General features: G+C 38.0%; 1 protein-coding gene across 2 annotated transcripts; it reads left to right on the plus strand.

The window, feature by feature from the left end:
- Positions 1-35,862: 35,862 nt before the first annotated feature.
- On the plus strand, positions 35,863-44,504 carry LOC128866652 (uncharacterized). Of its 2 annotated transcripts, XM_054107549.1 has the most exons (7): positions 35,863-35,968; positions 36,083-36,261; positions 36,373-36,432; positions 36,504-36,578; positions 36,643-36,714; positions 41,613-41,714; positions 44,300-44,504. In XM_054107549.1, exons 2-6 carry the CDS (start codon positions 36,112-36,114, stop codon positions 41,685-41,687), a joined length of 432 nt encoding a protein of 143 aa, XP_053963524.1. In that variant the 5' UTR covers positions 35,863-35,968; positions 36,083-36,111; the 3' UTR covers positions 41,688-41,714; positions 44,300-44,504. The 2 variants fall into 2 exon arrangements, with proteins under 2 accessions (XP_053963524.1, XP_053963525.1); XM_054107550.1 differs by lacking the exon at positions 41,613-41,714.
- The last annotated feature ends 27,585 nt before the right edge of the window (positions 44,505-72,089 follow it).

The following is a 72,089-nucleotide window of genomic DNA, read 5'->3' on the forward strand; positions in this document are numbered from 1 at the left end:
ATGCTGCAGAATTGCTGAGATATAGTCCCAATTATGCTTTTGTTATTCAAAGAAAATATCATTACTCTTTCATTAAATGTAGGGTCTCTATTAAATTTAAGTAGCCCTGAGCACAAAATTAGTGGCAATTCCAAAAAAGTGTTTGAAGAGTTACAGTTTCTTTTGTTCAGCTGTCGAAATCATCGTCTACAAATTATGACTTAAGCTTAACTGGAAGGTTTGGGGATGCAGTTAATAAAATTGTGCGCTTCTGACGCCCAAGCTCTTAGAATGGTTTAAGCACATATGTGATGCCGCACAATAGATGGAACTGCAGCAAAATACTACTAACACTCTGGACGGATTTTATGCCTCAAACTCCCTTGTTGAGAACATCACAGGCATTTCCATTTTCCTTGCCTCCCTTAAGTAAGCTGCTCTGGCGGAACACTTTTGTGCATTTCCTTTGCTAGGATTTTGTGTGAGATTTTTGAAAAAGATGTTTTGTTAGATGAGCATTTGAGCTCTCTAGCACTGAACACCAGCTTTGATTTAATCATATCTCGAATAGAATTCAACAGATTAACAGCAACGCGAGTGGTACAAAGGCCATTATGTGTGCTGCATAAGGCTTTCTGCACGCCTAGTGGCGTAATTCTTGACCAAAACGTACCGCAAAGCATATTCGTGGAAATAAAAACCACAAAGAAAACCAGAAATTCCTAAGTATGTGAACACGGCTCATAAAATACAATTACTTACACTTAATAAATTTTGATTAATCACACAGCTCAGTTAATCTCACGAAATTTTGTTATACATAAAATGCCTCTTTACACGCACAAACTCGCATGCCTTCATAGATACATGAGGGTAATATTAAACTTAATAAAAGTATGTATAAATATGTATACATATATATATGCACATACTGTCTACATATATTTGTACTGCATAAGTATGTGGGAAAACTTCGTAAGCTGTTCCAAAGATTGTGAGCCTTTATTTTTTCTTACTTTTCTTCTGTCATTTCTCTTTCGGGCCCACTAATGAATGTATAAGAAAATCACAATTGACAATCGGACATGCAACTAGCCGTATAATGCGACCAGCGCACCACACACCCACAAATGAAGCCGGATTGGAAAGAGAATTTTTCAATTGAGCGCACAACAAATGCGGATCCTAAGTTGGCAGCCGTGCGCACTACTTTGCTAGGGTATTAGTTGTGACCTGGGCAAATTAAAATATGTTCCGGCAAGTTTTTTGTCACGCATGCCAGCAATAAGGTAATAAAATCTGTACATGTTTTAGAAAAAATTTAAAAATTGAAGATTTAAGTTTCTTAGAATTAATAATAAAAATGTTTGTAATGAGCCGAAAATGAAATGAATTCCAAAGTGCATCTTACTCTATGCGAAAAAGGGGATACATGGCTCGTCCGTCAGGTAGAAAATTTTCAAAAGTCAACGCGATTTTTGAAAATTCAATGGGCTATAACCCCCAGAAATTCTCATTAAAGCTTTTAATAAAAAAATTTTTTGATTTTTTTTTTTTTAATTTGTGCAACGGAGTTCTTTCCCCACTGCTATGGTCCCTACTAGTTGATGACTAGGTGCAGCACCTAAACAATATGGGATTTATAACCATTGGTTATGCAGATGACATACTATCTGTTATAATAAAAGGCAATCATGAAAGGACACTAACAGAATTAACGCAAAATGCCTTGAGCGCAACATGGGAATGGTGTAAAAAGGAGGGGCTGTCGTTCAACCCTAGCAAAACCACAATAATCCCCTTCACAAGAAAAAGAAAGTTGGAGTTTCCTATATTAAAAATAAATGAAACAGTGATAGAACTAAAAGAAGAGGTCAAGTATCTAGGTTTAACCTTAGATAAGAAACTCACTTGGGAATCACACAAAAATAATATAACAAAAAAAGCCACGAAATCCTTGTGGACAACCAAACAAGTACTAGGGAGATCCTGGGGCCTCAGCCCTAGTATGGTCCTCTGGATATACACCCAAATGGTTAGACCAATCATACTGTATGGGGCACTAGTATGGTGGAGCAAATCTATCCAACAAACAGCGATAACCAAACTGGGAAAAGTACAAAGGCTTGCTTGCCTTGAGAACTACCCCAACAGCTGGCATGGAAGCACTCCTTAATCTCCCACCACTTCATATAGCAATCCAAGAGGAAGCAGCTACGCAAGCACTCATGCTACACATGAAAGAAAATTTCAAATTGGGCAACCTCACCAGCCTAAATATCCTAAATAAAATCAAAAACACCACAAGCATGGTTCAAGTTTCAGACCACATTGACCCAACCCTCTGTTTCACAAAAGGATACACAGTTACCTTTCCTGAGAGGATCGAGTGAAAAACAAACCCAAAATGGATGAATGATGATTCACAAAAATGGTACACTGATGGATCAAAAACACCTTATGGTGTAGGAGCAGGAGTAGTGGGGCCCAGAATCCACAAATCATTCACTCTCACGAGGGACACCACCATCTTCCAAGCGGAACTATACGCAATAATGGAAGCAGCAAACATCATGCAACGTAGAAACCACAAGAGAGTAAAGATCAAAATACTCTCGGACAGCCAATCAGTTCTAAAAGCTTTAGATAGCTATACCTACAACTCAAAAACCCTCTTAGAATGTTACAAGGCACTCAATAACCTGACATCCCAAAAACAATGTCTCATTAATTTGGGTACTGGGACATGAGGGATATGACGGCAACGAAAAGGCAGACTTTCAAGCCAAAAAAGGGGCAGATGTAAACTTCATCAGACCTAGTCCCATGTTCGGATTCAACAAAAACAGCCTAAAACAAAAAGTAAAATACTGGGCCAAAACTCTATTAAATCAGCACTAGAACAACGTAGAGGGTCTTAGACACTCCAAAAAGTTCCTAAGTTTCAACGCTAAAAGAGCTAACATGGCCCTCGCGTTAAACAAAAAGAGCATTCGCACTCTCACAGGCGCTCACGGGTCACTTCGCCTGCAACAAACACTTACATAAATTAGGCACAACTAACACTAGCACCTGCAGATTTTGCTGCGAAGATGAGGAGTCTATAGAACATCTCATTATCGAATGTCCGGGGTTGGCGCATAGAAGGAAAAGGTTTTTAAACAAGTTCATGCTTACAGATGAAGACCTTCAATCCCTTCCTCAGAAGGAGCTGGTACAATGCATAAGCATACTTAACCGTCAATAGACAGCATAGGGTGCACAATAGATCAATATAGTCGCAGTGCTAAAGGGCCATACCTTAACCCTTTACTACCATTAACCATTAACCATAACGCTTGAAACTTGTAGCAGAAATCTTATTAAAATTAAATAAGAAACAAATGAATTGCCAAAACTTGCCAATAAGTCCTAATTCTAGTACTAGCGCTGTCTTACTCTTGTCATAACTTCTGTGATTTGCTTATGGCGAGAACAAATTCGCAGAATGAAGTTACTTTTTTTTTGTTTTTGTCCATATGCACTGTCTACTCATAAATTATACTCAGTTTCGTGGCAAATTTCACTTTTTGACAATGAAGTGGGAAGCTAAGAAATATCGCATTGCAGGGAATGCATTACAAAAGTAAGGCAACAGTGCAAGTGAGATTTACGAATTGCCGGAAAAACTTATTGTAATATTTCGAGAATGTTTGTTTACCACACGATCAATCGTTTCTCCCGAACGTCTAAAGTGAAGAAATGGTCGTTCTCGCGTGGTTCGAACCAGTGCAGCCATAACAGCCATTCGAGAAAGTGGCTAAAAAACAATATTCCTGGACTCATAGCCGCAGAAGATTGGCCGTCTAGAAGTCCAGATCTGAAAGCTTTGGACTACAGTTCGTGGTCAGAATTGGAGAAAATGGCCTGTCGAAACTTGGTAAAAATTTGGAGAGTCTCAAATAAACTTTGGTTCGAACAGTGACGTCAATATCCAAGGAATCCGTGCGTGATGCAATAGGTAAATGGTCTAATCGTTTGAAGGCTTGTGTAAAGAAAAATGGTGAACATTTCGAATCAAAATGAATTTTTTGTTTAAATATTCACAAAAGTAGTTTCTAAACACCAATGCATATAAAGGGCATTTCAAAAGATACGCCTAGATATCAGTAGTGAATAATTCCTAAATGGTACCTTGTTTTTATATTTCAAAATGCTGCAAATTTCGAGGGGAATCTTTTCTACTAAATATTGAGTTAAATCAATATTAAATTTCAATTTCAAGTTATCCAGACCCGGAAGCACTTCCCGCGAACCACATAAACCAGAGTACATAATTAAGCTGAAATTCATTTATTGCTCAAACTACTAATAAAAACAATCAGGAATGTACTAAATAGAAGCCACGAGGAAGAGAGGCAATATCTTTGAAATGTTATTAAACTCCGACAGATATCTAAAGGTTGGAGCATAGGAAAAGTAGTTTGCTTTTGCGACATTAGAATAAAATTGCGAATGGAAACACAAAAATCTATGAGGAGCTTAGAAACATATCTGCTCCAGAAAACCAGGGTAATTCCACCAGAGATACGATCAGAGAAAAACGATAAAGACTGGGCAGTTCTCTTATATTCCAGTGAAGTTAGATTATCAGACGAATAAGCTTGCAGCGTGCACTATAAAGTGCGCTAAATGGAAGGCAGTCAGAAAAATTATGTAATTGAAGGGCAGACCACTGTTATTATTTTTATTATTATTTTTAAAATTACTTGGTAGTTGATGATAAAATTAAATAAATAAATGGAGTGTCGAATACAACCGGAAGAGAGCTTTTTATGCAGAATTCTTTTCATGACAGAAAGAGACTCGGTGAATTTTCAGTGCCTGCCGCAGCGGGACCGCTGATATAAAAAAACTTTGATAATAAATTTTCGATTTTCCCACACAATTCTGCGCACTTGATAAATTCAGTGCAGTCATTATTTATCAAAATTAAATATTTTTCACCACTTGAGTACTTCATCTCAAATTTTAAAAGAGTAGTTTCTAGTCTAATTGTCAAACTCCCAAACTGTTTCGACCAATTAAAATATTTGCTTGAACGATTTAGTTCTTGTGGAAAAGGCAGAACACAAAAGCTTTTATTTAGTCATAGATTTTTTTGCATACTCTGAAATATCGAGGCAAAGTTTTCAATTTGATAAATCTTCCGATTATTTTTCCAATTTTCATTTATTTGCCAAACGCCCAGAGTAAAGGAATTCGTGTCCTCCGCTAGGTTTTTGCTTCGAACTCTAGGCCAATCTAATGATAGTAACATACATATGGACCAATAACGGCAGCCACTGATAACTCTTAGTATTAACAGAAGACAACCTTCTACTTCAACTAATTATAAATATAATAAGATGAAATTACCTAAAAATAAGCGTTGGGTATACAAAATTCGGCCACATCCATGCTTTGTTCTTTACTTCCTTTATATTTTATTTTTTATGTTAAAAAGCTCAAAAGCAAAAATATTGAAGTCCTCAATAGGAGATGGCGAAAAATTATCACAAATATTGCGCTAAAATATTAGTAAACTAGTAAAATATCCATTCAGCTACTAAATAATGTATTTAATAATCGAAGGGTGGCATAAAAAACTGGTTATTTATGCTGGCGCACAATAAATACCAAATACTTTATCGCATACTAGAACCTAATTTAAGTGCCTATTAGGTATAGCAGTCTCGAAATTGCTATATGTCGGGATCTCGATGCTATTTGAGTATCACACAGTATCGGGATTTTCTGATATGAGATCTGGGTTAATTTATTAATTTCATATATATATGTATATAATTGGCGCGTACACCCTTTTCGTGTATTTGGCCGAACTCCTCTCCTATTTGTAGCGTGCGTCTTGGTGTTGTTCTACAAATGGAGGGACCTACAGTTTCAAGTCGACTCCGAACGGCAGATATTTTTATGAGGAGCTTTTTCATGGCAGAAATACACTCGGAGGTTTGCCATTGCCTGCCGAGGGGCGACCGCTATTAGCAAAATCTTTTTCTTCATTTTGGTGTTTCACCGAGGCTCGAACCTACGTTCTCTCTAAATTCCGAATGGTAGTAACACACCAACTCATTCGGTCACACAGTAACTCATTCGGTTACGGCGGCCGACTTTAATTTGACTTATTTCTCTATTTACATGAGAACTAATAATAAATAATTAATTGACTAAAGATAAGCGCTGGCTACTAGGGCCTTCAAGGTTCAAGTTTTAGAATAAAATAAAGAAAGTTGACTTTACTTCATATTACAAAATATTCCTCTTGCCATTCTCTCTTAGAAAGCACTTGCAACTCTTGCTCGTAAAATGAGTATTCCGTCGGTGCGCTTATGGGTAATACTCAACTTTAAATTCAAAAATCTTGCTGGATGTAACATTTTCTTTCTGTCATGATGTCATGACTTTTGTAGATATAACCAAAGAATAAGTTATATACATCCGTTATAAATAAATTTTTTGCTATTGACCATTACCAGTCAAAACGACCGTTGCCTAGGTAATGAAAATGCTTTGGGCTGGCTGAACAATTGATACAGCAACATTTTTGCGGGGCAAAATATATAAATAAATGGTGATTTTTGAAGAGCTATACGAAAATTTTTCAAAAAAACACACGTAAAATTCAGAAAAATGCATGAAATTTTTGTTTAAATCGATAGTACAGTCCATATAATTTAATGTTTGAAGATTGTTTCATGCAAATGTTGACCGCGACTGCGCTTCAAATGGTCCACTTAGTCCGATTTTGGCATACTCTTTCCATTGTTTCGGCCGGTATCTCATTTATATTATAAATGCTTTAATGTTGTCTTCCAATGCGTTAATTGCAGCAATTGACAGGTCCCGAACGTGAAATAAAATTTTTACCGAACTCGCCTCTCATCAAGTCTGTTGTTACGCGTGCTGTAACATGTCATGCAAGTCAAGCTCTTGCATTTTGGGCAAAAAAAAGTTGGATATCATTTCACGGTAGCGCTCACCATTCACAGTTACGTTACGATTCGCAGCATCTTTGAAGAAACCCATAAACCGCACTAAACTGTGACCTTTTCTGGATACATTGGTAGCTCTTGCAATTCTTGTGGCTGATCTTCACTACAAAATCGACACGTACCCATTGATCCAAAAATGAGCTTCGTCGCTGAACACAATTTTTCGATAAAAAAGTGGATCTTCGGCCAACTTTCCAAGAGCCCATTCACCCAAAATTCTGCGTTGCGGTAGGCCGTTCGACTTCAATTCTTGCACCAGCTGTATTTTGAAAGGCTTCACACCTAAATCCTTTCGCAAAATTTTCCACGTTGTTGAGTAACAGAGGCCCAATTGCTGCGAACGGCGACGATTCGAGAATTGATGGTCATCATTAACACTGGCCGATACAGCTGCGATATTTTCTTCAGTTCGCGCTCTACGTAAGCCTGTTTTTGTGATTTGATGTCCAATAATGTAAATTTGGGTCTAAATTTAGTCACAACAGCTCGAATAGCCGCTTCAGTGGAAATTTGTAATACGTAATAAATCGCGGGATCTCGGATTTACAGTAAAATAGTCCTAAAATTCCGGGATCAGAAATACTACTAATATTGGCACATCAATACCTACTGCGTATGCTTGCCAGGAAGGCGCATACATTACATAAATGCGTGTGAGCGTTCACATTAACCCAAACAAATGAGCTTCATGCGTGCCTCGACTAGGCCAAAGTAGTTGGGACTACACCCTGGAACTTGATTTTAGGACGAATTGATTTACGCACAAAATTTGTCAGTATTTGTAGTATTGAAAGCTACAAAAGAGGAAGCATAAGTGGAATAAATAAATAATGCAACATGCGATGGGAAAATTACTGATACGTTCTCTTTTATACTAAAGAAATGTACTTCTGTACTTCAGTGCACACATACTTAGATGCGCACATTTATATGTAAGTACTTTTATTTAATTTTTTTATTTATTTATTTGCAAGACTAACAACGTATACTTTTACAGATATTAAAGAATTTTGCAACTTACATGAAATAATACTTTTACTTTTTATTTCTCCGACTAAACCACTTAGGCGAGACGCAGATTATCCACTTCGAGCTAATCAGTTTCAGCTTTTATTTTCTACACCGGTCATTTATAAATTGTTTTTGTGAATGAATTATAACAAATGAATTGAAATATCGTACATAGAAAATATAAAAAAGTTGTAATACATTTGTTTGCATTATATCGCACATTTGCGGCAAAAAAGTTCAAAATCAAAAAACCAAATTGTCGAGAAAAACGGCTTCAAAGTTTTCAATTTACTATGCATCCGTAACTAAAATATTGAGTTGCTGTTAAATTTCCACAGCAAAAAAGAAGAAGATGTGGTAATTTCTGCGTATTCATCTAAAAAATCGTGTTTAGATTTATGGTCAATGAAAGAATTGAATTCTATATTACTACAAATACAATGTTCGATTTGTGAATCTACTCAGACGGGTATAAAATAAAATTTTTAACAGTATTTTTGGTAGCCTCTGGAGGGTAGCCTGAATAATAACAAGAGTTTCGACCAGGTTCCACACATGTATTCAATTCGGTTTATGTATTCCGCATGGGTAGATTCATAGTTCGCTCAAATGATTGTAATAATTTCGCATCTTTGCTTGCCATCTTCCGTAACCAACAGGTCGGACATGATATCAGAATTTTGTTTTATTTTACTGTGTAGATATTAAAAATGACTTTCAGTAAGTAGAAAGTAACCAATGTACCCCGCAAAATGTCTCCATCCTGCCAACCAAGTAATCCAAATTGTCTCATGTTTCATCATTCGCTCATACTTAGCTTTCAGAAGTCTCTCGCTTTGGTAAAGCAAAAAGAGGTTGGCTTTCATGAGTATCATCTTGCCGAAGTTCATGGATTTTATGCGACCAAAGACTGTACATTCGCTTTATAATGAAGCGGAGTGCAGTAATCACCTAGGCGCATTTCACGTAAAAACAGATCTTTTACCACATTTCCGTTAAAGGTACCTACTCGTTGAAGGAAATGAATATTGTGATTATACTACCAACAATTGTAAGCAAATCATGTTTGCTCAAAGTCGGAAAAATGATTTGGGCAACAACAAACATTCTATTTACACTACCGGCAGGTGTTGAAACTAGCCAGTAATGGGAGTATTTCTATGATAAAAGTTGGTTATCTCTCACTGATTGCCAATCAATACGTTTCTTCCAGCAAATTAGCAGCAAAGGGGAACAAAAGCTGAGTCTGTTCCACTGCTGGAGTACTTTAAAGATCCGTCCAATGATAAGATGGGAGAGAAATCCATTACAACCAACCTATGCGGTGAGGTACTTGTAGATTGTGATTCTTGTTCGTCGAAAGCGGGTTGTACTTTTACACAATTGACTGTAGAGTACTAAAATAGCTGATCATCATCATAAATTCCTAGGGTTTCAGTGTGGAACATAGGACCGCACGAATTTCTTTCATTCGTCTTTGTTTTGCGCCAATCTCTTAACCTCGTTGCAGCTAAGCTGCATGGCGCGAGTTCCTGACTCCAACAGTCGTCTCCAGGTATTCACTGGTCGTCCACGCCTGTGACCTCCTTAAGGGTTCCAGTCAACGGCGGCCCTTGATAAGACACCATTTTCTCTGCGTAGAAGATGGCCAATCCAGCCCCATTTTCTCTTTCGGATCTCTAATAGTTTTGGCTTCTGCTGGGTTCTGGCCCATAAGTCAGCATTCAAGATAATATTTGGTCAGAATATTTTCAGAATTCTTCGAAGGCATCTGTTTACATAAAATTGAAATGAATCAGCTGACACAGACGTCGCATTCCACGTTTCACAACTATAAAGTAAAGTCGACTTTACATTGGAGTTAAAAATTCGCAGTTTTGTGCCCCATGAAATGTGTGATGCGTTCTAAATTGCTTGCAGAGAGCCACAGCTTTCTTTATTCGGCTTTTGATATCATCGCTCAAACCTCCAAAGGCGAATATGCTGCTTAAATAGCACAAATATTGTTAATTGAGGAATTTTGCGCAGTTACTGTGATTGTACGCATGACTTTGGTTTTCTGGATATTGATCTTCACGCCAGCTTTGTCAGCTGCTTCTCACACTGCTTGACTCTTCGCTGCCATGTCAAGATAGTTGAGGGACAGAAGACAAATGTCATCTGCATAATCAAGATCCGCTAAGCATCCTTGCAGTCCCCAGGTAATGCCGCCTCCAGATAACGAGGAGTTTTTCATGACAACGTCCAAAACGATGTTAAAGAGAAGTGGTGAGAGAACACATCCTTCTCGTGCACCTGCTAATATTTTGATGTTGTTGCTTACGTCCGTGCAAAGTGCCTCAACGAGTTGAATTAATTTCGATTGCTTATTGGAAGTCTATAAAGACGAGATATGGCGAGGCCCTCCACTCAACTGACTGTTCACCAATAAAGAAGACTGCTGATGAGGTCGATGCATGAACGGTTCGCTCTGAAACCCGCCTGTTCCAATCTGAGTTCTAGATGCAGCATCGCTGAGGAATCTTTTGTTTACGATTTGTGCGATTATTTTGTTAATCATACTGAGTAAGGCAATGCCCTTCAAGTTCTTACATTCCGTCAGATTGCCTTTCTTATCATCAGTCAAGTCGCATGTTGCCCAGAATTTCAAAACTAATGAGTGAGTCATGCTAGCAATGACCACGGGATTGGCTTCCAACAAATCAGGTGAAATGTTGTCGTGCCCAAGAGCACTAAAGTAGCTAAAGGCAAGACATATTCTTCCCCTGGCATTGCTGGTTTTATTTATTTTGGCCCATAAGTAGGCAAGATCATCCAGAAATTCAAAGTTATAGCTTCCAGCAAGCACTCATTCTTCTCTAATGTATAGAGAACCTCATTGAGGGTTTTGGTGCGCCCAACAATGTCGTCGCACCTTTTTATTTTTTTTTTTTTGTTTATTGGCTGTTTTTCAAATTGATAAAGCTTTTGATGCTTTCCAACATCAAATTTGAAGAAATTTGCGCAAAAGTGATTCAGTCGCCTTTTCCAAGCCTGAATGCTTATCATTCTGCTAAACTAAATGAATTTCACAGATACAAACAGCTTCTCTGCGCGTTTGCTGACATCAAAGCGCAAATGTATTCCTAAGGGAGTGGATTGCGAAAAATATTGTATATACGTATACCGAAAAGCTTCAGTAATGGCAAAATTTAAATTTGAATAGTTAACAATCTAAGTACATACAAATACAATGCAACAGAAAAAAGTTTTATGCGACACTTTTCATAAAAAAGACATCATTTTGAATGTCTAAGTAAAAACTTTCGAGCCAACTAGAATGTAAAATTTTGAATTTATGTGTTAATTCAATGTTACAACCTCCAGGCGCATTAGATGTCGAATCAAAGTGCGCGAAATTATGCGTCCACCCCTGCTGCTTAGATAATTGAATTCCCGTTCCCATTCGCACACAGCCATTAAGCAGCAAATCAAATTAAATTTATACGCACAAATTGCATTAATAATTTTGGTGATAAAGAATGGGCGTGATGGGCGTTTTCTGGGCGTTACACACTGATTAGTTAGATGGGAAATGCTAATTTAATGGCAAAGACTTTGGTGAATGAGCAACAACGAAATTAATGTTTATTGAAATTATTAAATGTGAAATTGGCAAATGCATATAAATAATAGAAAAGTTAATTTGATAAACTCTATGATATTTAAGAAGGTGTGAAATAAATGAATCGTAATAATCGAATACAAATTTAAATACATAAATAAATAACTACTGCAATTGAATTATTGGCAAGTTTTGAATTTTTTTCTTCCTTTTATGAAAATGTTATACAATCTCGCACCAAAAATATTATAAATCCTAATTTCAAACTTTACGCAAATTTCAAAAAATAAAACATTCAGCAAAACCTTCATACAAATTTCATCGCTTTTAATCAGAGTTTTTGAAAAAATTTCATAAAAAGTGATAAAACTGCAATCGTTCATTAGGCTTTGGTATAGTATAAAGCAAATTTCAAGTTTCTCTAAACCCGCTTTCACATTGACTTTTTCACTGATTCGTCAGGAGTAAAGCCATGTCAAGTGATCCTCGGAAATTTCACTAAGTCACGGATTTTGGGGCAAGATGTCTCGTTGTGTAGTCAAAGTCATGTCAGCGTGAAGAAAACATGAAAAAATGCAACTGATTACAAAAAGTTATTATTTATTTATCTATTTGTTACAATAAAAAGAGTTATTAACACAATACTTGAATGGTATGCAAAATTTCACGTCATTATCTATTGTAGTTTTGGAGTAATTAATTTTTCAATTTAATCTTGCTTAATTTGCGCGAAATATTTATAGAATAGCGTTAACATGACTTTGACTACACAACGAGACATCTTGCCCCAAAATCCGTGACTTAGTGAAATTTTCGAGGATCACTTGACATGGCTTTACTCTCAGTGAAATTTGCAAAACGAAATCTAGTAAACGATCCAATATTAAACCCCAGAAATTTCTTCAGTAAAGGGAATGCAAATTACAATAATTAAAACCAGGCTACCTGTAATGCACTTTTGGCTACTGACGGACTACTCTTCCATAAAAATATGTGTGAATTTTTCAATAATCTAGAAGTTTTTACTAACCAACATGTGAGCAAAAATTTTCGAAAATATTTTAAACATATTTGAATTTACTTATCAACAACAATGAGAATAAAAATGTATAAAAAAGCGCAGAATTATCAGAAAAACGTTGCTAATAATAATATAGAATTTCTGCACATGGTTAAAACTCGGAAAATTTGGCATCATGTGCTTACAACTTCAGCAAACGTCAAAATAACTCCATCATTACCAACAGGAGCGCAAACTTCTGCTGCAAAAATAAGCAAAAAAAGAAAGACAACAAAAGTTGAGAAGCTTCAGCAATGAAGACAAGCGCAGGAGAGGAGCACTCAAAAATGACATCGGAAACGCTCATCCAATTTCACAGCCAACAACCGGAAATGCTATTTACATGCAAGCAATTCCCGCGCCCAACTTCAGCGCTTCAGTTCGTTGCAAAAAAACCCACCATTTTTTGTTTTTTTTTAGTGCAGTACAGCGACGTAAATGCCGTGCTCGCACTTGTTTGAATTTCAGTAACCGTTGCAGCGCACAACAACGTCTTTTTTAACGCTTTACTTTCCCCCTCTCATAGACGAAATCGCTGTTGCCCAGGACTACGTGGCGTATGAGTGCTGCGAAGGCAAAAATTGTAAAAAAATCCGATGGAAAAGTTTCAATTTCGCAAAGAAATTTTGTGTGGTTTGGCACAAACGAAACGGAACGAAACGAAAAATGTTGAAATTACTGTGCAACAAAAACAACAAACTAGTTACCAATGATGAAGCTAGCGTGACTGCTGCGCCGCTGCGTGAGCACATACACACACGCTTGCATATGTACGTTGGGCTTTAGTTACATATGCCTGTGTATTTGTATGGTCTTATGGAGCTCAGCAGTGCAGCGATCGGCTGGTGTAAGCAGCTGGAGAAAAGTGTAAGCGAAACGCACGCAAAATTCATGAAAAGTTATGGAAAAAGTTTGTTGCCGCTTCTCGATTTGGTGGAGCCACTGCTGCCAGTTTTGCCAAAGCGCGCTTCAAATGAAATCCGTCTTGCAATAGTTTTACGCCATGCCTGCCTTACCAGCAGCCACATTTTGTTTTGGCACTGCAAGCCAATGTAGATTTCCGTAATGTCTGTTTTTTCTTCATCTACCATTTTCTCTAGTTTGCTTACTTTGGCAATATTCCCTGACAAAGTCATGACAACTTGTGAGAAAATTTTCTTGAAACAATAATTACATCAGCACGAAAAGACAATTCCCGGATATTACCACACTTTGTGGCAGGCAGCGTGATGGACGGACGGACGGGCGAACGGGTGTCCGGACGCATGTGCAAAGAGACAGACAAGCGTAGTCAAACAAATTGACAAAGTGTATGAATAAGTTTTGTTGTAGTTGCAAAGAGCGTCGTGAGGTGGAAAGATCTGTAGCTCATAAATGCGTTACATGGCAGCCAAATGCAAGTTAAACTCTATGGCAGCCACTTAAGTCCTTTGCTGCAATGCTCACTTGTATACCCTTACACATATATACAGGGTGGTCAATATAGTAGTTTATTTTGAAAACTTTAAAAAATCATAAATATTAAAAAATATACTAAAATATTTTTTAATTTACCAAAATATCTTTCATTTATTCGCAACAGACAATTTTACCGTTATTTATGAAATAATAACTATGATGAACTGCTTAAGCCTGAGATTTGGCCTGCTAATGTATCCATTCGTCCGTTTAATTTTTTAAGCAAGCAAGTAAATCAACCGCCGCAGAATTAGTTGTCTGTGCTAGGCCTAATAATCGAAATAATAGTCGAATTAAGATTTACTATGAAAATGCGTCCGGCATGCGTACTAAGGCAGAGCATGTACATTCCCTTAGTTCGCAATTAGATTATGATATATTCGTTCTTGTTGAGACCTGGCTAAATGCAAGTTTTTATAACAATGAATTCTTTGACCCGAACCTATTTAACGTTTTTCGCAAAGACAGAGACGCTGCAAAAACAGGGTGCTTGCGCGGGGGTGGTATTCTTATTGCTATCAGGTGTCACTTAAACGCATTTTTGTGCCCCCTCATGAACGGTGACTCTCTACTGGATCAGATCTGCGTCTGCATAAGTAGTCCCAACTCACAAGGCTCTTTATATCTGATTGCCTCGTATTTGCCGCCTGAAAGTTCATACGAGCTGTACAAAGCGCATGTTGACAACATAGTATATCTTGTCCTAAATAACTTAAATGACAATAATTTATGTGTGTTAGGTGATTTCAACTTGAGTAAAATAAATTGGTGTGCTAGTGCCTCTAACTCTATTCTCATACCAAACAATGTAACTGCAAACCATGAATTATATCTTATTGATAATATTCTTAGTCTTAATTTATTTCAAATTAATAATTTTGTTAATTCTCTGAATAGAATCTTAGACCTCATATTTGTAAGTGATAACATAAATTACGAGATCAATGAATGTTTGAATTCCATAACTCCAAAAGGTAAGCATCATTTACCCTTAGTGGTCAAAATCGACTTTTATACTTTTGCTACTACTGCATCGGATGTCAGGCAATCATTCAATTATTCTTTATGCGATTTTGTCAATTTCAATGACTTATTACTTGACATTAATTGGGATAATTTATTTGCTGAACTTGACACATCTAGTAGTTTTTCTGCGTTTAAGTCCATTTTGTCTAAACTCTGCTTAGATAACATTCCGCTCAGAAAGAAAAAGCCCTATAAATTGCCCTGGTATTCTAAGTCTCTGAAAAAGCTTAAAAATCTTAAAAATAATTATTTCAAGAAGTTTAAATCTACGAAGAATCATTTGTACTTCGTTAAATATAAGCAAGCGTTAAAGGATTTCAACGATTTAAATAAATCTCTCTATAACAGCTATATTACCAATATAGAGTTAAACATTAAAGCGAATCCCAAAATCTTCTGGAAATACATAAAATCTAGAAGGAGTAGTGCCAGTGTTCCCACTGGTATGTTTTTCGATAATAGCCAAGCGCGAACCCCAACTGAAACGGCAAACTTGTTTGCTGAATTTTTTAAATCTAATTTTGCTGACGACGAACTTGATCGCCCATCCGACTTTTCTTCTGACTTAGATTATGCCCTGAACTTTGGAGGTCTTTGCCTCTCTTCTGAGGATATTAGTAATGCTTTAACTAAATTGAAATCATCCTCTCAAACTGATGCTGATGGACTTTCAGCAGTTTTGATAAAAAACTGTCCGGCCTTCGTCTATCCCCTGAAAATTATTTTCAACAAATCTTTATCGTCGGGGTGTTTCATTGACGCATGGAAACTCTCTTTCATTACGCCCTTCTTTAAGAGTGGCAATAAAAATGACGTTAGAAATTATAGACCTATCTCTAAGCTGTCGACCATCTCCAAAATTTTTGAGCATGCGGTCTATGCAAAGCTGAGTTTTGCCGTTAAATCTTTAATTTGCCCTAATCAGCATGGGTTTATTGCTAACAGATCTACAGTATCTAATCTGGCCGTTTTTAGTGAATACTGCATTGATTCTTTCTCCGCTGGCTTCCAGGTCGACTGTATTTACACCGACTTTTCGAAAGCCTTCGACAAAGTTTCTCATAGAATCTTAGTTAAAAAATTAGCTAGTATTGGCTTTCATTCTACATTTCTGCAATGGATAAACTCTTATTTGAGCAATAGACGCTGTGTTGTAACAATCGATGGTATTTCATCTACTTCCTTTGCTGCCATCTCAGGTGTTCCGCAAGGAAGTATCTTGGGACCGCTTTTATTTGTGTTATTTATTAATGACATCAAAAGTTGTTTCACATTTGCTAAATTTTTGCTTTATGCTGATGACCTTAAGATCTTCTCAGCGATCAAGACGCAAGAGGATGCCATTAAACTTCAAGCCGATATGAATAGGCTTTATTTCTGGTGCCAGAATTCACGACTTTCGCTGAACTTATCTAAGTGCTTCCAAATATCGTACTCTAAAACATCTAATATTTTGTGCACTAAGTACAGGATCTCGGCATGTGTCCTGCAGTGTGTTAGTGAGTTTAAGGACCTTGGCGTCATCTTCGATAACAAATTCTCTTTTAATAACCATATAAATTATATTACTTCTAAATCTTTTTCGATGTTGGGCTTCGTCAGACGGAACGCCACTAAGTTCTCTGATCCCTATACCATTAAGTTACTGTATACATCTTTTGTTAGATCTCACTTAGAATATGCTGCTTTTATTTGGAGACCTTGTAGTCAGCAAGCTATTAATAGAATCGAACGTGTGCAAAAAATATTTCTCAAATATGCCCTTCGGTCCCTGAATTTTATTGATCCCATGCCATCATATTCTGCTCGTCTCATGCTTATAAGTCTCAAGTCCTTAGAGATTCGTAGGACTATACTGTGTCTGTCTTTTACTCATAATATTATTACTGGAGTAATTGATTGTCCCTACTTATTGGAAAGGATTCGATTTAATGTTCCCCAGCGATCTCTTAGGAACTTCTACCCTTATTATGGGGGAAACTTTAAAACTACGTATGCCAGCAATGCTCCCATTACTCGTGCTTTACGGGAATTAAATGCCGTTCATAATGATGTTCTTCTTGATTTCTCGCTTTCAAGAACAGCACTTTTAAATCTTTTGAATTCTATATTATAGTTAGTTAGTAGCTAGTATAGTTTTTAAATACATATAATATATTTGTAGCTTAATCTAAGCAACTTTGTATCATAGTCTGTAAGGATTGTAATTCATAGACTTAAATAAATAAATATTTCATTCATGTCGCAGCCACGGCTGGCTTCCCAGTAGCGCATCCTATGAATACAACTTGCCAAGACCTTGGCTTTCTCGATATTGCCCTTAAGGTCCTGAGGCGTTTATGGATTGTACTTCATGGCACAGAAAGGGGCACAACGTAGGAGGAGGGCTTGCAACGCGTGCTTATTGCTATAAAATCAATTTCTTTAATGCCACGTATGTAAACTTTAGATATACAAGGTGACGCATTATTTGTCACCCAATCGGATGATTTATGATTTTTGCAATTAGATTCGTACTTCAATCATATTTGACCCTTCCGAAATAGACTGCTACAGTATACCATACAGATAAGCATCAAAATCATTCAAACAAAACTAGTAAAAAAGTTATTCAAAAACAATATTGGATGATTAGTCTGGTATTTTAAAGCGATCTTCAAGAAATACTGAGGTTATAATTTCTGAATTTTCTTTTATTAGAAGGTGTACACTCTGAAGTTAAACGTTCTTTTTTTTTGTTTTTGATAAACTTATGAGAAAGAAAAACACGTGCGTAATTAAACTAATTTAGTTTTTACTAGTTTGATGTTAAAATCGCTACTACTTCCGGTAACTCTTTTTAGAGGTCGTCAGTTTATTTGAGGCGCGTGAGTTTGTAAATTACTGCATCAGATTAAATTTTTTTTTTTTTTTCATTTTTTAGGTGTTGAGCTGAGCTCCTTCTCCTATTTGTGGTGTGCGTCTTGATGTTGTTCCACAAAAGGAGCGACCTATACTTTTAATCCGACTCCACCTGCAATTGTTTTTTATAAGGATCTTTTTTATGGCAGAAATACACTCGGATGATTGCCATTGCCTGCCGAAGAGGGAGCGCTTTTTCTTCATTTTGGTGTTTCATACACGGAGACTCGAACCAGCTCACTTCCGATGGGTAGTCACGCATCACCCCGCTTCCAAAACTTTGCAGTCTGTGTATGGTGCCCGCTTGCCACGCGAATAACCACTTTCTTGTTACAAAAATCCTGTGCTGTACAGGCCAGCCAAGTTCCACTTGTATTATATAGAGATGTGGGCAATTTCTGGTACAACTTCGCTGCGTTCACATTGCCATCCTTATAGCAGCACAACACCTCTGAATCCAACTCTCTACGTTCTATTTTAAAACAATAATATGGAAGTAATCATTCTTATATTACATTACAGGCATGCATTACGATAACATCATTACTAACCTTGGAGCTGTCCACCCATATTTCATTAGTTTCTAACTTTCTTACCAGATAAAGTGAAATAAATAAAACAACAATTTTTAACAGTTTTAGAACTCGAAAAAGTTTTAGAAAATTAGATTATATAAAAATTCTTTTTAATTCATTGCAAATTTAACTGCCACATTATTGATAAACAATGCTTCTGGTTTAGTAAGCTGAAAGCTGAAAAAAGCAAGGAAGAAGTAATTGTTTAATAATATTTTTCCAAATAGAGTAAAATTTGATAAAAACTAAGAAAAATGTCAACCACATATCTGTTATTCATTAAGGCTATCTGTCAAACATATCTTCATAACTTGAGTTCGTTTCTTATAAAGTTAAATTGATTGATTCGTAGGGTGGGAGGGTAAATGAACGTTTCTTGTACTTCACGACTATATACGGTTTTAGCTCATTGTAGCGGCAAATACATCCAGTCCAATTCAATCTGATACCCACATATCGAACGTTAACTTTTCATGCTTTGTGCGGGCCAGCGAGATATAACAAACCAAATATTCAATTCATTCATTTCATCTCTGTCTTTATTTTGTCGGTATTTTACTCGTACTTTTGTTAAATATTTGTATATTTTGCCATCAATTCCAAAAAATTAACTAAATGTTCCCAGTTTTCGTGCGCGGTAACATTTTGTGAAGGGGCGGTTAATTTCCTAAGAAATCAGAGATAGACGCGTTCAGCATAGACACACATGAATTTAAATCGTCTCGGCAGCTTAATTTTTTTTTGTATCCTTGTTCACTCTGCTGGAAAGCATAAGGCCTCGACAAGACTATTCCATCGTACACGGTTTTAAACTGTTATTTATGCGCCGTCCCATGTGATGTCGGCATCTGCTAGTTCACGCAACATCGACCTTCTCCAATTAATCTTTGACTTCACACGTGAGCTAAAATATCTGAGTGTTATAATTGCCGTCCGGCTCAGTTTTGGTTCATATGAGGAATATATCACTCACAAAGCCTATAGAATGTAGGGTGGGCTCTTTAGAATCCTTCCGATCGAGAGTAGGCCAAGAAGCAGCAAACGCTGGTTACTAACATCATCACCACAAACTTCGCTATATGTCGTCCCATATGGGCGAAAACCATGGAGGTTAAAGCTTATAGAAGGCCATATCAGACCTTGTACATACTTTGTGCATTTAGGGTAAAAAGCATCTACGAAGCCACCTCAGATGAAGCTGCTGTATGACACCCATCGATATATTGGAGAAAGCCCGAGCGAAAAGGTGCGTGCAAAAGAAGTAGAGTCACTTTAACATATCACCGATTGTAGAAATAGACAAGTATACATCCTTACTAAAAAGGCAGGAACGTTATGAAAATTCGGCAAAAGGAAGGTGAACCTGTACCCTAATCCCAAACATCGAAATATGGTTAAATCGAAGCTATGGTGGCGTACCTACGTCGCTTTAAGGTGCGTGAGTCGCCTTTATGTTCAGTATACCATAAAGAGGCAAGGTATGTGTTTTTTATATGCCCATGATTTGCGACTAGCAGACGTGATTTAGCTACACTATTAGAAGGTCCGATAATACCAGAAAATATAGTCGACATCAAAGTACGCGCGGCATAAGATTTCATCACCAATCAGCGATATGTAACATGCAGTAAAGAAGGCAGACGTGTACGAGGTCAGCTGCAACTAAACAGACGATACTTGACACAGAAACGAACTCTTAAGTCAACGTGAGCCATGTAAGGTGGGAGAAGGTGGACAAGCCCAACTGATGTGATTTCCTTCCAAAATAAAGAAAACTGAGGAAGAATTAAAGTATGTACTTTAGGCCGGGTCGATTTGTGGGGAGGCAAAAAAATCGCCCATTGCTCTGTGAAAATCATATTCTAGGGATCAAAATAAGAAACTTTGCCGAAGGAACCATACCTCTAAAACGAATTCTGATGTCCCCCAATTTGGGTCAAACTTTTAGTGTCTTTTGTGGGGAGGCAAAAAAATCGCCCATTGATCTGTGAAAATCATATTCTAGGGATCAAAATAAGAAACTTTGCCGAAGGAACCAACCTCTAAAACGAATTATGATGTCCCCCAATTTGGGTCGAACTTTTAGTGTCTTTTATGGGGAGGCAAAAAAATCGCTCATTGTTCTGTGAAAATCGTATTCTAGGGATCAAAATAAGAAGCTTTACCAAAGGAACCATACCACTAAAACGAATTCTGATGTCCCCCAATTTGGGTCGAACTTTTAGTGTATTTTGTGGGGAGGCAAAAAAATCGCCCATTGCTCTGTGAAAATCATATTCTAGGGATCAAAATAAGAAACTTTGCCGAAGGAACCATACCTCTAAAATGAATTCTGATGTCCCCCAATTTGGATCGAACTTTTTAGTTTCTTTTCTCATGTAAAGGCCAAAAATGGTGATATTTTGAAATGATTGTATGGGAACCCCCCAGGGGAGTTCCAGGGGGTGTGCCACTGGCATGGGTGGATCGGCCGTCCAAAGTTAGTGGTGGTCGGTCATACATTTGGACTCGATTGGAGCACTCTAAACGGGTCAAAGTGGGATTTTTCGATCGACCCAAATTGGGGGACATCAGAATTCGTTGTAGAGGTAAGGTTCCTTCGGCAAAGTTTCTTATTTTAATCCCTAGAATACGATTTTCACAGAGCAATGAGCGATTTTTAAATCGGCTCGCCCTAATGCACTTATATACAACTTTTGACGGACTGCATGTGAAGAATGACTGACGTAGAGCTCAAATACCTACCAACAGTAGCACCGGAAGAGGATCAGTATATTGACGGTAGAAGGTTTCATTATAAATTCCTAGAGTTCCAGTCAGGAACGTAGGGTCACAGGTAGGCGCCAGTTAAAGTATCCTTCTAACGGGACAAAGACTGTGGACACTTCCTCCTTGTAAAAAAAAAACAAAGGTTTTTCAAAGGAGGTCTGAATCATCTACCATTTTCTGTATATATTTTGCATTTATCTTTCAAAAGCTTTTTGCAAATTTCTCGTCTATCATTACGTATTAAAATTTAATGAATAAAATGTGTGCTCCATTGTAATTTATCTCATTTATCCTTTTAAGCCATGTCGAAGTTTAAAGCATTTTTACAAAATGTTTAAAATGCTTATTAGGGAAAAAATTTTTGAATAATCTATTAAATGTTTTAACACACAAACAATTGTTATTTCTCTGCAATTTTTATATCAACATCAAAATAACCAACCGAAAGTAAATCCTATATTCAGGATGTTTTTAGCACGTAGAAACATATTTATTCAATTCAAGTTTTAAATACATATAAAAAAAAAAATATATAAAAAAATTAAAATATCAAAAAGGCGGAGGAAGGCACGGGAAGAATCGGTATAATTTTTTTGTAAAAGACTCCAACTTACAACAACATAAAAAGCTTATAAAACCATGCTAAACCATACGAAATCTTCTGTGCCATTGTCCTGTTCTACTAAGACGAAGTTTTACTATTCTAGGTAGGCAATTTTTGAATTGGAAGATCTTAGTTCAGCAGAAATCAGGGATCATCTAAAATTTTTGAAAAGCACACAAAGGTTTTAGGAGGGGTAGGGGCAAGTTCCTTCCACGCCGCATCCCAATGGGCTATGTGTCTGAGTGTGCCCCACAGGACAACCGCTTCAATCTAACGCTAACCTCGAATTTTACTCCACAAAATTTAAAAAAAAATTTGTATCTAAATTAATTTTTCTATAGATTCTGCATAAATTGCATACAGCCTAGATAAAAAGTTAACCACACAGTCGCAAAAATCAACATTTTCATAGAAAAATGGGACAACGCTGCTTCTATTCGTCCACACAATTACCTTCTTAAATATTTTACATTCTTTTTTTACACCCTGTATGCATGCATACTTATATAAATACGAAAATATTAGTTGCATAAATTCGGCATGCCACTTGGTGAAATGTGTGAAATTTATTGGGCGGGTAGTATGTGGCTTATTTACTTTACAAGCACTTCAAACGCCTTCTGGGGTGCCAGCAAACAAATAAATGAATGGACTGGCAGACAGTGAAGTAGGCATATGTTTGTTTGGAATCTAATATATGTATACTCGTATGCTTGAGCTAAACAGCTTTGGATGCCTCATTTCGTGCACTGAGAGTTGAGCTTTTAATAGCAAAATTTTTTAGTACGTGTAATAAAAATTATGTTGACTTTTTGAAAATTAAATCAGCCAAAGAGGTTGGACAAAGACAATTTGATTTGATTTGAAGACCCTTTAGCTTTTCCCGGCATTTGTGATGATAAAATAAGTTTATATTTTAAACACTTCCGTCAGTTCGTAAAATGATCGAATGGAAAGAGAGGGACAGCAATGAAACAACAATTTAAAAGTTTTTAATTTGAGGTTGCGATTTGGAAGCGAATTGTTTTTTTCGGTAGTCAATGCGCTGAAAGTTTTGGGCTCTTTGGTGCCTAGTATCTAGTCGCTAGTCTCCATATGAATAAAATCTGGTTCCTTATAATTTATTATTGGTGTTTTTTGCAAAGTAAATACTTAAACAGAAAAATGTTTGTGAAGGCTTAAGAGGCATAAAACTTATATACAAAATTAAGCAGTTAACTACTTCCAAGGGATATGCACAACTTTTTATGAGTTTTAAGAAAAATATGACTTAGGCTCAACAAGTATGTATTGTATATTTCTTATAAGCATAAGTAAATAAAAAGAAAGTTTTTTACCCCGAAATTAATAAATCTAAAAACACAAGATTAATTCAAATGATTCAAACAAAGTCAAATGAGTTTTCTTAGAATATATCCAAAGAAATGGTTCAAGGATCTTGACCGATAAACATTTTAATGGATATTTACCACATATTTCGTAAGGGATAATTGGCAATCGAACCCTTTTTCTCTTTTTATTTGCTACCCAGTTGTAGGATGATGTAAGATCAGATGTAGGTGTAAGGCCTAACTTTTGATTTCTAAAATAATTCATAGCAAAATTATTGAGCCACTTCGTACTGACAAGTTTCCACTATTTGTTTATACATTTTCAAATTACAAATATTATTTTAATTATTTCTAGAAAATATACTTATACAGTGATTTATTTATGTAAAGAATGGCCATAGAAAGAAAAATATTTTTATATTGGGTATGGGAATAAGTTTCAGTCCTTTCATAGACAAAGTTACGAATTATTATTATTTTTTTTTCGATCTCCATTTATTTCATACAATCTGTCATAACAATAACAATAAGTACTATATTTACCTACAATTTAAAGAAGAATAGCTTAGAGTAAGGATTCCCAGTGGAATTCGTTACTTAATAATGAACACCATATAACATATACACATCGCACCCTAAATATAAAAGGGTCACAACTCAAAATGTACTTCTGCTCAAATATGAACGAGACGTTATCAATAAAACGGTCCGCGGATGATATATGGCAAAAATAAATTTTTTGTTTTTTGGTAGGACTGTTATAAGCTTACATGGCAAATTTCAGCGTGATATGTCACATAGTTTGTTTTCTGTGCTACTGTAAACAAGTCAAGCTCGAGTGTGGAAAATTTTGAGTTGTGCCCCTTTTGTATTTAGGGTGCGATATATTATACAATTTTACAACTTTTGCATTTACGTATATTACGTTTTAAATCTTTGCATTAAATCGTTAGGCTGACATTTTTTTAATCTTGAGGAGTAGCTTATCCTGGAAAGGTTATTTGCTCGGTTATTCGGATGAGGGGCAAGTCGGTTGTTGTGTCTCTGGCTGAGGTTGTTTATTTCTTCGAAAACTGTCGTAACTTTTAGGTCACGGTGCAATATCTCGTTTCGTACAAACCATGGCGCATTGGCACACATGCGGAGCACCTTTGACTGAAATCTTTGCATGATTTCTAGATTTGATTTTGCTGCTGAGCCCCATAATTGAACGCCATACGTCCATATCGGTTTCAGAATAGATTTGTAGATAAGCACCTTATTGTCTAGTGTAAGTGCTGAATTGTAGCCGATTAACCAGTGTAGTGATCGCAATTTCAGTCCAAGTTGCTTTCGCTTTAAAAATATATGCGATCGCCAAGTAAGTCGCCAGTCTAATAGAATACCTAAATATTTGGCATTATCTGTTTGTGGTATTGGAACGCTGTTAAGAGATACGGCAGGACATGAGCCATTTCGAAGAGTGAATGTTATCTGTGCCGATTTGATGCTTACGGAAACCAAATTGGTAGGCTGGAATGAGATTTCTTTGCGCAATTATTGGATTTATCCTTTTTAAAAGCAGCTTTTCGAAGAGCTTGGAGACAACAGGCATTAGACTTATTGGCCTGTAATTGGATACCACGCTCGGGGTCTTCCCTGGCTTTTGTGTAAGCATGATTTCAGCAATTTTCCACTGAGTTGGGAAATACTCTTGTTTGATGATCGCGTTAAATATAATGGTGATGAATTTGTATCCACATTTGGGCAGTTCTTTTAAAACTTTATTAGTTATTAGATCGTAACCTGGCGCCTTTTTGGTTTTAAACAATTAATTAATACATGATATTATGTGAAGTATGTGCCAGTGGAAGCTACAACTTTACTCCATCTTTTAGACAGCATACGGACACCTCTCACGAAAAATTTGAGTTCTTTTGACTTGATCCATTCATTGAGCCAGTTTGCTATGCTCTCGTAAGAAGTGAACCGCTCTCCAATATGGACTGACTGCATTGATTGAAACAGATGGTAATCCAGGCGCAAAGTCTGGAGAATACGGCGGCTGGTCGGGAGGTGCAAGATTTTCCAATTAAGTCCCTCTAAATAATTCTGGACCGATTTAGTAACGTGTCATGCAGTAAAATCAGTTTGTTATGTCTATCGTCCCATTTTGGCCGCTTTAGCGGCAGACGGTAACAATCGCCAGTGATGGTTTCAGATGGCTTAAGGAGTTCATAATAGATGACACCCTTCTGATCCCACCAGATGCACAACATAACCTTTGAAGCATGAATATTTTTTATCGCTGTCGATGCACCTGGTTCACCGGCAGGCTCCAACATTTTCAAGAAGCATCCCACACGTTACCAAACACCTGTCCTTCAATTGATGTGGCACCCAGTTACCTGCTTTCTTGACCATTCCCATTGGCAATATCCCATTTTTTAGACATATCATCAAGGGTTCGATATGCATCTTAATCCAGTAGTTGTTGTAGTTGATTATCTTCAAATTTTTTGGTACCCCTTCGCGATCCTTATCACTCACGCCGAAATTGCCGCTTTGGAAGCGTCGAAACCACTCTTTACAACTTATGTTTGATAGAGCGCCATTACCGTAAATATTAATCAATATACGACACGTTTCAGCTGCACTTTTCTTTAAAAGGTAACAATGAAGAATGACTTCCCGCAAATGCTGTTTTTTCGGGACGAACGTAAACATTTTTGACGTTAGATAAAAAAGGAACCTTATCCTTCAAACGGATGTCCATTACAGCGATCGGGACTTCACATAACACCTTCAAATCACCAGTAAATTACTAGGGCGAACACAAAAGAAATATCAGCAGCGACACCTCTTTTACGAGGGTAGAATTTTATTCCCATATTAAAAAAAATATTTATCTTAAAAATAGTCAAGGCTTGCCAATACGTGGTGTATCTATAATTTCGCAACGGAGTATAGTTAAAACAGAGTTTAGATAAATCCTGCCACACTAATACGTCTTTTAGTGAAGTTGCCTGAGTAATTCGAGGTAGGAAATACTCTCTTAATTTCGCTAAATTTTTTTTCTGATTTCATCAATGCGTTGTGGGATAACTGTTTTCTTTAACGTTATAAGTAAGTTCTTTTTTTTATAAGTTAGTTGGTATATACAGTAAAGGATAAAGCTTCTCACGAAAATTCAAAAATTTCTGTTCAAATGCTAATTAATATTTTATTAGTCACTACTACCCACATGGAAAATATAAAAAGAAATTTAAAGGTGCATCAATGTACTGACAAAGTCCATAAATAAATACAAAAACTTAAGCATATTAAATGCATAAGAAGAAATCTAAAGCACGGGCTAATGTAAACGCTTTTGTGTCTTAACTCGTCTTAACAATACCATCACAATTACCACCTCGGTCCTTTTTGGCACAATCTCAAAAAAACTTCCCAATTTTTTGGAACTGTATTTTGCCATGCCTAGAGGGCTCCCAATGGTCTTTTTAGAGTCCTTTTATTTCCTGTTTAAATTCACCTAAAGGTGTTCGGTGCGATTCAAATCTGGGAATCGGGGATGGAAATCGATCAGTTTGATTCCATTCTCTACAAACCACGTTCTTGTTTTTTCGTATATTTTTGGGCATTATCCTGTGTAAAAATATTTCCCTGCCCACGTTCAAATCCAAATATTTATATCTAGACATACAAATTCTGCAGAATGATAATATAATCAGCAGTAGGCATTGATTCATTCCTTTGACGAGGAATACCGAGCTCAATTAGGCGCCAGCACCCCCAGACCACACCAAATTTCAGCCTTTGGCACATGCTGCGGTTCTGTAAATCAAATTGTTTATAAATCCATGTTCACATGCGCTCGTCTGACCCTGCTCGATCAATTTTAATTTCATCGGGCTAAGTAACATTTTAAGCGAATGCGAATTTTCTTGCCACAAACGTTGATTCCATAGTTCCCTTTAAGAACTTCAAACTGATACATGATTCCTGTGCTAGAACTTGGTAGATATTACCACATTTGGAGACTGCAATGGGTGTCAAATGATGAGCTACTCACCCGATATAGGCAAAGGCCAGTTGAAATTGAGATTCGCGAGCGTAATGGAAATGGATTGATCAAACTTTACGAAAATTTGCGACTGACAGGGGCAGAATGTCCTTAAACTGGAATCCACAAGGCTCACGCCGTAGAGATCGACCAAGAAGATCTTGGAGACGAAGCATTTACGATGAATTTTCGACAGCTGATGACTCGCTAACAAAACCGCAAATAAAGCTTAAAGCTAGGAATCGATACCAACGGAATTCATTTGTCTTGGCTCTTTGCGCCCGGCGCGTTGGCAAATAACAATAATAATGAAGAGTTTATCGTACAAAGTAGCGCAAAATTAATCATTTTATTGGAAGATTTGTAATTTTTGCAAATGGCGTCGTACGTCACTTGTACACTAGACAGCTACGGCATGCAAACAGACAAGCAGCTCGTAAAGGTTAGAACTAAAAATTCCATCACTCAAAAGGATTTTTGTTTTACTTATTAAAAAAGTTATTTAAAAATAAAATTGATGATATTTTAATTGGCGAGGCAAGCTTTGTTAGAATTTAATATTATAAATCCAATCGTATAAAAATTTTTGGGTTTTCAGGACAACTTTAACGAGCAATTGGTTAAATACTCTTTACCTGGTTTCCCAATGAGAAATCGACTAAATAAAAATTATTATTTTTCCATTTTGATAAAAACTACTTAATTCCAAAAATAATATTACAACAAAATTTCTCCGAGTGTATTTAGATTACGAAATTGTACGTTCACGATCCCTAATACGAATATGCAAGTTTGCCATTTCTTTTATTAGCTTCCACACAATGCATACATTATTTTGGATTAGATAGATATGTATGTATGTATGTTCTTCCGGAAAGTCATTAGCATTATTTTAACCCATTTAGCAACTTCTTTCTCTACAAAGTCATGCATTCCCAAAATCTCCAACTTCTTTGCTGTTGGGGTTGTATTTGATTAGTCAAAAGCTTGTTAAGAAAATTCATATGCTTCAATTTGCATACTCGTATAGTGAGCAATTTATAAATTTTCTGGCCTCACATCCATTCCCTCCCTCTTCGATAACTAAGTACAACTGAGAAACTTATCTTTTACAACTTTCTATGCATAAAACTTGAACACATAGGTATTATTCATCTGCTATGCTTCGTTGGTCCTGAGCATTTTTAAACTTTTTTTCATAATTTTTCATTTGAATTTCTCTGGCAATAGTTTTATTGAAATTTCTTCTTTTTCTTTTAACTACAAAATTTGTTAAAGTGTTCTATGCTAATGAAAGCCTTTTAGGTAAATAAGACATGTACTATTTGGCTGATGCCCTTCAAGCGTCTTTCCACTTGTGTTAGTGAAATTGTGACTTTTGTCTTTTGGTTGCTTTTGAGTGGCGTTTTTGATTGTTCAAATAGTTTGTTGGCTGCACAAATTTGCCGCTGCTTACTTCTCTAGCTGGAAATCCAATCAAAGCGGTATTTACGTTTCCTGTTATAATGAATGCAAATTGCGAAGGGAACTTGAGAAAAGTCTAAAATAAAGTTTGAAATTGGAAAAAATGAGAGTGGGCTTTGAATTATACGAATTCAACTTGCTAAATTTCTACAATAAAAATTCCATTAAAAATTATTTCACACCAATCATCACACAAAATTTTGATGAAAAAATACATTCCAGCACAAAATTTCTTTCAGCCAGACTTTTTTTTACTTAACTTTAATAAATCACTGACATCTTTTCTTACATTGGAGTAAAATTATTTTGTAAGTAACTATTCGTATTATCTAAGGGAATGCAGTGAAGGTTGAAATATGGACAGGATAAATGGCTACCCAGGCGAGGTGCCCAGTTCAACAAATATTCAAAATTTATCCTTTGTGATGCCATACAGGGGGAGGGGGCGAAAGGAGATGGAAAGGAGAAGGAAAAGGACCAGACAACTGGCAAAAAGAGAGAAGGGGCCTTGGATTAGATAATCATGGCTACTTACATTCGTATTAGCCGCTTCAAGCTATTGATGGATCTCAACAGCTGTGTGATATTTAAACCCGCAATTTTCGCAGGTGTAGCGAAAAAGTGAGAGTTCAGATGTCTAAACCTTCACCCGAGGAGAACAAGGCAGCTAAGAAGAAGGTGCTGAAATGATTTCCCCTCGTCTTCCAGATAACTTCTGCAGAAAGGACTTGAAGCAATCCCAAGCCTCAACGGATATCTAACGGACAATGCCCGGCAAGGGTACCCACCAAATTGGCGAGCTGCGGTTTTGTTAGCCTTAGAAGTTTCTTCGAGCGTCCACGATCTACGAGTGGTGAGAAAGAGCTCCCGACTTTGCACGTTTGTGCACTAGCCCAGCGCTTGCTGAGTTAAAGCGAGGACCATCTTGCTAGGAGAAGACCACAGATGCTCAAAGGAACCTCAATCTTCACATTTTGCGGTGAAATCCTCTCCAGGATCCCCTGTCTAGCCAGCTCATCAACCCAGCAGTTTCCCTCTACGTCACGGTGAGCGGGAACCCGAATGAAGTATCGAAGTATTCAGATACGGTCGAAAGAGAGATCAGGCATTTGCCGACTAATTTGGAACGCACAAGCAACCAGCCCAAGGCTCCAATTGCCGCCTGGCACTTCGACAGCCAAGAGTTTACGTCCTTTACAGTAATTACAAAACTAAGCAACCAATCACTGTTTTCACATTTTCACTGATGGCTCCAGGATCAAGCACGGTTCCAGCTCTGGTGTTTGCGTGGAATCCAGCTGGACAAAACTACACTTTGCTCTTGGAATGCCCGCATAAGCAGAAGAGACTGTTGGCATTTGGCTGGACTGATGACGGTCTACTCTCTATGGACGAAGCACATGAAAAAAGTAGGCATCTTAGACATTGTACTCTGCCCAGCATGTGGAGAAGAGGATGAGACAGCGGACCACTTTCAGGACGACTGCCCCACCTTCCCTCGAATCAAGCTTGAGTTCTTTGGCACTGATGTGCCGCCTTGGCACCTTGAGATCTACTCAGACTTCTTAGGAAGTCGGGTAGATTTAAAGAAAATTAAAAAGGGAACCTGAGTGCAGTATAATGGACTTAATCGTGTCCCGAAAAAAAGCAAACAATCCACTGCTTCTTTAATTGAGGCCACCTTCGCGTGGAAAATACTAAAGTGGTCCGGAAGCCTAAATTTGAACTTGGTGGGGAACTTCTCGCCACATTCAGTGACTTTCAACCAACCTGTAAGTTGTAAAAGGTGTTTTTTTTAGAGGTTAGGTTTTCAAGTTGGCACTACTTTTTTCGTAGATGGGCTTTTTGACAGCTGTCACTTGATTTATGCTCAGTTTGGTTTGCCATTTCATAATAAATAGACTTACACCTGAACAACGTTTGCAAATCGTGCAAATTTATTACCCAAACACCGATCCCGATTTTCACAAGAAAATTTTGTTCAGCGATGAAGCTCACTTTTGGTTGAATGGGTATGTCAATAAGCAAAATTGTCGCATTTGGAGTGAACATAATCCACAAGCCATTGCTGAGACACCGTTACATCCTCAAAAAGTCACTGTTTGGTGTGCTCTATGGGCAGAGGGAATCATTGGTCCATATTTCTTTAAAAATGAAGCCGGCCATAATGTTACAGTCAATGGAGAGCGCTATAGAGCCATGATTAATGACTTTTTCGTGCCTGAATTGGACGATGTTGATGTGGACGACCTTTGGTTCCAACAAGACGGTGCTACATGCCATACAGCCAACGCAACAATCGATTTATTGAAGGAAACTTTTGGTGAGCGCATTATCTCGCGCCGTGGACCTGTGGCGTGGCCTCCAAGATCGTGCGATATAACACCGCGGACTATTTCTTGTGGGGCTATGTGAAGTCGCTTGTCTACGCAGATAAGCCCGAGACGATTGACGTCTTGGAAGAGAATATTCGGCGCGTTATTGCTGACATACGGCCCCAATTGCTGCAAAAAGTGGTCGAAAATTGGGCCTCTCGGCTGGAATTAATTCGAGCCAGCCGCGGCGGCCACTTGCCCGAAATCATTTTTAAAGCATAATGGCAAACCCTTATCTTTTTAATAAAGCTAAATTCTTGGCCATAACATTAAATTATATACGTTTTATTTCATCTTGAAAACCTAACCTCTAAAAAAAACACCCTTTATATATAAATAATTATAATTTATGTTGTTGGAGTCTGTTAGTTTTTTTAAATAATTACTGTGTGTGTATGTGTACGTGTATATATCTGTTATAGTATGTGTACATGTGAACTGGCACAATAATTGAAAGAATTTTTTAGTAACGTTTAATGCTGGAGCTTTTCTTTCGACAATGAATAATTAACCCAAATATTTCATGTAGTGAATCTCAAAAAAAAAGGAAAATCATCCAAATATTACTTCACCTTAGCAGTGCAGCAAAGCGAGCTTAGTTTTTTGTAGTTATGAATAAATTAATTTCAACAAAATAATTACAAATTTTACTCAACTAAATCTATTTTAATTCAATTTGCGAGTGATTTTAACAAAAATTAAATTTTCATGACATTTAAAACGGTCCGAAATTTGCCAACTGAAATATTATAATTTTGTGCTGCTAAATAATTAAAAAGGCATTTAACTCAATAAATTTTAAATTAAATTTAACTCAACAAATAGCAAGGAGTTCTACAATTTTTTCATACCAAACCACTTGTGTTGACCTTATAGATGTTGTGCAACCAAAATGACTTGATTGCGTGCAAAAGCGCTAACCAAATTAAAAAGCAAAACTAAGCTTGCATGTGTGTATGTATGTATAAACACATATATACACATATATGGATGTATATATACATAAGTAGAAAACAACAAACGCACGAATTCAATTTGATAACCACTAAAGTGACAATTAAAATATGCATTACGTCGGTTTAACAGCTATAACGACACCAAAAACAAAAATAATAACAACAATAGCGCCTAACAGTTAATTGCAATCGATTTAATTGTCGTTTTTAATTACGTGCTAATTTTTAGTTTCAGAATTTTCATAATGAATACCAACTCATACTCAGCACACGCTAATGATCGCAAATGCAAATGCAGTAGAAAATATAAACCGTCTTCCATCGGACTAGTTCCTTTCGTGGATACAAAACTTTCATCAAAAAGTGCCTGGTATATATTCAGAAAATTTAAATTACTAGTTTATGCCTCAAAAGTGATATTATTGCAAAATACCCCACCAAGAACTGCAACGCACTTATGCTAGCGTTTGATCCAGCTCAAGCGTTTGTTCAAGCCCAATTCGAAACGTAAGTAAAATTCCATTGTGACACTATTACGATTACAAGTAAGGCTGTCAATAATTGTCGCGTGTCATTTTGCAGTTTTCAATAAATGTAATTCGAATCTTGATAAGTAAAGATCATCACAGCTTCAGTGGAAAAATGTGAACCTAAGTTGTGAAAATTGCTTATGGATTATTGTTAGTATTGTTAATGTTATCTATAAACATCTACGAAACATGTACCAGTTGCCAGAGCCAGTAGTTTTAGTATTGTTTAAAGATGTAAAAAAAACTTGTTTTTCATTAGAAGATATTGTTTTATAAGTTTTTCTATTCACTTTACAGAGTGTTGAAAGAGAATGTGAAGTATTTGAGGAGGTAATAGTACGGGCCATAATAACCAAAAACTTACTTACCCACGTATTATCCCCGATCAAAGATCACAACCCGTTACCGGATTGAGGCCTTCTGCAACAAACCTCACCAGGCGTATCTGCTTTGCGCGCGCCTTCTCCAATTGTTACACCAAGCGATGATAGGGTTCCCTCATCTTGGTCCTTCCATCGGAGCCACGGTCTTCCCACATATCGTCGGGCTCTAACTTACCATCTGAACACCTTCTTTGCTGGAGCTTCTGCATCCTTACGCTCGACATGGTCAGCCATAGCAAGCGCTGAATATTGATGCGCTACACTATCTCCAACTCGTCGTAGAGCTCATACAGCTCGTGGTCCATTCGGCGGTTCGCCAACACGAAAAAGGCCGAAGATTTTCTCAAGTATCTTTCTTTCGAAAATCTCAAGAGCTGCTGCATCAGTCTGCGATACAGCCCATGCTTCAGCGCCATAAAGTAGCAGCGTCTTGTAGAATGTCGGGCGAGAGAGGTCTCTGCTAAGCATCTGCTTCCTGCCACCATAGTACGAGTAATATCTATTAATAAGCCTTATTTGTGGGCTTATCTCCAAGCTGACTTCGTTTGTTGTTGTGATGGTGGTGCCAAATATATAAATTCCTTGAAAATTTCAAATGACCAAAAAAGTCTTAATAAATATGTAATCGCAAACTAACGGTTTTGGAGATATGGCAAGTTATTCCTTTCTCAATCATTTATTTCCAATAATTTGTTTTCGTAAGGTCTGGTTGCAAGTCTTCTTCCTCTTAATCGGCAGGATAACCGCTTACGCGATTTTGGCCTAGTTTAACAAAGCGCGCCAGCCGTTTTCTTGTGCTAACCAGCGCCAGTTATACACACCAAATGAAATTAAGTCCTTCTCCACCTGATCTTTCCAACGCAGTAGAGGCCTTCCTCCTCCTTTGCTAACACCAACTGGTACCGCATCAAATACTTTCAGAGCCAGAGCGTTTGAATCCATTCAGGCGGCATGATCCAGCCAACGTAGCCGCTGGATCTTTAATCGCTGCGTTATGTCTATGTCGTCGTAAAGCTCATACAGCTCATTCGCCGTTGCCAACGTGCAAAGGTCCAAAAACTTACGCAGAATCTTTCTCTCGAACACTCCAAGCGTCGCTTCATCGGATGTTGTCATTGTCCAAGTTTCTGCGCCATACGTTAGGACGGGCATGATGAGAGCCTTGTAGAGTATTAGTTTTGTTCGTCGAGAGAGGACTTTACTACTCAATTGCCTACTTAGTCCAAAGTAGCACTTGTTGGTAAGAGAGATTCTACATTGGATTCCCTTCTTATTATACTCAAGTCTACAAAGCAACCACGTTTTAGAAAAATTGACGACAATGTACAAAATACTTGGATCATCTGCCTTGGAATCATTCTATAACGGGCGTTAGTTCGTGAAAAGCTCTCTGTGCAAAGTTGCAGCGCAAAATTTTCTTCCAATCCTACACAAATTATTTGACAAAGCATCAACCCACTATGATAAACAAGTCCATGTAATAAAGGAGCTGCAAAAAATGTATCAGTGGAATATCTCAAAAACCATTAGTTTGTTAACCCATGTGTGTCGAGATCTTTTTGTGACTTTTGTTCCATCCTGTTATATTGCACATTCTTATTTAATACGATATATAAAGTCCATGTTTAGTAATTACACTTTTAAAAGAAACTGAGAGCCATTATTGGAGCTAATGTGTTTTAATTTCCACGACCCACTGGAAATTATTTTTAAGACTTTTTACATCCATTATTTTAATTCTAATCGTAAGTACGTATATATGTACATATCGCACCCTAAATACAAAAGGGTCACAACGCAAAATTTTCCACACTCGAGCTCGACTTGTTTACAGTATCACAGAAAACAAACTATGTGACATATCACGCTGAAATTTGCCATGTAAGCTTATAACAGTCCTACCAAAAAACAAAAAATTTATTTTTGCCATATGTCAACCGCGGACCGTTTTTGATAACGTCTCGTTCATATTTGAGCAGAAGTACATTTTGAGTTGTGACCCTTTTGTATTTAGGGTGCGATATATGTAAATGCATTAATTAGTCTGCAAAAATGTCTGCTTTATAGACTTAAATAAATAAACCAGCGCAACAGCATGGATTTATTACGATTTCCAAGAAAATTCCTTTCTTTGTCCGAACAACTTCTTCTGTCGACCTACTCGTGTGGTTTTCAATCTCATTCGAAGATGCGCAGAAAATATTTTTGGTCGCAACCAGCCTCTTTTATACTACGCCATGTGAAGATCCGAGAACATATACAAAATTATTCCTTCTATGCAGATCTGTTGCCTTCCAGATGAGGACAAAATTGCTCTCTCCGCAAAACTCAAGCTTCGATTTCACGCTCCTTGATATAGCAGATAAGGAAGGCATCAGAAGTCCAATTATGGTCGGTATGACTTCTTCCATTTAGCGCATCTTTTTACATTGACTTGGTCGAAATTATAAACATTTTGGAGAATTATTTTATTTTGCATTTTCCGTTCATGACTCTGAGGAAAGAGTTAGAGTTGATTCAAAATCGTTTAGCAAATAACATCAACATCATCATGATAAAATTGTGACATAAAATTACGTTTGTTTTCAAATGTCATTGGAAATTTCCCATCACACTCGCAACACAATTGTGGCAACTTTTATTCGTTGCATGCAATTTCCATGTCACTTCACGAATTTTATCTATTGCGATTAAAATTGTTCGATAAGTGTGCAGCGAATTGTAGCTGCTTCCCGACAATTCGAACCACCTACACCAATAACAAATTCTAATATAAATTGTGCAGCAAATCGCTTCAATGGTCGCATTCAGCAAATAACTTTGTAAGCGCTCTAACCGCAGTCGCATTCAACTAAGTAAAATTATTCATGTAAGTTGCTAGGATTCGTATGAGCTTTTAATATTTCAAATTTGTCTTCCGTTGACTGCGCAGTAATCATCTATTTTTAATGTTTATTCTTTTGCAACATTGTGTACTAAGCAGCAATATTGCTACATTTTATTGCCGCAACAATGAAAGCGTACGCGAATTTGTGCATTGTCATCGCCATGATTTCGATTATTGCCTCTTTCGGAGCCGAAGGATATGGCATGCGTGGCGGCGCGCGCGGTTTGCGGCCGGATGAGGTGCAGGAGGAGATACCGCAAGAGCTTAGCCCAAGAGTACGTAGTTGAAACTTGTATGAAAATGCACATTTGATTGAAAGACTTGATTGGTTTAATTTTTTATATAATTTTTTTTATTTCCTTTAAAATGTTTCTATTTTGTCAAAGGCACGACGCGCTGCAGTAGACGAGGCACCCGAGGATGTGCCACAGGAGTTCAGGGAGAGAGTAAGTCTACTATATTTGAATCCCATATGCAAAAGTGTAAACCTTTGAATCATCTGAAATGATTTTTTTAGTACCGTCGAGCTGTTCCAAAAGCTGTAGATGAAGCGCCTGAACAGGTACCACAGGAAATTGAGCATAAAGAGAGGGTAATTTTTAGCAGCAATACTTGGAAGATAAAGGAACTTTTAATTTAATGGCTTTTGTTTTAAGTTCCGCCGCTCGCCATCAAAGATTGCTGAGGAAGCACCAGAAGAAGCGCCAAAAGGCTTACATGGCGCCAGGGTAAGTAACTAGAAATGTAGTACTAACTGAGAGTATAGATTATTTTTTGAACAGAAACTCCTACACACTCTTGTGTTTTTTTATTTGTCGGGACAGACTAGCACATACAGCACTCAGACAACATTAAGTCATTTGTACTGCACTCGATTTCCCTCTTTAGTTTTCTTTAAGTGTACGAAGAAATCTGAGTAGATCTTGTGGTGCCAAGAATTCAAGGTTGCCGCTTTTTAACATATCAGTGCAAGAGACCTCAAACCGTATTCGAGCGTAGGTTGAGCAGACGCTCAGAAAGTGGTCCGCCGTCTTATCCTCTTCTCCAAATGCTGGGCAGAGTGCACTGTCTGAAATGCCTACCTTTTCCATGTGCTTCGCCAATAGAAAGTGGCCGGTCAACAGTCCAACCAGCTGCCTACAGTACCTTCTGCTTAATGATAGGAAGATCTGCGACAGTCGGGCAGATATGACTGTGAGTGTGGACAAAACAACACTCACTTAGTAGGAAAATAGAAAAAAATAGGAAAAAGAAAAAGGTATTAACACTCTTCGCGTTGGATAGAAAGCCGATCGTGTCCCACTTGTCTTCGTGTATCATGGAAAAGTGAGAGGTGCGATCTGTGCCTTTTCTCCCTCTCTATTTGCCAGTAATTGCATAAACTACGTTAATCATTCCTATCTATTTAAGGATACTAGCAATGATAGAATCGAACTGAATATTTCAGAGTTTGCTTTATCCACAAAACCGTTTCTTTTATTGTGCCGGAATGTTGCATACTCAGTCTCGTCATTTTAATTTTAATTTTTCAAAAAATGGTTTTAACTACTTCTGCTCTTCTTCTTAACTACTCATACTCCTTCGCTCTCGGTATCGATCCTACATGGCTCGCGTTGCCACCAATCGCAGTGTGACCCTATAGGCAGCATCCTTTCTTTTTTTATCGCACCAAATGTTTTTTCGGGCTCACGGAAAACCGATATCATCTCATCCTCACTCTATAATATTAATGCGGATATCAAATGAAATTGGATATATCCAGCTTTTAATTTTTTTTTTTTTTGCCATCTGCAAGGATTGTAAAATAGTTCAGAGCTGAGAACGTCCCGGCATTAGTATTGCTATATTTTTGCAGAACCCAGCAGCTAAGAAGGTTCTAAAATAGTAACATCTAACATCTATCGAGTATTGGACAAGTATGCCGACTTGTCCATGCGTGAATCAAAGACACTCGGGAGAGCTTCTGGGGCTGATAAAGTCTCAGCTTCCGATTTTTTTGTGTGTACTAAGCGGGTATTATTAGCACTTGGCATTACATCTCTGAAGCTTCTACTCAGCTGTCCTGCTTTCACAAAACTAAGATATAAACATCTTAGCCCTCACACTTCTACTAAGCTCGTAAAGATAGCAAGTTCGAATATCATCCACCTGCTCGTCTGAAGCACGAAGTGATTAACCCAACCGGAAATACTTGCCATTCGGTCTTTCTATCTCCTCACCTATTCTTCATCCTTGCTTCTTTGCTTGCCCTTTCCCCGTACAAAGGTATAACAATGTGCGAATTCAATTGCCCGTTCAAGTGAGCTCGCTTTTCCTTAGAGGTAACCGTATTATCTAACCTAATATCAAGCCTGGTGAGGTGCAGTGTACCCCTGATAAAAGTGCCATGGCACCGTATCCTTCATGTTAATGCAATGACAGATGAGCTTTTTTTGTTGTTGTAGCAACTCATCAAGCCCTGCAATGACAGATGAGCTTTTGTTGTTGTTGTAGCAACTCATCAAGCCCTGCCAGTACTGTGTATTCACCGGTCGCCGCCGTCTATCTCAGCTAACGGTAGGCCCAAAAACTTCTGTTCGGTGGGTTAGGTCCAAAGGGAGGGAGATGTTAAGTGAGTGGGTTTAAAGCTTTATGTGCATAAGTGGTTAATGTCGTGCGTGGCACCTTCACATACCGGACATCGACTGATTAGCTGCCCGACTGCGTTTTGACTCTGTATAACTTAGTGACTAAGAAGGCTCTTAAAGCTCTGAGCGTCTGAGAACGGTTAATTTTAAATCATGTGAACAGATGGTTTTGGTCTTAATACTATTCCAAAAGATCTCCAACAAAATTAACAGAAAAGATATATCCCGATTAATGCAGGCGCATAAAGTGCTTACTTAGCCCGACAAAGAATGAGGTGCAACTCTCGCTAGAGCTGTAACTCCCTAGGTGCGGAATAGTGGGTGCAGTTCCTCAGTATAATGAAGGACTAGAATGTGGTGTTTGGGCAGAGTTGAGCAACATTATTCTTCTCCCTCTTGAAGATTGGTGCGATAACAGCCTAACCAATTTTGGCCGAGTTTAAAAAAGCACGCCAGTCTTTTCTCTTTCTTGCTAATCGGCAACATTTGGGCACATCAAGTGAAGTCAAGTCCTTCTTCACCTGATATTTCCATCGCAGCGGAGGTCTTCCTCTTCCTCTGCTACCACCAGCTAGAACCACATCGAATACTTTCAGGGCCAGAGATTTGTATCCGTTTGGACGACATGATCCAGCGACTTCGTACGCTGGGCTATGTTTATGTCGTTGTAAAGCTCAAACAGCTGAGAGATATTAATTCACTAAATTTCTAAGGTTTATAAATTCCTCGAATTGGCTTTAATGATAGTGACGTGTATTTCACCAGAGTGGCTCCCACATATCTCTTGCCATTGTTTCCGTCTTTTATCATTATTTATTGAGCGTTAGGTGGAGTTCTAGTCACTAATCAAATATTCTACTCTATAGTAACTTTATAATTCAGCAATAGTATTTCAAAGTTTATTTTTTATCAGGCATTGTCTCAATGGCCTTTGAAACTGGGGTAGATCAGTATTATGGGAAATTCCTTATCACACAGAAGCACCACTTGGTATTCGTAGGTGGGATTGTGCTTCGTTAATCGCCGCAACTTCTTTTAATTTTCGCAAGAAAACACGGCTACGTCAACTCATTCGGCTACGGCGACCGCCCGACTAGACTCCTTAACTGTCTTATTTTGTCTGATATAATGTCACTTGATGCCTTCCATTTAATTTCGTCTTCAAACACACTTTATGTATATCAGAAGGCAAACGAAGTTATCATTTCTCCATTTATTCTGTAAAAATGCGAAAGCTATGAACATTTGTAAAATCTCGAAACCCCCTTCTTAGACTAATAGCTCGAGTAATAATATGGCTAAACATTTTTAGTTTAGTTCAGCTTCTTCAACGGATAATTATCGATTATTATACAAATTCGCCCAGATTTGCTATTCCATCCTCCGCATTTGTACTTTATTCTGTGAGGTTTATAATTATTTAAGTGAAAGAAATAAAAGCAAAAATGAAAATAAAACTTATATCCATAGCTATTGTAGAATTTGGAAGTAAATCCTCTTACTACAAAATTTTACGTTCGCGAAAACGAGCATTTATATTGGGAGGTTGAATTAGTTTTAAAGGTTTTTTTCGAAGATTTGGGGCTTTATTGTGAAAAAACGGTACAAAATATTTTATTCGAAGTATAGGCCATCGCTAGCTACAACTTTCGCCCATCTTTCGGGCAATTTCCGGATGCCATTTCTCCAAAATTCTGGCCGCTGCGTGGCTATCCATGACTCAACCCATATTTTGGTAGCCTCGTACGAGGAGAACCGCTGGTCCGCCAAATCGAGACTCATATGCCGGAACAAATGATAATCGGAGGGAGCTATGTCTGGACTATACGGCGGGTGGGGTAACACTTCCCAGCCAAGCGTTCCAAGGTATTTTTTGACAGGTTGAGCAACATGCGGCCGAGCGTTGTCATGTGGCAAAATAACCTTGTCGTGCCTTTTTACCGTTTCCGGCCGTTTTTCTTTCAATGCCCGGCTTAAACGCATCAATTGCAGTCGGTAACGATCCCCCGTGATTGTTTCGCCCGGTTGGAGCAGCTCAAAATATACGACGCCGACCTGATCCCACCAAATGCAGAGCATGATTTTCTTGCCGTGAATATTCTGTTTGGCCGTCGACGTTGATGCGTGGCCGGGCAAACCCCATGATTTTTTGCGTTTTGGGCTATCTTAGTGGATCCATTTTTCGTCGCCAGTCACCACCCGATGCAAAAAACCCTTCCGATTTTGTCGCTCGATCAGCAATTCGCACATAAAAAATCGCCGTTCGACGTCGCGCAGCTTCAACTCGTACGGGACCCAATGTCCTTGCTTTTGGATCATTCCCATCGCTTTTAGACGCTTGCAAACGGTTGATTTATCAACGCCCAATGATTCAGCAAGCTTTTCTTGGGTTTGGCACGAGTCCTCGTTTACCAATTCCCCCAATTCCGCGTCCTCGAACTTTTTGGGCTGGCCAAGACGCTCCTTGTCTTCGGTGTGAAAATCACCACTTTTGAATCGTCGAAACCAGTACTCACATGTTGAAATCGACGGAGTATGGTCTGGGTAGGCCTCCTGCAGCAATTCACGGGCTTGGGCTGTATTTTTTTTAAATTGAAGCAGAAAAGCAAAGCTTCCCGCAAATTGCGTTTCGACGGCACGAAAGTTGACATACTCGGAGCACGAAAACACTGCGTTGTTTATACTTCAGCGAAATGACAGATACTGATAAACAAAGCCTAGGGATGAGGCTTTGTCATGAATATATATTCAGTATTGCCAACGCGATAAAGTGATAAATAGCGCCATCTGTGTGTCACCTTTAAAACTAATTCAACCTCCCAATAGTATTAAATAAATATTTCTATCAACTGCTTATTACCTACGTATTTGATTAAGAAGGCAGTTATATGGGTAAACTATTATATATATATAAACATAGTAATCCTGTCACACAAGAATGTAATTATTTCGGTGAAATTGTTATCTGCTGGCTATTAAAAAGTGCTCGCTTTTTACAGCATCGTCGCTCACCCCAAATGCCCGTCCCTGACGGCATGCCTCCGATGCCACCAATGCCACCAATGCCCCAATAAGGATTTTACTAAAGAACCAGTGCAATGGTAAGAAAGAATTTTTTCAAAACAAATGCGATTTTGACTGAAACATTTCAATGTTAAGGGTAGGGCCCACCTAAGCTGAAACCTAAAAACAGCCATTCAGAAATTCAAAGTACTAAATTTTGAAAATATTCGAATGCGTCTAAGTCGACTGCTCAGTTTTTCTATACATTTGTTGTGTTTCTATGCCAATTACCGAATTCCATGGGACCAGACTATTTACTTTTATTTGTGAATTGGCTTATTATAAAAAACACATTTCACGTTTTAATCCAAAGTTGGAAACTCGTTTCAAGCTAATATTAAAATGTACAAAATATGCGAAAACTTATATGTTCCCGCTATTGCATGTCTATTTTATTTTTTAAGGGACTTTAAAGTTTTAAAAGACTAAATTTTTCAAAAACAATTCCTAATCTTTCCAATGATATTAAAATGGTTGTCAAGCGGAGGTATATCCAGCTATTAAAAGAGTATATGTTTGCCAAGTCAAATATAATAAAATGATGTACTTTGCAAAATTTAGCCTTAAATATAATTTAAATTCCCCATTGCATTATTTTGAAAAAAAAATATATGCAATTGTACAGGTGGCGCAAAATTAATCATCCAATTTTATTTTTGAGTAACTTTTCTACTAAAGAAAAAAATACATTGGGTGAGGAAATTTTTATTTTGACCTTTCCACGCTCCATTACCTGCTTGTTTGTGTACTGCAGCCGTCCAGTTCACAAGTGGCAAATCTGATTGTGGTACGACGCCATTTGGAAAAATTATAAATGTTCCGATAGGGTGTTTATTAGGGCGGGTCGATTTAAAAATCGCTCATTGCTCTGTGAAAATCGTATTCTAGGGATCAAAATAAGAAACTTTGCCGAAGGAACCATACCTCTAAAACGAAATCTGATGTCCCCCGATTTGGGTCGAACGAAAAATCCCACTTTGACCCATTTAGAGTGCTCCAATCGAGTCCAAATGTATGACCGACCCCCACTAACTTTGGACGGCCGATCCACCCATGCCAGTGGCACACCCCCTGGAACTTCCCTGGGGGTTCCCCATACAATCATTTGAAAATATCACCATTTTTGGCCTTTACATGAGAAAAGAAACTAAAAAGTTCGACCCAAATTGGGGGGCATCAGAATTCGTTTTAGAGGTATGGTTCCATCGGCAAAGTTTCTTATTTTGATCCCTGGAATATGATTTTCACAGAGCAATGGGCGACTTTTTTTACCTCCCCACAAATCGACCCGGCCTAGTGTTTATATATGTAGTACTACTTGTCCTTCTTGCTGTTTTATATAAACGTAAAAAGAATAGTTGGACTTGCCTCCTATGAAATAAAGTACACACAGTGGATATCTCTGTCCGCTTTGAAATTTTAAGGTGCTTTTAAATATTAAGTTTATGAGAAAATGAGAAACTGAGTATGCAGTATTGCTATACAAAATCTTTAGTTTGTTGGGTATATGCATTTCTTTCTGGATAATAGAAAAAAGTTGATTTTTGTCGCACATTACTATCAACTTCAATACAAATTTTTATCCTTACCCATATCCCTACAAAGCTTCTACTCTTTAAGACACTGCTGGAAGGCCTTTCCTGTCACACAGCTTCAAATCTTGATCCTTTTATGTATTACAAATTGCAACATGAAAATGCATATAATTCGGTTGAGGCCAGGTTCGTCTAATACAGAAACAGAAAGTCTAGCATTGGTTTGCTGCAGTTTGAGAGAAACTCTTGAATGAGAATGCGGAAGAAGCCAACATCTTATCTTGTTTTTAAATTGAATTTAATATTTACCTAGAAACAAAGAAGAAAAAAAAACTACACTGATTTATTTACAGCAGTAAAAGGAACTGTTTCAAAAGGTGAAATTTTCACGTTAAACAGCTGACGGCCGCTGGCGTTTGGCGATTCCTTTGGCTTATATTTACAACACCGTAGACTCGCTGGAACAGACAGGAAAATTTTAAATATTTATTAGCTTGACAAAATAAAACTAATTCAAAAAATTAAAAATCGACTGCTTGATAGGATAGCTTCACGTTGAGCACCTAAGAATTTCAAAGAGCAAACAAAAACAGAGAAAGATAAAAGAAGAGAGAGATAAAAAAAAGAAAATCACAAGCCTTTTTCTAGGTAAATAACCAGCTTCAACTATTATTTGGGGCATTTTCCACAAGTCAAAAATCATTTATAATTAAACCTCACTAATTTGGCGCCAAACATTTACTTCACTATAAATTATATACACTGCAATAAATATCTTAGCACTAAACGCTAGCGCTCTGATGCATTTTTTCTAAACAACGAAATTTATTTTATATGGAAAGAAAATTCAATAGGCGAAATTTTTCTAAAAATTCTCATTAAAAAGTGTGCCATTTTGATGACAATTTGTTGTGTTGTTTTTGAATTTGCGCAAAGTTTGAAACTTGGTTTTTGGAGAAACATATTTTCATTAAACAAAATTATAAAACCAAATAAGAAACAAAAGAAGTTCTCAATAAGTCCCTGTGATTTGTAGTTTGGAATATAGCGATGAAAAACTAAACGCTAATAGATAACTTTAACTTCAGGTCCGCCGCCACGTTGCAGAACATGGACTCCCATTCAACATGATGACACCATTTTGAAATCGTTACACGTATATTATTTCACACAACAGAGATGACAGCCGAATTATTTTATCTTATCAAACAAATTTTTAAAAGAAACAAACTTTCCAATATTTCTTCATTGTTAAAGTTTCGAGAATAAATACATATACTGGTATTGATGAGAATACTGAGTTTAAAGTGGAGGTCTTTTAGTTATACTTGGAACTTACTTTGGCACAACTAGCTTAGGTTAGGTGGCACTCACACTTACTTACTTAATTTCTTAGTGGCGCGCAACCGTGTATCGATTTTGGTCAAGTCCAAAATAGCGCGCCAGCTGTTTCTGTCCTAGGTTCGCTGGTGCCAGTTGGAAATATCGAAGGCAATGGAGATATAGTCTTCCCTTTCATCATAATTCTTTTTGTTGTGCCGTGTCGTAGATTCGCCTTGCTGTAACGTCTGCGTTCATATCAGTAGCATGACCTAGCTGGCATAGCCGCTGTACACGCTTAACTATTTATGTCTATGTCTATATATGTAAGTCCTTCAGCTCGCTGTTCCATCGGATTCCTCCGCACTCCTCACCAACGCGGAACGGACCAAAATCTTACGGAAAATGTTTCTCTCGAGGACTCTCAAAACTTTCTCATCTGCTGTTGACATCGTTCATGCTTCTGCGCCATATAGCAGCACGAGAATGATGAGCGTTTTGTAGATTGTCAGTTTGGTCCCTTGAGAGAGATCTTTATTTCTCAATTGCCCACTAAACCCAAATTAGCACCCATTGACAACTGAATAAAAACCTAAACGTTTACCTTCCTCAAATACCTACTAATTGAGTGATGATAGTACCGATTCCGTGATGGTTAAATGCGATTCTGGTATATCAAAAGTACTGGAATCAGACTTAAGGTATTGGCATCGAAATCGTCCCCTAACATCGCAATTTGTTTTACTTACTTCGGTAGGTAGGTATAGTGGTTGTCAGTTGACACACCTAGACTGCTGTAGGCCCATTGTGATACCACCAAGGCTGCCCCTCTCCTCACTCTTCATTGTCCTGATTGAACCAATTTATGGCTTTAATGTATCTAAAAATACTTGCTATTTTTAAATTCTCTATTTCTGTCCAGTTATTCAAGGAACTTTTTCCTAAAATATTGAACCTTCTTCTATTCAGAGTCATGCACCCGCATAGAAAGTGTTCTATAGTCTCTTCATCTTCAATGTCGTTACGGCTTCTGCAATAGTGTTATAGGGTGTTCCCAATCTACTGGCATGCCTACCAATCAGACAATGCCCTGTTAGAACCCCAAGAAGATTTCTCATGTCCTTCCTGTTCAGTTTCAATAGTCGGTTTGTGAGGCCCATGTTCCATTCCGGCCACATCATTCTACTTTTTGCACAGGTCAGTCCATAGCCCGTTGGCAGATTAGATAGTGTGTTTGTCTATAACCATCTCACAAGTTGCTAAAGGTATAGGTATGTTCGCTTTGTCTGGTTGGATCGGTAATATAGTACCCAATATCGCTAGTTCATCCGCTATGCAGTTGCCTGTGCAGATCAGGTTTATTGTAAAGTACTGTTATAGTTCTATGATTTTACTGTTTTAGAGTTAATATTAGGTGATTGTAATGATTTCAGGACCGATTGGCTATTTGAATATATATTTATTTCTCTTGTGATGAGAACACTTTTCTTTAGGGCTGACAGGACTTCTCTGATAGCCAGAATTTCAGTTTCAAATACACTACAGTGATCCGGTAGCCGAAATAAAATGTTGGCACTCATTTCCTCAGAGTTAAGGCCTCCGTCCCAATCTTGTCTCGTTGGGAAAGTTGTGGTAAAGGATGTGTTTACATGCGGCTATATTGAATTACAAAAGTCTGTCGTTTGATGTTATAAGGGGTATCCATCTAATATTATTGCGTGACCCCTCCTGTTAGTGGCTAGGTTAGAAGATTCTCTTAACAGAACTGCACTTTGCTCTTGGAATGCATGCATCTGTGTTTCAAGCGAAGGTGTAAGCAGTACAAGAAGCGATGAACTTTGTTATGGAAAACCGATTGAGAGGCAGATCTATATGGGCAGCCCCCCACATCAGGGGTAGTCGAGTCCTGTAAATCCAGGTTGAACTATGTCGGTAGACATAATAGCCTGATGCTAACATGGGTCCCGGAATATCGTGCCTAACGAGACCTCTGATTCCTTAGCTAATATGGGCTCTGAGGCCAACTTCTTTTGCCCAGAGCCCGTTTTGCCACTTCCTTCTGCGGCCATCAAAGCCACGGTTAGCAAATGGGCTACTACAACCCACAAGCGAGCTTGGCAGGCTTAGAGAGGCTGTAGATGGACTAAACTGATGTTACCTGTCATGTCCGATCGACTGTCGCAAACCCTTCTGTCATTAAGCAGAAGGGAGTGTAGACGGCTGGTTGGAGTGATGCCACACTCTATGTGTGTGCGAAGCACATGGAAAGGGTGGGCATCTCAGACAGTGTACTCTGCCCAGCTTGTGAAGAGAAGGATGAGACGGCGGACCACTTCCTGTGCGTCTACCCCGCCTTGGCACGAATCAGGTTTGAGGTCTTTGGCACTGATGTGTTAAGAAACGACCATCTTGGCTCCTTGGCACCACAAGATCTACTCAAATTTCTTCGGAGATCGGGTAGATTTAAAGAAAATTAAAAGGGAATCCAAGTGTAGTACAATGGACTTAATTAATGTCTGAGTGCTACACTTGCTAGTTGTCCCGATAAAGAAAACTAAGTGCCGATTTCGCCACCAGCTGCTTGCTGTAGGCCTCAATCAGTAATAAGTGCAGCATGACATTCATCGCTGCAGTAGGCGTAGTCTTTAGTGCCCCGCTTATGCACAATACTTTCTACATACTTTTTTGTTACTGTTGTTCTTATCTCAAGTGTTAGAACAGGTATCCTGTGTTTTCTGGTGAACATGACTAGTTCTGTTTTGTTGGGATTTACCCCAAGACCACCCGGCTTACATCGTTCAAAGCATTTTGCATTATATTGCAGAGGGTATCTGGAAATTTTCCTCTTATTAGTATTGCAACATCATCTGCGTAGGCCACTATGGGTATCCTACTCTCCTTTAGATCCTTTAACAATCGATTCGGATGTACATATATGTTATAAATATTGGTTTACATATTCTCTAATTTGAGTGCCTACTCCAGTGGAATAAGTAAATATTCAAATTAAATGAAATCACCCAAAAACTCCGCAAACAAATATAATGAAACACCACCAGCAACAACAATAAATTACAACAAATGTTCATAATAATTTTACATGCCATTTGGCTAAGTGTTCATAACATTCGGCTTTCATTCGCATTTGATTCCCACTCCACACTGTTTCACTTCCTTCTGTATGCGATCTTCCTAAGCCAGCCTCATCGATTGTATCTTCCTGCGCACATTCTCCTTCGTAAAAAGTCGAATAAATAGTTGATATGCCTATTCTATGTAAATATGCAAATAAAAGCAGAATATTCGCTGAAAACACAAATAAAATAAACAACCCTTTTCATTTTTGTTTCCAATAAATTACACACATCACAGCCCATAATCTCAAGCGCTTGTTGTATTTACTTAAAAAAAATTTAAGTTAAAAAAATTTAATTTTTTTTCAGTAAATTTTTTTGTTATTCTTACAGTCTGAATTTATCTTCAAAAATACTTTAAGTAGTGCCATTACCTACTTATATATACAGTAGTATCATTGAATTGATTAAATTCGGTTACAGTGTTTGCCACTCTCCATGGCTATGTAGAGGGTCCGACTTACCTATGCCTGGAGGTACGTTGTAAAAACATTTGTTTGGGCTCGAGTCTTCTCTACTTGCCCTCTTCTTCCCGTTGTCCTAAAACCACTTCGAGAAAGAAACATCTGCAGCGTTTTGTTAACTAGGCCAAAATCGCGTAAGCGGTTGTTGCGCCAATTAAGAAGAAGAAGAATTGTTTTCGGTCGCCGTAGCGGGATGGGGTAGTGCGCGACTACGATTTGGAAGTACGTAGGTTCGAATCTCCGTGCATGAAATGATAGAAAAAGTTTTTTCCAATAGCGGTCAACCCTCGGCAAGCAATGGCAAGCCCCCGAGTGTATTTCTCCCATGAAAAGCTCTTCATAAAAAATATCTACCGTTCGGAGTCAGCTTAAAACTCTAGGTCGCTCCATTTGTGGAACCACATCAAGACGTACGCCACAAATATTAGGAGGATCTCGGCCAAAGACTTAACAGAAGTACGGGCCAATTATTTATGTTTTATATGATATCTCAGCGGAATGCAATGGTTCGCTTTACACTTGAACAATGGTGGGAAATAGTGCAAACTTATTTCCAAAGTCAATGTTATGTAGTCCGAATAATGGATTTGTTGACGGTAAATCAAAATCATCTTGTTTGAAGTATTTTTCTCTCGGCGGTTATGTTAATAAGCGAAATTGACGAATCTGGCCTTTGGAAACCAACCCGCACGTTATCTTCGAGAAGCCAATGCAATCTCAAAGAGTCTGGAGCCAGTTTCAAAGCAGTGGCTACTGGTCCATTTTTCCTTCAAAATGCTGCGGGAAACGCCATTTCGGTGAAGAGTGAGCGCTATGGAGGCATGATAAACGATTCTTTGTATCCAAAAATTAAAGACGTAGACTTCGACGATCTTCGATTCCGATTTCTCATACAAAATTTCGATATTTTGCGAACTAAGTTCGGTAGTCGTGTTCTCAGGCGTATTGGCGATGTTAATTCCTAACCTCAGAGCTGAGATTTTACGATGTTAGATTTTTTTGCAGGGTACCGTGAGCAAGCAATTTTATGTGAACAATCTGTTAACGACTGAAAACCTTAAAATAAATATTTCTGATATAGAACAACCGTCAAAAAAGTCTCGGAAAACTGGGCTTGGAGGATGCGATAATTCAAGACCAGCCGAGGCAGCTACTTAAAGAAAGCGTATTCCATAAATAAGGGAATGTTTGCTCTTTGGTTATTGGTTATTTCAAATTTATTGGATTTTAAAATATAAGCCACTATATGGAACAACCTACATATATATGTATAGTGGAAAAAAATAAATTTTATTAGTTTAATTTTTAAATAGAAGTGCTCTCATCGCGTACTGTTGTTCTAGATTTGAAAGGCACTGGAAGAGATAGAAAATCGGCTTCTTCAAATTTATTTTAATTTCCATTCTATTCATACAAGTAGATGTATCAACGTGTAGGTAATACATGCGACTTCTGTAGAAGTCCGCCACTTCTGTTATAAATTTTCTTCAAACACAAAACAAAATATTTTTAGAACAGAATATGACTGTAATGCCACATCAGCATATTTCCTAATTCCATAAATTAACATCGAAAATTCACATAATCGTTATCAATAATTGACTTCTACGTTGAACGGAACTAACTGCTCTTAGTATCAAGCGTGAATTGGCACTTTACGTACAACAACAAATACGAACCGCAATGAAAAGCACAACACATTGATTAGGTTCTTAAATTTCTCGCCTCAAAAGGTGTACTATAAAATTTCCAATTTTCCAAATTCCCAATCAGAGTATAACTAATGAATGCTGGCAGGGATAAAGCGAAGATAAAATCATTGCGCGCCGGAGTCCGCCATAATCACTACAATGAAAAAACCTCTATTTGCTCATAACTGAAAGGGTTTAGCAAAAACAAGCAAACATATACATAAGTGCAAGCGCATACCCTGCGGGGAAAACCTGGGATAGTGAAACAAATATTTAGGTTCGCACACATTAGGACCGGCTTCTTATACTAACGATTTGCAGATTGCGTCAAGCTCGAAAATGACTTGGTTCCACAAAATTTGAATTTGAATTTTGATAGAATAAAAATTAAACTTTTATAATGCTCAATTATTCAATTTCCAAACTGATACGAATTGAAGTATGGAAGGGTCTAAGCTCAAGGGTATTTTTCTATAATCGTACCAACAAACACTCGGCATCCTTGTGCAGACTTCTACAGCATATTTTTTAAATTCGACGAACTACTACACTTACCCCAAACAATTAAGTAGTTTTGATTTTTGCACAGGCTTTTCAAACTTTTTTATTTCAATTCTACGCCAAGTAAAATATTAATTTTGGCCACTGCCGTCATGCGCTGCTCTGCCGTTAAGGCAAGGTAGTTATAAGTATGGCAAAAAGTAGTAAGTAACACAACTAGGAATCGACAGAAATGAAATAATTCTTTAACTTAACTCTACTTGCTTATTCCTACCTAGTGGAATTTGGTACACAGCGAACATATTCGTACACACAAACAGCCAATTTTTGGGAAAAATGTGCCTTGATTCGCTGCTCACTTGTGTAATAACAGTCAGAGAAATAAACAGTAATAACAGTCCCAAAGCCAAGCGACAATTAGGGCCTTACTTGCGATGGTGGTGCACGTGAAATTGGTCGGAGAGTGTTTGACTTCCCATCGCCTGCATCCGACGTTTTTGAAATTATACTCATTTGGGTACCTGGTGATAGAAGCATTGCGATAAACTACTGAGCGAATGAACTAAGTCTGAATTCACAAACCCCCATCCTATCCTCGTTTTTCTGGTTCCTTCCGTCCTTTTTTCGCTGAAATGATATTACAAGGGACCGGTTCTCTTTCACGTCCAAGTGGGTCCTCTCATGGACAACATTATAACCAAACCTAAGTGAATATATTATCTTTTGCATTTTTAAGAACATTTATTTAATTGGGCCTGCAACTTTGTCAGTAGTACGGGGGTGCCTTTTATATGTCGGGATTAGAGAACAAAAACAAATTTTAATCATCGAAAATCACTTTATTGTTTTTCAAAATATTCTCCATGAAGATCTATACACTTTTGCATGCGTTTGAACCAATTCTCGAAGCACTTTTGCCACTCTGAATGAGGTACCTCCAAAACATGCACTCTGAATGCCGCAACCGCTTCTTCAGGTGTCGAAAAACGTTGACCTCTCAGTTTGTTTTTACGTACGGGAATAAAAAGAAGTCATTCGGTGCCAAGTCAGGACTATACGGCGGATGACCCATTAATTCGATGTTTTGGGTGCTCAAAAATGCAGTTGCTTGAGCCGATGTGTGAGAGCTCGCATTGTCCTGGTGAAGAGTGATCCGTCTTTGGCGATTGGTTTTCCTAATTTCTTGGAAGACAACTGGCAAACAAATGGTTGTGTACCACTCAGAATTTACTGTTCCGCGTTGTTCTAGTGGTACGGTTGCGACATGTCCAGTTTTTCCGAAATAACAGGCGACCATTTGCTTGGATGTGCTTCGTGCGCGAACAACTTTTGTTGGATTTGGCTCATCTTGAAACACCCATACAGTCGCCTGCTGTTTACTTTCGGGCTCATCCGCGTAAATCCATGATTCACCACCTGCCACGATGTCATAGACGTGTGTCGAAGCCCCGCGATCGTATTTTTTGAGCATTTCCTTCGAGCAATCGACACGAGCCTTTTTTTTGAGCGATTGACAAATTGTGTGGGATCCAACGCGAACAAATTTTTTTGGACAGTCAAATGTTTATGCAATATTGAATGTATGTTGGTCCCACTAATGCCTAAGATTGTCTCAATCTCACGATAGGTCACATGACGATCTTGCAATATCAGTTCGCGCACACCATCAATGGTTTTCGGAACAACAACTGATTTTGGACGGCCTTCACGAAATGCGTCTTGGAGTGAACTACGACTACGATTGAATTCACCATACCATCGACAAACACTGGTCCTTGATGGAGCTTCATCGCCAAAAATGAATTAAGTTCATCCATGTATGAATGGGCATGCATGCATCATCTATTCTATTCTATTCTATTCTATTCTATTCTATTCTATTCTATTCTATTCTATTCTATTCTATTCTATTCATTCTGTTCTATTCTATTCTATTCTATTCTGTTCTATTCTATTCTATTCTATTCTATTCTATTCTATTCTATTCTATTCTATTCTATTCTATTCTATTCTATTCTATTCTATTCTATTCTATTCTATTCTATTCTATTCTATTCTATTCTATTCTATTCTATTCTATTCTATTCTATTCTATTCTATTCTATTCTATTCTATTCTATTCTATTCTATTCTATTCTATTCTATTCTATTCTATTCTATTCTATTCTATTCTATTCTATTCTATTCTATTCTATTCTATTCTATTCTATTCTATTCTATTCTATTCTATTCTATTCTATTCTATTCTATTCTATTCTATTCTATTCTATTCTATTCTATTCTATTCTATTCTATTCTATTCTATTCTATTCTATTCTATTCTATTCTATTCTATTCTATTCTATTCTATTCTATTCTATTCTATTCTATTCTATTCTATTCTATTCTATTCTATTCTATTCTATTCTATTCTATTCTATTCTATTCTATTCTATTCTATTCTATTCTATTCTATTCTATTCTATTCTATTCTATTCTATTCTATTCTATTCTATTCTATTCTATTCTATTCTATTCTATTCTATTCTATTCTATTCTATTCTATTTTATTCTATTCTATTCTATTCTATTCTATTCTATTCTATTCTATTCTATTCTATTCTATTCTATTCGATATGACTGCTTTTTCCTGCAGAGTTCGTACAGAGTCACGCACATACAGAGCCGCTGCTTGGTAAACACTGCTGATTCAACTATTAACCGAAATTTGTAGTTGTTATTGACAGTGATAAGTAGTTGCAAGCCGTTAACCGTATTAATGATGCTACTCCTACATTGTTGTTGCTTTTCGTTGCGCTGCTGACATGGTCGCGGTTGTTAGGTGACGATAAGTTTTATAACTAACTTTTTGACGCAATAATCTCCGGTTGGCGCTACGCAACGATGTGACCCTTCACAAGTACAACAACAGCTATAGCAACAAGAACAGCAATGAAAGGAAGGCTGAATAGCACACACACACAACCTTTTTGTTGCTTGCCATGTACCATTCATATCGCCCATCCATCGCATCATCAGCAACGCCATGACATCGAAAATGAATCGGGTTTAACGAGTGGCTTTGCAAGCTATTCCTAAGTAATGCATTGCTAGACTTTCGCATGTCATATAAGGGCTGGGAGGAGGTGGTGTGGTGAGCAAAGAAATATGATGTGAATTGCCTTTGCGTGGCAGTTAACTTGGCGACGGCTTTGGTGACTTGGCGATTGTTTGTGAACTTAGGTGAATGAATGACTTTCAGCACCATTTGGCGGATGTTGTTGATGTTTACTTTTATTACCGCAGCTTATGCACAGCGACCTGACAAACACAACAAAACTTTGATAGACACACTTAAACACACAATTGTATTAACACCAGCACCAACAACAATACACGCGATAATAACAACACAAACATCAATAAATATGACATGTCGTGGCAGCACAGCCTTGCGCTTTGTCGACCTTCTCATCGTCCTGTCGAGCTGGCGTGCTTGATGTGCGGGCAGGACCTCTGATTGTGATTCTGGTTGTGGCATACACCGTTCGCTGTTCGGTTGGTTGGCTTCTCATTAATATTTCGAGTTTATTGTGCAATATTCACCGGCAATATACGGACAATATGAAACATTACATTCAGAGCGCACGCTGTGTTTATTGAGTTTGATGCCGCCTACTCCTTAACCTCCTCCTTCTGCTCCTGTTGGCTCCTGCGTTACCACAAAGCCGCTCACCAAGACATGACAAAGAGGCACAAGAGGCTGACCATATTTTGGCTTTATGCTTCGATAATCCCCTCTCAACAAGCGGTGATGGCACTAATGACATTGGTTCTATGTAATGATGATGCGCATTAGCCGTGTGTATGTATTGTGAGGCTCCTATTATGCTGATAGTTATTTACGTGCAAAGGTGTTGTTAATGCGAGGTTGTTAGGGGAGACACTTTTGAAGCTACCATTCTGACACAGGTGCTAAGGCCGTAAATATTGGAGAATTTGTGTGTATGTGTGTATATATGTATTTGCGGGGGTGGTAAGATCTGTGCCATTTGCAACTTTCACTCTTGAAGTATTGTAGTAATAATCCAGGAAACTAATAATAATTTTTATAACTGATAAGCATCAAAAGGGAACTTTCGACGCATATAGATGTGCACATCTGTTCGAAAAAATAGCAGTGATTAGAGAAAAAACTATTTTGATTTTTTTTTATTTACATAACAACTGACAATAAAGCTTTTTGGTGCAAAATAGGAGGCCTAATTGTCGCAGGAGGAGGCCCAGTTGCCAGGTTCAAAAGGCCTCGTTAACTCCTGTGCTACGCTACTCCTTTTTTATCTGGGCACAAAAGTGGTAGTCGAGGCACTAAACAAGTGAAAATTTGAGTAAGATTAAAGTTTTTTTCTGTATTATTTAAAAGGGATGAAAACACTTATTTCTTATAATAAAACACCTCAGTCTTCACTAACGGTTCCTAGATGGAATCGGGTGTCGGAACAGGGCTTTTCTCTCAATCAGCCATTTGGCGAATACTGCCAATATATTTCAGGCAGAAGTCTTTGCGAAGCTGCAAGCATGAAAAATGCTTCGGGAACGTGGGGCGAGGGAAATATTAATATTTTCTCCGATAGTCAAGCCTCGTTCAAGGCTCTGACTACGCTATGGCACAGAACCACACTAAAGTCCTGGGGACTCCACGCCATTCAATTTCCAAACTTTTATCTGTGTTCACCAGTCATTGGGAGATCGGAACACACGCATAAAATCAAGATTTATCATTTAACCCCCCATTGAAGAGGCTGTGGAAATCTTTCAGAGCAGGAGACCGTTGAGCACTTTCGCTGTAAATGTCCAGGTTTGGCAGCTATACGATTAAGGTCACTGGGTGCTCCTCTCTTCAACAGCCCAGGGCAGTACGTCAACCTTTATCCCATCAATCTTCTCCACAATATCAACAGCTCTGGCTGGCTGTAGATATCTTCCTGTTGGAGATATCATAATGATATCAAAACGGCGCTTTAGTGAGGAGTGCCAGGGTGGTACTTCAACCATTTCACCTACATACCTACCCATAAAAAAACATTGATTGCAAAACATTAGTGCATTTTTTCGAGTAATGAGTAGCTCTTAACATTATATGGGTGAAAAGGGCGACCTATTGAGAAAGTGCTCCCGGAAGACAAAACTTCTAAGTTTATCCAAAGTTTGCTGGGCTGTTCGCTAAAAGACGAAACGAGTAATCGCAAAGAAGATCTTTCGACTATGAGTTATTGCTATTATTTTGAACAGAGTTGCTTAATATTGGTAGAGCTGTTATGCAGACATTATCAGGACCGATTCAAACTATGGTGCCGATCACGGTCCGTTCTCGGTCAGGTAAAATATTATCAAATAAGAAAAAAGTGTGTAGGTATGTAGCAGTCAAGGCTCGATTTGACTCCGTTTTAGCTACGATCAGTCTGAAAAAAATTGTGATGTGAGTCGTGAACTGTCACTCTGATCATTTAACGCCAACATGAAAACATTTTACCAGAGACTGAAAGAGCTGTAATCAACCCAATTAATTATAGGCACCCAAAGCATTGAAAACTAATTTGCACTTTCAAAACCGCCTTGCTCATACGCAATTTCTCTTATTAGCAAACGTCAAATCAAAATTATCTGATCTAATGGTTTTATGCGAGAACCTAAGAATTCAAGAAAATATAAACAAAACGCATTTAACAAGTTACTAGATTCCATATACGTATACCTTGCCTTTTTTTTTTTTGTCGAAAAAAATATGAGTAGATGTTGTGGGGCCAAGGACCATTGTTGTGGTCGCTTCTTAACACAAGACTTCAAGCCTGATTCGAGAAAAAGGCCGGGCACAGAAAATGGTTCGCTGTCTCATGATCCTCTCCACATGCTAGGCAGAGTGCGCTGTCTGAGATGCCTATCTTTTTCATGTGCTTCGCCCATAGCAAGTGGACTGTCATCAGTCCAACCATCTACATACAGTCCCTTCTGCTTAATGGCAGGAGGAGGTGCGACAGTCTGTTGGACATGACAAGTAACATCAGCTGTGTCTATCTGCAGCCTCTCTCAGCCTGCCAAACTCACTTGTGGCTTGAAGTAACCCGTTTGCCAACCGTGGCTTTGATGGCTGCAGAAGGGAGTGGCAGAACGGTTTCCGGGCTATGTATACCTACTTTTACCTACATCCTTTCTTGGGTATTTGACCGAGATCTTGCTCCTATGTTTTCCACAAATAGAGGGACCCCAAATATAGGATTTTATGCCGTATCCGAACCGCAAGTGGTGTTTATAAACAGCTTTTTCATGCCAGAAATGAGTTCGGAGATTTGCCATTGCCTGCTGCTGGCCGAGCGCTATTAGGAAAAACCTGTTTTATCATTTTGATGTCGCGTGCCTACAGTGAACCCGGGCACTACAGTTAATCCGGGCACTACCCGGGCGTCTATAATATAAAAAATCGAAGAAAACTTATTTAATTACATTTTGTAGTAAAGATATTTACAAAACCAATTGGTTTTAGTTTTAAATAAAATTAAAACATTTTCTTTAATACAGTGTCGGATCGGCTGTACTTTTTTTTTGGTTCACAAGAAGCTAAAATCGGAAATGTGAGAAACATCGTGAAATGTGCCGTCACACCAGTGCTATGTGGGGCATGGTCCCACTAACCCTATAACATTCTACCCCTCTCGGCGGATTCCACCCTGGGACTGCTAAAACATTTCATCAAAGTGGAGCCGTGTGTATATCTTTTAGACACACCAGGTACCTGCGTCCAGGGCTTATACGTTATCGATAATCTCCATTGGTTTGTGACCAATGGGACATCGGTAAACTGGAATATAGTTACTCGATATCGACCTGGAAATCAGTTTCAAAATGGCTTCTGTTGGGTATTCTATATCGGTCGCATTCGCTTTGCCTCCGCTTTGCGCTCCCATTCGGAGTTTCGGAGTCATCTGTACTGCTACCTTTTAATTACACCATGATTCGATCTTAGAAATTTGTTTTAAAACAATGTCAGGCATAAGTTCCACACCGTCTCGAAAAAGCTCTCTTCTAGATAAAATTTAATAAAAGTCTTATTTTTGCTAGTCCTACATTTACTGGTCTCCCTAAAAGTTCCTGTCTTTTAGGCAGAAGTTGTCGCCATAAGAGAGATCTTATTACTATTAAAGAAGAGATGCCTAAATAAGAGGGAAGTACACATCTATAGTCAGGCGGCTCTGAAATCGATAGAGTCAGTAAAACACTAATCAAAAACAATAGTTTAATACCTCAAATTATTAAGCGAAGTATCGCAATATTAAAAAAAAACCTGATCAGGGTGCCAGGCCACAGAAATATAGAAGGTAATTGCAAAGCAAGTGAGTTGTCTGGAGGAAGGTATGCAAATAGACTGGTTACCATATAATAATTTTTGTCGAAGCTGTACAGATTTTGAAGAAGAGCAACCCGTGGAACACCTCCTCCACTTCCACGCTCGGACTTACCTTTTTTGACAGCATTGAAGAGGTCTCACTAATACGTTTGCCGAAATTAGCAAAGCTAATTAAATCCACAGAGAAGACTCAGGTGTGTAAAGGATGAGCTCCAGAAGTATCACTATTAGGGCGGGTCGATTTAAAAATCGCTCATTGCTCTGTGAAAATCGTATTCTAGGGATCAAAATAAGAAAATTTGCCGAAGAAACCATACCTCTAAAACGAATTCTGATGTCCCCCAATTTGGGTCGAACGAAAAATCCCACTTTGACCCATTTTGAGTGCTCCAATCGAGTCCAAATGTATGACCGACCCCGCTAACTTTGGGCGGCCGATCCACCCATGCCAGTGGCACACCCCCTGGAACTCCCCTGGGGGGTTCCCCATACAATCATTTCAAAATATCACCATTTTTGGCCTTCACATGAGAAAAGAAACTAAAAAGTTCGACCCAAATTGGGGGACATCAGAATTCGTTTTAGAGGTATGGTTCGTTCGGCAAAGTTTCTTATTTTGATCCCTAGAATATGATTTTCACAGAGCAATGGGCGATTTTTTTTCCTCCCCACAAAAGACACTAAAAGTTCGACCCAAATTGGGGGACATCAGAATTCGTTTTAGAGGTATGGTTCCTTCGGCAAAGTTTCTTATTTTGATCCCTAGAATATGATTTTCACAGAGCAATGGGCGATTTTTTTGCCTCCCCACAAATCGACCCGGCCTAATCACTGTGAGACAATTCAGGACTAAGGGTGTCAGATAACAGCCCGCAACCTAAGCTTACTAAGTCTCTCTGTATTTCTTTGTTTCTAAACTTACAAGAAATGAACTTACTTATAGAACCGTAAGCCTCCACCGCCACTTTTCAATCTTTCGCATGCTTCTCATCACAAAAATAGAGCTGCGTTTTTTGAAACACTTCCCCACTCTTTGGAAATGCTGTTAAATTAATTTAATCCCAATAATAATAAGCTGACTTCCTTAAACAAAATATTGTAGGTACCCATGTACACATAAGCACATACTTGTGAAGCAAAATTTTCCTGCGTGTTAGCAAAATGAGATTCTGTTTACAGTTACTGTGACATAAAAGCAAATATTTGCGTTCATCTGTCACTTGTCAACGGCTAAAATATTATCTTAGAAGAGATGCTGCGGTCCTTTTGCTTCGCCCGGGATTTACATACCTGCGCGGCTTTACAACAAATAAGTACCCATATAATCGTTGACTTAGTTGCCTCCCGTCACAAGTATCCTTTGAACATCATTTCAGCGCTGGCGCTACATTAAGTTGACGCCCATCGGTTGCAAGGGGTTGGTTAAGTAAACACTCAACTATCTTACACGCGGGCTCATACTCGTACTCGAACTTACATGAATGCTGATGCTTATGTGTGTGTATTCTTTTGTTTTCACTAATGTGACAAATTGTTGCAATATCCTAAGGATATTTGCCCTTATGCTTTTGCCCTGTTACACTACTGCTTGTATTTGATGGTAGTTTCACTTTCATTTCTCTGCTCCTAATTGTGTGTGAAAAGAAAAGAAAAGAAAAGAAAAGAAAAGAAAAGAAAAGAAAAGAAAAGAAAAGAAAAGAAAAGAAAAGAAAAGAAAAGAAAAGAAAAGAAAAGAAAAGAAAAGAAAAGAAAAGAAAAGAAAAGAAAAGAAAAGAAAAGAAAAGAAAAGAAAAGAAAAGAAAAGAAAAGAAAAGAAAAGAAAAGAAAAGAAAAGAAAAGAAAAGAAAAGAAAAGAAAAGAAAAGAAAAGAAAAGAAAAGAAAAGAAAAGAAAAGAAAAGAAAAGAAAAGAAAAGAAAAGAAAAGAAAAGAAAAGAAAAGAAAAGAAAAGAAAAGAAAAGAAAAGAAAAGAAAAGAAAAGAAAAGAAAAGAAAAGAAAAGAAAAGAAAAGAAAAGAAAAGAAAAGAAAAGAAAAGAGGAGAAAAGATTATTCTTTTTTGAAGTTAAACTTCTTTAGCGGCGGTCTGATATTTGAGCATTCTCGCATTCTCGGAGAGTGAATTGGAAAAAATGTAACGCTTAGAGATTTCGTTACGCGAGAGAGAAAAAAAGATACAACGTAGAGAGAAGGAGAAAGAGAGCTATACATTTTCTATACCTAAGACATAGGCTTCGTTGTAAGACAGAGTATACAGATATATAACATAGAGAGAAAGAGAAGGAGAGCTATACATCATAATGTTACGCGACAGAGAAAAAATCAGAAAAAAAGTTGCTGGTCATGTTGCAGCGCATAATATCAGTAAAACAGCGGTACCAATCGGACGACGCACATCAACAATCCCGCTTAACAACAACAAAACGATTAACGCTAAACGATCACATTTACCATTAGTTTGTGCTTGTACGACGACCATTCACAAGTCTCAGGGAAGCACTATTCTGAATAGGAAAAAAACATTCGCAATCATTAGTTTACGTTGCTTTATCACGAGTCACTTGTATTGAAGGCTTGTGGATTATAACGAACGGAAATGATTTTAGATTATACCATGGTCAACGAGCATCAGTCAGTGTGTCTCATTTACAAGATGAATTCCGGAGACTATCGTTAAATAGACTGGAAACTGTGGATAAACAAAAAATAATCGATTTCATGACTCAGAGAAGAGGGCTATCTGTATACACTCTTATTTGTCAGAGCCTACGAGCACATTCCGCAGATTTAACAGACTATGTCATTCGCAAATCGAGTATAGTACTTTTGTCCGAAACTTGGTTAAACGATATCGAGGATATTAGTATACCAAATTTCAATTCCGTCATCAAATATCGTACATATATTTCATATTTCAGCTATCACAAACCAATTATATCAGTATTACCAATTGAACCACCAACAGATGATAGCATAATGCATATATAGTTAATAAAATCGAAATTTGGTTACACAAATTTTATACTGTTGTATTTCTTTTGAAATTATCCCTGTCTCCTTCTCTTTCTCTCTCTCTCTCTCTCTCTCTCTCTCTCTCTCTCTCTCTCTTATTCACACTCATTGACACACAGAAGTTTCACTTCTACCACGTGTACGATACTGCACATGATTTTTTTTTCCTTTCTTTATTTCGATCCTTTTCTTCCTTTGCGAAAACTTCAAGTTCTATTAACTCATTAAAATGAAAACTAAGAAAAGTTTGGAGCAGATCGTGACCCCTTCGGCATTTTTCAAAACCTCTAACGCTAAAAGGCAGATGACTGCTGATGCTTGGCAGTTGCGTATTTCATGTCATAGCAGTCTCAGTATTCTAAACATCCTTGTATATGCTTAAGTCTCTAATAGAGGATCTAACCCTAATGTCCAAAGAATAAATGTTGACACCTAGACCAGATCAATAGGTCTTTCAGGACGCAGTGCCATATACTCTCATAAAACTCTCGACCAATGTATTTTTCCCCGCTGAGTCCGAATAGGAAGTGAGAAATTCCTGCCTCTTCTTTTGGTGATAGAAACTGCCAAGAAGCAGAAATTAAACAACAAGTTTCTTGGATATTTTGTCTCTTTTATCAAGCGTTTTTGAGTTTTTCGAGCGGACGGTAAGCTGGTCCTAATTCGTTATACATGTCTCTTTAAAATACAACGTTATTCCATTTGGAGAGCTGAAAGAAATAAGGTAATGTCAATATCGCCCAGCCAAGCTATTTCACCTCCCCCGTTGCACAACTCCGCACGCTAATTTGCTCGAATAGTAGTAGCTGATTTAGTACTGGAAACCTTGATCTCCTTTCTTTCTTGTACATTTTTAATCATTTGTAATGAAATAGGAAAGCAGTTGTCTAAAAATTTATGCATTTTATTTGTTTCTAACAGGATTTATATTAGCTAATGGAATATGGGTGTATTACATTTTTTATTGTTAACTCATATGCCACCCACACATTGAAGGTACATATTTTACTATTCAGTTCCCTACTTCAGTTCATAGCTACTTAAGCTGGGCGCAAACGGACAACAAATACAAACAATCGATGGCGCAGTTGTCAAAATTTTTTCAACTTGCAATCCGTTGCGTGACGATTTTCCTTTCGGATTTTGCAATTGGCTGCGTGTGAGTGACCCGAAGTGAACGATTTTTCTCATTTCTTTTGAAATTTTGAAGTGTGCACATGAGCGGACAAATGACAACATTAAGCAAAATATTTATTCAGGCAGGCCCATAGTCTTATCTACCAGTGCCTTTCGTAATAATTAATAATTATAATTCGCTGGCTCAATTGATGAACCCAAGAAACTATAGTAGATACGACGCGAGAGTGGGCCGTCTCCAAAGCTGACCTTCTATCGCTCACTGATAATTGCCCAATCAGTTTTGAAATTAGGAGAGGAAAATGGAACTGGATTGGACAAACTCTACGGCGAGAAGACAATATTGTCAAAATGGATTTTCAATGGAATACCCAAGAAGTTGGCGCACATAAGGCCCACGACAAATGAATGCGCGCAATCCGAAAATGAAAGCTCGTCGATCGCCACCTGGAACGAAATCAGACATATGCGGCGAAAAAAAAGTCCAGTGGGCAGTGAAACGTAGATATATATATTTAAATATATTTTTTTGTATTAAGTTTTCATTGCGTTTAGTTACAAATTAATTAAAACTAAGCAATTTGTAGTGAGTTTTTATACAAGGTGGCGCAAAACTAACCTTGCGATGTTTTTTGGCTGTAATTTAAAAAAAAAAATGCAAAACTTTGATTCTTCTTGTGGATTATTTTTATTTGGTCTTTTAATTTTTTTTACATCAAGTCGAGAAGATGATGTCATGTAAATGGCCGCCGCCACAGTTGATTGCTATTTGAGCCCTTTTTATGGCATTTTCCATCACTTTGGCCAAGACTTCCGGCGATAGATCCTCACATTCTTGACGGATATTGTCTTTAAGAGCTGCAAGAGTCTGAGGCTTGTTGACATAAACCCGCAACTTACAAAAAGAAGTCTGGAGCGGTCAAATCAGGCGAATTTGCTGGCCAGTGCAAAGCAACAAAACGGGAGATTAGGCGCCCGGGAAATGCATCCTTCAGCATATCGGTTGGGGCACGTGCAGTGTGTGCCGTTGCACCGTACTGTTGGGATCACATGTTTTCCAATCCCAATTCATTAAGTTGCGGCAAAAAGAACTCGTTGATCATTGCTCTGTAGCGCTCACCATTCACAGTAACCGTTTGGCCCGCGACGTCTTCGAAGAAAAAAGGTCTGATGACTCCTCCAGCGAAAACAGCAGTGACTTTGAGCGGGTGTAATGGCGCTCCGTGGGTTACACGCGGATTTTCAGTGCCACAGAAGCGTAAATTTTGCTTATTTACGTACCCGCTAAGATGGAAATGGGCCTCATCACTCATGATTATTTTTGATGAAAAATCATCTTCCTCTTGGTGGTGATTAAGGATGGCTTGAGCGTATGTTAGACGCTATTGGCGGTCAGCAGCTAACAGCTGATGCACCGTTTGGACTTTGTACGGAAACATCTTCAAATCTTGTACCAAAATACGCTGTAAAGACCGTCGACTGATACCCATTTGCGTGGCACGTCGTCTGGTCGATGTCGACGGCGCTTCCATGACATCCTCGGCTACAGTAGCAATATTCTCTGCAGAGCGGCTACTCCGGGGTCTGCCACGCCTGGCAGCATCTCGTGTTGTGACAGTCTCTTCGAGGCGAGAGGCTAAACGTCGCAGTGTTTCACCAGTAGGCGTTGGACGGCAAGGTAATCTGCGACGAAATTCACGTTGTGCCAAAGTCACCGACCGATTATTGCTCAAATAAATAGTCAGCAATATTCCGCGTTCTGGAGCAGTGTAGCGCAACATTGTTTATTAACGTGTATTTCGCATGTGTTTACTACACAAATGTCAAAACAGAACTGACATTAGGGGCCAATCGCAAAATTTATAGCATTTTCTGATAGGAGGATTACTTTAGCGCCACCTGTTATAAAAGTAGGTGCTTGCTCATTAATCTAAAAATGTTAGGTATTAGAAGAACTATTCTCTCCCTCACTTTCACGGGACGATTGGCTCTCCATCGCTACTCGAGAAAATCAAATTCAATATGCCTCAAGGAAGTTTATGACATCGTGATATTTTCTGGTTGGGGATGGTTAGAACTAATTAAGGTACTAATGCTCCGATTTCTAGAACTTCGAAAGTATTTAATATGTTTCGACATCATATTGACCAAGATTTTTCTTCCACAAAGTACTACTTTAAAATGTTGCTAAATGAATTGTTTAATAGGATTCTAAGTATTTTCTAATATTCTTTCTCTGTCTACTATAAGAAATGTTACGTTTACTTCATTAAAATGAGATTAGTAAGTTAGAAATTTAATTTATTTTTGTTTATATTGTTTAGCATTAATCTGTTCTTCATAGTCTGTAAGAAATTCTGCACTTTTAGATAATTAAATAAATAAATAAAACAATATATTTACACATGCGGCAACATCGCCATTTAATCATATTTTATTTATGCAAGTGGCTACGTGCACCAACTCGGCAACCCACGACGCTCTCCAATAATCTTCTAGGCTGACATGTCAAAGGGTGCACACGCGCTCGGAACCTACTCGTATTTATTATAATTCATAAACAAAATATTTCAACATATGCGCCCAAGGATTTTATATTTCTGTGTTATTACATGCATACATACATATTATACATCTATCTATGTAAGCGAGCCATACAAATACTTGAGCCAGTTGACAATTTACGAGAAGCGATTTTTCTTTTTTAACAAATACATGAAAATTTTCAATATTTCACTATGAAACCCAAAAAAAGGAGAAAAAATTATAATTTTTAGTATAACATAAAAGAGATCAAGTATTTTTTCCCCTCGCTTTCACTGTAGCGGAGCGGTGTGGTGCGGATTATTTTGTTGGGCAGGCCGGATTGGTTAGCATTTTGCTTGCTTTGTTTGCTGCTGGTTGTTTTGTTGGCAGCCGCGAAGCGGTTACGCAGCGGCGCCAGAAGGATTTATGAGCGCGCGGAAATAAATTAAGCTTTTTTATTATTTTTTCTACTCGTTTCACTTCCTTGCTTGCCTCGTTCGCTTACTTTATCTGTATGTGTATGCGTAGCATAGGTGTATATGTGTGTATGTATGTATGTGATATTCACATAAGTACACTTCGAAACTTCTTTGTTGGTAATGCGAATGCGTAAAGATTATCTTTATTGGCTCTTAAAAAATGTGTGCATTTGTAGTCGACTCTGCGGGTCATAGGGCTTATTTATGTATCTGGCGATCATTATCCCTCGCGAGCTGTAGCGAAGTAGTGAAGTTGGGAAATTTTACAATTTTTTATAGTAAAAAATATTAAATAAAAATTATTTGCCTGCGCTGCGTGAAACTTCATGCGAAATGCGACTAAAAGCTGTGACATAAAATTGCAAGTAAAATAAATCAAAAGCGAAATTGTGAAGCTCGTATTTTATGCGTTTCAGGGAAGAGTCGATTAAGTAAGATGGTATGTTAGACGTATTTACTCAAAAAGGGATACGCAAATTTCGCAGAACTAAAAATTCAGTTTTATAATATATGTTTAGAGGATTAAAATGATTTTCACATAATGTGCTTACATGGGATTTATTGGCACTAAATATGGTAATAAAAGATCTAAAAACTATATATTTTTTAAATATTTTTTTCAGCTATTTATCTGTACCGATTACAGAATTACTATTACATAAACCACAAAAAAAAGTCTAGCTGACAGTAAAACTAATATACAAAAATAACAGCAACAGTAGCCAAGTGTAAACTTCATTTAGTTCCCATGCCACTTATTTTCACTTAACAGTTGCATTCAAATTTGAATTAATAAACTGCCAAAGTATTGAAATAACTTGAGAACAAGTGCGCAAACAAATTAGCAAATCCATTAGAACTGAATTTATTACATGAAATTGATGTGGATAACATTTGGAATACTTTCGAAAATTAACTCTGCATAATTTCTGGCGCACAACCTCCGCAAGACACACACACATAAGAAACTACCAAATAGAAAACAAAATGCAAATGAGCGAAACGAACGGCAAACAACTCAAATAACCGCAAATAAAAGCTGGAGGTAAACAACATAGCGGATAAATGCGCACGAACAAAAGCATCAAAAAATAAAAAAATAAATAAACCGCGCATAAATAACAAACAATCAACGGTCGCTTGTTCCAGTCCTTTTTATTAATTTTTTTTTTTATTTTTTTTGTTTTTTTGCTTTTTTTTCTCTGTTTGTACTGCAAAGTGGCGCCTTTCAACCACTTCACTGATCCGTTCGCGGCTTTTCACCTTCCCCAACAACTGGGTAAGCAAACAACAACAACAATTGAGACCCGAAAATTACACAAAATAAATGCACAATCGTTGCGTGCGACGGAAATGGGTAAAAATGTGCGGAAAAGCGCATGGAAATCGAAGTGGCCGGACGGAAATTTGCTGTTTTTTTGCAAAGCACTTTTTTTCGCATTCGCCGATGAGTCCAAGCACAGGTGGGTTCCACAAATAAATACGAAAATAAATAAACAACTTTTTCGGTCAACAACAGCCCGCTTTGTATTCGACCGACGTCGTACGAGTTTGCCAGCCAACGGCACATATTCACTTTTCAGCGCATTCCGTTACATGTGGGGCATTTGAAACTACCGCTGCTAACGAAAGTGGCCTCACTTCTGCAAGCCAGTCAATAATACTTACAATTTCACCATTTACCCCACATTGCGAATACTATTTTTTTTAGTTTAAATATTTTTTTATTTTATGTTGCCTCGAAACTTTTTTAATTTTAAAAACTCTACCTTCGCTGGTGTAGGGATTTATGTGGTGGCCGTTGTAGGTGTTGTATACGATTGGTACTTTTAAAATTGTTACTATTGGTCTCATTGCCAAAGTCGATCGGTATCTGAAAAACAGAAATAAAATCAGAATAGCATTGCTCGTCAAAATATTCACTGTCAGATTGACTGCTTATTTACATTCAGTGGCGTTGCAGTAACTTTTGAGAATTTGCATACCCTGTTTGCTTATAAGCAAATATGAGCAGCAAGGTTGGCCAGTTGGGACTAAGTGTAACTGATAAATTATGAAATGAAAAAAGTTGTCGATAGCACAACTGGAATGTATTCAGAACTTAAATAGGCAATTTGGTAGTGCTATAATCTCGCAGAAGGCTGTGAATATTTTCATGGGAGCTGGCAGCCCTTGGACAGCCATATCTGTGGAGTGAATGGAATCAAATAATGAGAGGTATTCGAACCAGGAAACCACTGTTTGGTCTGTATTATCCGTTTATAATTTACCCGAAATGATGCTGCAGCCAACGTCAAACAGAATCGTTCCCACGACAGTCGATTCTACGTAACCGGAACGACCCGGATTTATTAATTAATTTTTTTTATTATTATTATTATAATTATGTCACATAGTTTGTTTTCTGTGCTACTGTAAACAAGTCAAGCTCGAGTGTGTTCTTCGAATTTAACGATGGAAATTCAAGTTGAACAAAGAATTTGTTTGAAATTTTGTTATTCCAACAAAATTTCGGCTTCAGACGGCTCTATCGCGTGCACGTGTTTTCCAGTGGTACAAATCGTTCAAAGAGGGCCGTACATCGGTTGAAAACTTGCCTCATGAACGTCGTCCAGCAACATCAGTAAACGACGAAAACATCGGAAAAGTAAAGGAAATTGTGCTTGAAAATCGCACAAATCGCACAAATCGGTTAACGCTGAATATTATTTAGACGTTTTAAAGCGTTTGCGCGAGAATATTCGTCTTAAAAGGAAGGAATTGTGGGACAACAAATCATGGTTCTTGCATCACGATAATGCACCAGCTCACACATCACGTCTTGTTCGCGCTTATTTGAACAAAAATAATGTTAATATCATTCCGCAAGCACCGTATTCACCTGATATGGCTCCATGTGACTTTTTCCTGTTTCCCAAGCTCAAGTTGCCGCTCCGTGGAAAACATTTTGAGACAATTGAAGTCATAAAAGAGAATTCGAAGAACACACTCGAGCTTGACTTGTTTACAGTAGCACAGAAAACAAACTATGTGACATATCTCGCTGAAATTTGCCATGTAAGCTTATAACAGTCCTACCAAAAAACAAAAAATTTATTTTTGCCATATGTCATCCGCGGACCGTTTTATTGATAACGTCTCGTTCATATTTGAGCAGAAGGTATGTGTATGGAGAATGTTTATGCTGGTACAACAACAACAACAACAAGTATCGAAAAATTATTATTTTTATCGAATTCTAAGCCATATGCTTGTCTGCAGCGATGAACCGGCTAATAAGTTATATGTGCTTACATAATTTCAATCAGTTTCTTGAATAGTCCTCAGTTCCTGCACAATGCACGCAATGATTTTCATGATTCCAGCAATATTTCCAATAATCGGCTTACCAGAAAACAGAATTGTTGAAGTCATCGCTTTGCTGTTGCATTCGATACTGCATTGTGTTCAAAAACAGAACAAGTTTTTGGGCTCGCTTACTCAGGCTGAAATTCGTGCCATTGAGGCAGCTGTCTGATTAGGTGAAAATATGAGTACCTTTAGAGAGGTATATATTTTTCTCATAACAAAGCGGCAATTAAATCTCCTAGTGAGGTTGTCACTAATCCCGTCATTGCTTGCAAATGCCGGACACCTTTAACGAGATGACGGAATATTTCCGCATCTATCTGATATAGGTGCCGGGGCATAGTGGCATACCAGGTATATACATGTATATATATATATAATTGGCGCGTACACCCTTTTTGGGTATTTGGCCGAGCTCCTCCTCTTATTTGTCTTGATGTTATTCCACAAATGGAGGGACCTACAGTTTCAAGCCAACTCCGAACGGCAAATGATTTTATGAGGAGCTTTTTCATGGCAGAAATACACTCGGAGGTTTGCCGTTGGATGCCGAAGGGCGACCGCTATTAAAAAAATGTTTTTCTTTATTTTGGTCTTTCACCGAGAGTTGAACCTACGTATAGAATGGAATAATCAGGCGCTCAAGGCAAAAAGGCAGACGCTGAAATGTGATACTTAATCGATCAAAGAAAAATGTCTCTATGCTAGATTGCTTTGATCATATAGGTCGACATATTTAAAGAATGGACGTATATACCTCCTTTCGACTATTGCAGAATCTGCAAGAATGAAGAGAAGGAAGAGTCTATCAGACGCCTTTTTTGTCACTGTCCTGCGTGGCATATAGATACTTTGGATCATCGCTTGGGATGACACTCATCGGCCGGCTTGCTGGGATCCCTGCCACGCGCTCTTGGCTGAGACGGTGTGTTTTTGAAGACTACATCCTAGAGATTTGCGCTTTACATACCTCCAACCTTTTCTGTATCCACCATGTTTAATTTGGCGGATTTCGTTGTCTCAAGCGGATAATTTGAGGCAGTCTTGATGCCAGCCCGCGTCACTAGAAGACGGAGGAGGGCCAAGGTGCTCGTGCAGTACGCTAAAGATAAAGCAACCTCACTCCACCTCCTCCACTGGTCCCTAGGAACATCACAGCCCTGCTTCGCCCTATCCACGACAACTTCCATCTTACCGCCACCTTTAACCACAGGGCTATATTATAGCCTTGGAACATGCTTAGCGGCGTTATGCCTTTTAGCCGCATGTTGTTCCTCAGAGGATCTCAGCCGTTGAGAAGCTGACCCCCCTCTTTGCCCAAGTCAATGAGGCCTTATCCTTTGCGGATAAAGAGTCCTCGTCCTCGACCGGCTGACCGCTTTATTATGTAGGCCGGCTTAGAAGGGTACAAGTGTTTCACAAAACGTCCCTTCAAGGTTTCTGCTGCAACGGCAGAACTCGTAGTCGATCGTATTAAAACTACGATCGTTTATAGTCAACCCTAACGCTTTTGACTGCTGAGAAGTGCCAAAGTCTTGGTAGCGCCACATCCCAAAGATTGAGCATTGACGATAGCTGAATTGGAGAGTTTCCTCCTTCCGGTTGTTTAATAGATCCAGACTCTGTTTTAGCTTTTGCCTTTTGTGTTGTTTTTTCCTTAAATTCCATGTTTTGATCCCAGGAGTGTGGAACAAGGGAAGGTCCACTCGCATAGAGGCCCGTGTCGGCAAGCAAGGCTGAATAATACAGAGAATTTTCTGTATACTTCGTTTGCGACTAGGCTATATGAAAGAGTAGGCCCCCAATCAGGTTGAGTTTCGGCACGGGTCGTATGGCCCCTTATTCCAGTCTAAGGGAGAAAGAAAGGGGGAGAGAAAAAATTAGGATAGGAAAGGAAATGGGACTGGGGTGACTATCTCTTAGCTTTAGGACTCATATGGGTGGGAACCGACAGTATTTGCCTTTACTAGGCCGCTGCACGGCGCCGAGGTGTGTAGTCTTCGCAGTAGATGGTTTTAAAATAAAAAAAATAAAAATATTTTATTTCAAAATACAGCCCTTAAAATTATATGTGAAATATGGCATCATTTAAATATCCACCACACGCACATTTACAGGCTGTCATACGAGAATTAAAAATTTCAAGGACTCGCATTGAGTTCAGCAAACTCGATCCTAAAGTTGTGTTTAAGCTCTAGAATCATTGTTGGCTTATTCACATTGACTTTACTTTTCAAAAAACCCCACAAAAGTAGACTTGTGCAATTAGATCGGCTAATCTAGGTGACCGGATTATGTCACCATTATGTGAAATTAATCAACCTGGAAACTTGGATCGGAATTATGCAATGTTTTACCGTGTTATGTTACTTGTCGCTCCATACCGTTGGAAATAAGCATCGTCTATGTCTATTCCTTCAAGCTCAAGCCACAAAAAATCTTCAATCAGTTGCGATGTTTATAGACAGTAACAGCTCTTCCATTTTCATTTTCGAAGAAAACAGGCCCACTATTCCATCAGCTTGAAAACCACACCGAATATTATATCTTAGTGGATGGAATGATTTTTCCGAAACTACTCGTAGGATTTCTTCTCCCCAGATGCGGAAGTTTCTAGAAATTTCTTGACCAACACTTGATTGCTCTACTCACTAGGAACATTAATTTCACAAAACAAATCACGAATTTTGCGACACGTTGTTCTTAAAGGTCGACTAGTCTCATAATAATTATTATTCAGTAATTTTAACACGTCGTTCTATCGTGTAAAATTGGGTATCTCTCTACTTGACACATGTCAAAGATGACATTAAAAAATTACACTGTATAATAATTATTCATTACTGTCATCGCTTTTGAAATTCGAATTCCTTATACCGAATTTTCTAGTTGCCTACTTCCCTTTTGGCACCCTGTAACACACTGCCTTCATAAAACATACAACTTTTTTTTTTTAAGCTTTATCTTAGCGAGACTCCAAATAATAGAGCAAGTTTTTTCTAATACCAGTCGTCCTTCAGCAGGCAATGACATAGCTCCGAGTGTATTTCTGCCATAAAAAAGTTCCTCATAACAAAAACAAAATATCTGCCGTTCAGAGGCGGCATAAAACTATAGGTCCCTTCATTTCCAACATCAAGATGTACGTCACAAATAGAAGGAGGGAATAAAACCCAAATCCATTAGCATTTTTAATAAAATTAAACAATAGAATCGCCATAAAATGAAATCTTCATGCCACGCGTATTTATGAGAATAATTTCAGTCAAACGAATACATCTTAATTCTTTCTGTATTCATGACATTATGCATTTCATTTCGTATTATTTATGAATTTGCATTTATCTTAAATTACAGCAGAATATTGGCTGAAATCAATCACAACTATTCGAATGCATTGCAAATTTACTTAGGCAAAGTGCAAATGAGAAAAGCCAAGCCACTCATATTTGGCAATTTCCTCGGAAGCTGAAATGGAAAAGAAAAAAACAGCCTTCATAAACCTAAAAAGGCATACAAGTGGCGTGTAGACGGTAGACTAAGTAGTGAATCAGGCCAAATGAGTGCGAAACCCATGACCAGCTGCAGGCGCCGAAGGGGGACAAATTGTGCCGGTGGGGTAGAAGGAAGCAATGCACTCATAGTGTTTGCAATTGTATTAACTGGCAGTGCAAGTATTTGAAAATTCCATTTTATCCGGGCAACAGCATTCGCACACACACACATGCAGTCGCTGCAAATGATGCTTGCAGGCAAGTTAACCCGCTTAACACCCGCACTGAGTGCAACATCATCACTTCACCCAACACAATCAGCCCACTAAGGAATATTGAGTTGAGAAAACTTTCTATTCCTTGCTGGTTTTTTTTTTCTTTTTTTTTTTTTTGCC

The sequence above is a fragment of the Anastrepha ludens genome, chromosome 6, assembly GCF_028408465.1.
Source record: "Anastrepha ludens isolate Willacy chromosome 6, idAnaLude1.1, whole genome shotgun sequence".
In the NCBI taxonomy this organism is placed as follows: domain Eukaryota; kingdom Metazoa; phylum Arthropoda; class Insecta; order Diptera; family Tephritidae; genus Anastrepha; species Anastrepha ludens.

Excerpts from the sequence above, each read along its gene's own strand:
- LOC128866652 (XM_054107549.1), top strand. The coding sequence starts at position 36,112 with ATGAAAGCGTACGCGAATTTGTGCATTGTCATCGCCATGATTTCGATT. Across the intron at positions 36,262-36,372 it reads CGCAAGAGCTTAGCCCAAGA|GCACGACGCGCTGCAGTAGA; the intron begins GTACGTAGTTGA and ends ATTTTGTCAAAG. Across the intron at positions 36,715-41,612 it reads AAGGCTTACATGGCGCCAGG|CATCGTCGCTCACCCCAAAT; the intron begins GTAAGTAACTAG and ends CGCTTTTTACAG.